The sequence below is a fragment of the Ipomoea nil genome, unplaced genomic scaffold (genome assembly GCF_001879475.1).
Source record: "Ipomoea nil cultivar Tokyo-kokei standard unplaced genomic scaffold, Asagao_1.1 scaffold3084, whole genome shotgun sequence".
In the NCBI taxonomy this organism is placed as follows: Eukaryota; Viridiplantae; Streptophyta; class Magnoliopsida; order Solanales; family Convolvulaceae; genus Ipomoea; species Ipomoea nil.
This window is the reverse complement of record NW_017619512.1, coordinates 328,742-400,830: the sequence shown is the minus strand read 5'-3', so window position 1 is coordinate 400,830 and position 72,089 is coordinate 328,742. Positions and strand designations below refer to the sequence as shown.

General features: G+C 37.4%; 2 protein-coding genes across 6 annotated transcripts; one reads left to right on the top strand and one right to left on the bottom strand.

The window, feature by feature from the left end:
* Positions 1–28,321: 28,321 nt before the first annotated feature.
* Positions 28,322–66,325, bottom strand: LOC109166045 (sodium/hydrogen exchanger 7). 4 transcript variants are annotated; one of them, XM_019314928.1, is made up of 24 exons: positions 65,901–66,320; positions 64,664–64,714; positions 64,386–64,477; positions 63,771–63,848; positions 63,539–63,696; positions 63,242–63,343; positions 63,052–63,169; positions 62,099–62,151; positions 61,956–62,021; positions 58,884–58,928; positions 56,418–56,473; positions 51,593–51,777; positions 49,933–49,980; positions 49,578–49,685; positions 48,806–49,037; positions 42,482–42,784; positions 34,299–34,396; positions 33,815–33,946; positions 33,525–33,743; positions 33,242–33,448; positions 31,260–31,521; positions 29,499–29,800; positions 28,606–28,964; positions 28,322–28,491 (listed from the first exon to the last, which is right to left on the bottom strand). In XM_019314928.1, exons 1-23 carry the CDS (start codon positions 66,097–66,099, stop codon positions 28,668–28,670), a joined length of 3,411 nt encoding a protein of 1,136 aa, XP_019170473.1. In that variant the 5' UTR covers positions 66,100–66,320; the 3' UTR covers positions 28,322–28,491; positions 28,606–28,667. The 4 variants fall into 4 exon arrangements, with proteins under 4 accessions (XP_019170473.1, XP_019170474.1, XP_019170475.1 ...); XM_019314929.1 differs by having other exon boundaries at positions 28,606–28,961; positions 65,901–66,318; XM_019314930.1 differs by lacking the exons at positions 28,322–28,491; positions 28,606–28,964; positions 29,499–29,800 and adding exons at positions 29,975–30,007; positions 31,009–31,063 and having other exon boundaries at positions 65,901–66,325.
* On the top strand, positions 44,355–55,875 carry LOC109166047 (uncharacterized mitochondrial protein AtMg00810-like). 2 transcript variants are annotated; one of them, XM_019314933.1, is made up of 2 exons: positions 44,355–44,373; positions 55,073–55,875. In XM_019314933.1, exons 1-2 carry the CDS (start codon positions 44,364–44,366, stop codon positions 55,867–55,869), a joined length of 807 nt encoding a protein of 268 aa, XP_019170478.1. In that variant the 5' UTR covers positions 44,355–44,363; the 3' UTR covers positions 55,870–55,875. The 2 variants fall into 2 exon arrangements, with proteins under 2 accessions (XP_019170478.1, XP_019170477.1); XM_019314932.1 differs by lacking the exon at positions 44,355–44,373 and having other exon boundaries at positions 54,779–55,875.
* Positions 66,326–72,089: the final 5,764 nt, after the last annotated feature.

The window sequence follows — 72,089 nt, the reverse complement described above, 5'->3', positions numbered from 1 at the left end:
CGAATGGGAAAGTAGAAATTAATATATTTTATTAGGAAGAGAGATTTTTTAGGAATTGGGCGGGAAGTTAAAATTCCAGGATTTTGTTTTTATATATAGTATAGATTAACGACACCACGTAGGCAATTAATGGATCAAAAGCAAGAATCACGTATAACTCATCCTATTACGACTTCTAAACGTAAACAACACCCGAACATGCAAATTCCCACCCAAATATATATCAAGAACGTTACAACACAAATTCCCAACCCAACCTAGGGCTCTAATCCCACCCAAATTACCAAGATCATATTTTATCTTTAACATCAAGAAATATCAAGATTCGTCAAGAATCATCACATCAATATCAAGAATCTCTTTTCAATATCAAGATTATCAATAACACACATAAACCATCTCATCAATCATCAAGATTATATCACAAATATCATAGAGGAATTCATCAAGACACAAGCATATAGAAGGAGGCCATGAAAGGAGATTATAGCGAAGAAAATAGGTTTTGTTGAGACATGGGCTACGTTATTCGCTTATTGATTCAAAACACCGTCAATGGAACCTGTGAATAGAATCGAACTTTCACTGAATATTCGAGCTAATAGAATAATTAAACCCTAAAGGATTCAAACCCTAGATTTTCTCCCAACACTAACTGTGTCCTACCCAACTAAGCTAATACTCCCTTTGGCGAATGCTAATTACCAATAACCCAAAAGATTATCAATTCGTAATATAGGCATGCCTAACGTGAGATTCAAACCCTAGCACTCCCTAAAGCCCATCACGAGTCTAACTAACTAAGCTAAGCGCCCTTTTGGTGATTCTACTGTCAATAACGCAATTTATCCCTAACTGGTCAAGAATGACTAGAATGACAACTCACCTTCATCTTCCTCTTCGTTCTGTCTTGCCGAGAAGCAGCGGGTGGCACCCGGAAATACCATCTCCTGTCGCCAACCCGCCGCCACCTGCCAGTTCGTTCGTTGGAGGGAGGGGTTGTCGTCGTCATTGTTGCGTGACTCCGTTGTCGTCGCCGGTGTTGCCGAACGCCTCCAGCGTATCGTCCGTTCTTGTTGCAATGGGAACGGAGGAGAGGAACGCCGCCGCGTTCATCGCCGTTCTTGCCGGGTAAAGTCCGGCTGTTTACCGTGTTGTCCTGCTTGTCGCCAGACGGGAGAACGAGAGGGAGCAAGGGGCGGAGAATCGGCGAGGCTTGGTTCATGGCATCCGATTTGTTGTCTACGTACGTATGCCGTATTCGTATGTATGTATGGCATCGCCTTTAGAAGTAGGGGAGGAGGGGAGGTGTTTGGTTTGCTCTCTTCGTACGTATATATATATATATATATATATATATATATATATATATATATATATATATATATATATATACACATATACTCATACATCTATACGTATCCTAGTCCATCTATGTATAATAATAATAATAATAATATATTATTATTATTATTATTATTATTATTGTTATTATTATTATTATTATTATTATTATTATTATTTTTATTTTTATTATTATTAGGATTAGGTTTCTTGGTTTAGGTGGGTCAAGGTTAAGTATGTTTGGGCTTGGGCTACACTATACTTATTGGACCTATAGGGTATATATATTTGGCTTTTGGATTTGGACAAGGGTTCATGATCCACCGTGGGCCATATCAATCAATTAATGGGGATTAAACCCCTTTTTAATTGTTCTTGGCGGAATTAATTTCATAATTAATTTCGGGTTGAGGGATCATAACACGGGGTGTTACAGGTTACCTCGACCAGATCCTGAGCACCCTTCTCGGCTATCTGCGCCAGCGTCCATTTGATCATATCTTCCCCGACTGGCGGCAGGTTATTCAACCGGGTGAGGAGAGATAGTTCCACGCCCGAGCCGACCCCGCTCGGGGGGCTTTGTCTGCGGCGGTGCTTAAGAGCGCCCATCTCCTCTGCGTCTTTCCCGGACGCATTTTCTTTGCCCTTCCGACCGGGGACCCGGGGGGCCAGCGAGTCGGTCGGCAGAGTAGTGGAGGCACCAAGTACTTGGGCGGTCGGGATGGCAGCTTCACAGACCTCCTGCCCGCCCGATGTCTCGGCGATAACTTACCGAGCGTCATCTTGGCTCGGGGGGCTCGGGCTGCGATGGTAGCCGGGAAACCACGCGTTAGACCCATCGCTGCAAACATAAAATGCAAAGGTTAAAAATAATAATCAATTGGCGTGAAATGGCAAGGAAAATACAGCTAGTGTTAGACCTTCATCGGTCGGCTCGGCTTGACGCGTCGCCACAGCAATCGATACGCTCGTCGGTCGGGGCTTGTACTTTAGCTCTTAGTCTTATCGCGGTGGCGGCAATCGGGCGTTGTCGTATGCCTTTCTTGAGCGGAATACCTTGTATTCATAGAACTCGTAGGAAATGCGAAAGGTCGCTTCGCGGAGGGCCCGGGTATCCGGAGATTGCACATGTTTCCTATAGTGCGTTGCCCATGTCCGGTCGACCGGAAGGATCCGTGGGTCATACTCGACCGAGAATATTATGTTCTTCCATCCTCGGTTATTTCCGGGCAGATCATCGATCGAGCAAAGGTGGTCCCGCGACTGGATCACCAAGAACCCGCCACCGTACTTAGCTGCGAGAGGCTTGATCGTATAGATGTAGTTGAAAAGCTCCATCGAGCACACAACGTTGTGCCGAGAGTAAATTTGGGGAAAGCACGCTAGTATTCGGTGAGCATTCGGATAGATCTGGCCGGGCAAAACTCGATAATAACCTAGGAAGGCGGTCAGTAAAGGGGAAAAGGGAAAGGTGATCGGGGCTAATAGGGAGTCATAGTGCATCCCGATCCATTTCCCTTGATGTCGTTCCTTGATCCCCCCAAGGCTCCTCCGGGTATTGAACTTTACTCGAGCGGTGAGTAGTGCCGAGATTTTCGTTGCTTCGCGGGTCGTTAGTAGGCACTCTTGCTGATCAACGCTCTCGCAGCTGAGGAAGACGAATTCCGGCTCAGCGGCTGGTGCTGTGGTCGGCTCTTCATCGATCGGATCGGGCGTAGCTTCCCGGTCGCGTGAAGGAGCAGGAGCTCCATGATCGGCCTCAATGGTTCTCGTAGGCGTCTCTCAAGCATGCTCGGTCGGAGATTCACGGCCACTCGTGGAGGTATTGCTGATGTCATCATCGTTGTCGTTGCTCGAGCCGCCTGAGCTGGTCGAGCTTTCCGAGCTCGAAGAGCTTCTCCGCTCGGGAGTTGGCCGTGGTCGTTGGACGACCTCGGTGACCTTGGGCGACGATTCCTCGACCGCCGTATCTTCGCTGGCTTCCTCGATCGTGTCATCGTAGTGTGCTCCCGAGACGTTCTGGCTGTCCGAGTCTGACATATCTGCGGAAGGGGTCGATTACTTTTTGTCGGGGTTAGTGGGTCAGCGGAATAGAGCGTTGCAAGAAAGAGTTAAAGAGGAAATAAAAAGATGAGAAAGAAGTGATTTACCGATTAGAGAAGTTTGTCGGGAGGAGAAGTTGGCTGCTCGATTGATCTGTTGTATTAATTGCTCGGGAAGCTCCGGTCAATTGTCACAGTGTGGTAAAAGTTCAAATGAGCATCAGAGGGGCGTATTTATAGGAAAAATTTTGGTGGGAAATTGCCCACTTGCGCGATTTGACTGTTATAGACTCCAAGGCGCCTGCAGACCGACACGTGGCATGGGGAATGACAGCTGGCCGGTCGGGATTGAAGCCCGAGTGACAAGGACTTTCCATCCCGTCCAGTTTTTTCCCGGGCGGTCCAAAACGCCCCGGGCTGGGGGGATTTTGGTAGGATATATCCTGACTGACATGAGTTTGGTTCTTCTCGTAGTTTGGGTAAGATCTTTAGGTTGGGAGTCGTTCACGCAAGGCGGTACCCGACCGATGGACTTCCCGACCGATGTTATTTCCCGGTTATCATGCCTTTACCTGTGAAGAGACAAAGATGTTGAAGAGAGGCACGTGGTGATGTTGTATGTCGACAGGAAATGCTCGCCGAGTGATGACACGTGGACGCTACGTGGGTTACATGCCGGTAGGCCGAAAGTTGGTCTCCGGCCAAAGGCTATAAGTACCCACAGCGGCTATAGTGAGGGGGACTTTGGACGATCAACAGGCTATTTACAGAGCAGCCCGACCGCAGTCAGTCGACCTTCGGGATAGCCATTTAGATTGTACGAGGCCTCTTTTTGATCAATAAAATCCCCTTTTACTATTACTACTTGTTCTCATTTAGTACTTTGACCGCACCACGTGGATATTAGTACTATCAATAGGAAATCATTGCAAGAAGAATTCTCAATGTCCAGGACTATCATGACTGACTAGAGTCTTTTTAGCACAAGGTTTAAAAGCCAACCTCATCAGTATGAGCTAGTTGATGATGATCTCTAATTAAAATTCTCCAAAGACAACTGTAGAGTTTACAATAAAAAAAAAAAAAAAAAAAAAAAAAATGTGTTATGATGAGAAAAAGATCCACCTACAAATATTATACCTAGACAAACCAACTCACCTGTCATCAATCAACACTCAATGATGCACCAACAAATGAGACACATCAATTATCACAATATGAAAAGAGGGTGAAAAGAAGAAGCCTATCGGGGAATACCAAAACTGAAAATAAATGAGAACATAAAATGTGAAGCATGTCTTGAAAACAAACTCACAAGGAACTCCCATAAGAAAATACTATGAATACGCACCTCTAGAACAATGGAATTACTTCACATGGACCTCTTTGGACCAGCCCAAATAGAGAGCATAGAAGGAAAAAAGAATGTCTATGTTATTGTAGATGACTACTCATGATATACTTGGGTAAACTTCTTCAGATTAAAATCAGAAACCTTCAAGACATTAAAAATATGTTATAAATAAAATTAAGACTGAAAAATATAAAAAAAAATTTGGAAAAATTATTCAACTAAAACGTGGCAATGTAAGGGAATTCAAAAACATTTAGGGGCCGTTTGGTTCACAGAATGTTAGATAACCTTAGGGAATGTTATATTGCTGAGAATGTTAAATTACTGGGAATGTTAGATTCATGTGTTTGGTTAACATTGAGGTATGTAATATAATCATGTTTGGTTTATATATATATATATATATATATATATATATATATATATATATATATATATATATATATATATATATATATATATATATATATATATATATATCCCTTAACATATTTTCATATATTTTAATAAATTTAAAATTTTAATTAAATAAATAAGATAACGGTATCATATATAATTACATGAATTTAAAATATTAACTAAAATCTTGAACTTGAGAAACAAAATTATTTTATATGCTAACATAACGTAATAAAAAATATATAATATAACTACAATAATATATATATATATATATATATATATATATATATATATATATATATATATATATATATATATATATATATATATATATCTTTGAATAATTAGAATTAAAATGACAAAATATATAAATATCCAAGGTTATCTTACATTACCTAACAAAATGAAGGGAATCACATTCCCTTCAAAATCCTATGTGGAGGGAATGTTGCATTCCCTGGGAATGTTATATTCCCTCAGAGAATATGAACCAAACATAGGAATGTAAGCTCGGGAATGTCACATTTCCTTGGTTACTTGATAAACTACTACAAAGAACATGAAATACATAATAAATTCTCAGCCCCCAAAACTCCCCAACAAAATGGAGTAGTGGAATGAAAAAACTGGACCATATAAGAAATAACAAGAGTATTATTGAACCACAAAAACATTCCCCATAAATTTTGGGCAGAGACCGTAAATACCACTTGCTATCTAATAAACTTTGTGTATCGACAAAAGGAAACAAACAAAACATCATATCAAATATGAAAAGGAAAAACACCCAACCTCAAGTACATCAATGCTTTTTGAAGCAACTACTACATCTTGAGGGATAGAGAACAACTATGAAAGTTTGACACAAAAGAAAACAAAGGAATATTTTTGGGATATTCAACAAATAACAGAGTTTTTCAAGTGTATAATCTAAGAAGTATAAGTGTCATGGAATCCATCAATGCAACAGTAAATGACACATAACTAACAAAGATCACATATGAAGAGGGAGAACTAGAAAAAGTTGAAACACATGTTCTTAAAAAAACAGAGGAAAAAAAGGGTGAAAAAAAAAAACGAAAAAAAATGGGAAGAAGTAGAAAATGATAAACAAAAACTATCCACAAGAGCCCAAAAAATTATCATCTAGAAAACATCATTTGGAACCCAAATGAAGGGATACAAACCAGAGGAAAGAAAAGAGATTAACTCAAAATGTATGAAGGAGACTTTTGCTACACCTCCAAAACGAACAAAAGAATACCAAGGAAGAACTATAATAGTTTAAGAGAGATAGGGTATGAGAACTAGTGCCAAGACTAGACAATACAAACATCATTGGAATTAACTAGGTCTACAAAAACAAGACATATGAAGAAGGCAACATAATAACAAACAAAGCAAGACTGGTAGCTCAAGGCTACACACAAGTAAATGAATATACTTTGATGAAAATCTTCACAAGGATAGAATCTATTCGTCTACTTCTAGCAGTAGCATGCATCCTAAAAATCAAACTCTACCAAATGGATATAAAGACAACCTTCCTAAATGGATACCTTAAAGAAAACTGGTATTTGTCCCGTGCGATGCACGGTATAAAATTTTAAGTATTTTTATTGTTGATAAAATTCAAACATCAATCATTAAAATTAATTATGAAATGTTACTTTTTTTTTTTTTTTTTGTAATACTAAATTGGTTGTTATATTGAAACATCACAACATACTATTAGCATATATTATAAAGTATTGTGTTATTAGATATCACATAATATTGTTAATAAGATATATTATTAGTTAAATGAAACTACAATACCATTTAACAATATTCTCAATGGCCATGTCTATTGGATTATCAAAAACATCTAATACCATAGGTGTTGCATCTAAAAGAAATCAATGCATAAGTATAATTACATTTGTGAAAACTCTAAATATAAATACACCTAATTTTATTAAATAAAATACAAAAATAATATAAAGCAACATAATCTATATGTATATATATATATATATATATATATATATATATATATATATATATATATATATATATATATATATATAAAAGGCCCATTTAGGTCCAGTTAAAGACAACCCGAACCAATGGCCCAACTACAATCATCCCATCTGACCGAGACATAAATATCAAACCCAAACCCTAATCTACTCATTCCTAACGTTTCATCTTCCTCAACCGTCGTCTCTCTCGATTAAAGCCGAGACTCTATCGTCTCTTGTCCACAGTCTTCTACGTCTCCGTCGTTTGGCTTCCACCCTTGGAATCTCTCCTCTCAATCGGTCACACCCAAATAACCTCTGGCCCTACCCTCGCATCTCAGTCCTCTCCATTTTTACTTCTCCGACCTCCGACGCCAACTCTCTTTTTCCTCTCCCTGTCTCTCACGCAACATAGTTTGATTTCCTGCCAGATTTATTTGTAAGCATGAAAGGTTGTGGCCCTGGTAAACATATTCTCCACTCACCTTTTATTTGTACATGTAATGTGGACAAATTCTTACTGCTAAGATAAAAATTAATAATATTTATATCGTATGAGACTATACCTTTGTTTGATGAGATCTGCTTCCTCTTTCCCACTAATTGTTTGAGCCAATGATTTTCCTCATATTACACATATGAGAGCTTATAATATTTCAATTACAAAACAAACAAAAATTAAAATTCTGTTAGTAACAAATACTTAAAGCACATCTAAAGTATCTAGAAATTGTCCACACTCCACAGAGAACACCATATAATATGTCTATATATTTTGTGCTCTGTATTTTGTATGGTAAATGTTTTTTTCTTTTCTAGCTGAATACATTTTAGATTTATTCTTGAAAACTAATTTAAAATATTATATAAATACATACTGTTCATTATTAAGAATATAAACTATATTATTATAAGATTGAAATGATGGTAGACTAAGCATCTCAATTAGTGATATGGCCTTTTTCTTGCTTCTTATGATTGTGGATTCTTTTAGTGCAACACAGCTCTCTGAAGTGCAATCTTTGAAAGTGAGAGTGTATTCATCCTCTTCTTGGACGCTTACCCAAAATGCCCAATACAACTTCTCCATGTTGCCCTGCAAAGCTTCTTTGAAAGCTCAACAAATGACATACAGGTACTGCTGCCCTGAACAGCTTAGTTCGCTACACCATTTCAACCTTTTTTTACTTAATCGTCAAGAAGTATTTATAGTGTTGTAGGTTTGTAGAATATAATCATATGTATATGCAAATTAACTTTAAAATTAATGTTTAGTCTTGAAGATTGCAATAATTGTCTTCCATTTTAATTTATTTCGCATTCTCAATGTTATTGAATGTCTTAAATGTGATATTAAAGAACAATTCTGATATGCAAACAACATTTCATATGTCAAGACATTTAAAATTTAATGTGATTAATAATTTGAATATCCCAAGACATTTAAAACTCATTGTGATTAATAATTCAGCCGTCCACAATTAATTTAGCAGGCGCCCCCTAGGCGCCGTTTTTTTATTTTTTTATATTTTTTTAATTAAAAAAAATTAAAAATTAAAAATTTAGTACTAAAACATAAGGTTTCCATAGTTATTTCTTAGAAACTATTTACAAAAGTGGTTGTAAAATTGTTCAAAAGATTGTTTAAACCATCTAAACACATAAAAAACTAAAATTAAGAGCTAAAGAAGCATTTTTTTGAGAAATTAGTGGACCATACGCGATTTGAAAAAAAAAATTGTCCAAATCGGACAACCGAGTCAAAAGTTATGTTTTTCGAAACTTTTCCGACAATTTCAAAAAAAAAAAAAATATCGCCGAACCGCTGAACCGGTCGATTAGGCGGTCTAGGTGGCCGCCTAGCCGGCCGTGGAGGAGGCCGCCGAGGCCATTCCTCGCGGCGGCCTCCTAGCGCTTAGGCGCGACGCGATTTTTGCAACATTGATGGAAGGAGAATTTGAAATAAGCATGGTTGGAGAACTCACTTATTTTCTTGGATTACAAGTAAAGGACTAGAAGATGGGATCTTTATCTCCCAAAATAATTACAAAAAAAACCTTGTCAAAAGATTTAGTCTAAGTGAAAGCAAAATTGTTAGAACACCAGTTCCAACAACAGAAAGGCTAAAGATTCATAAGGAAAAAAACGTGGAACAAACCATGTACCAAAGTATGATAGGAAGCCTGCTATACATAACAACAAACAGACTAGACTTAAACTATGGAATAGAAATATGTGCAAGATATCAAGCAAATCCAAAATAAACACATCTAAAGGCGGTAAAAAGAATCATAAAATACATAAAAGGGAGGACAGAACTAGGACTATGGTACTCTTTAGACACAAACAAACACATATAAGCCTATTGCGATGTAGATTGGGCTGGAGACATGGATGATAGAAAAAAAAAACATTTCTAGTGGATGCTTCCTTCTAGGGACAAATCTACTATCATGCCTAAGCAAAAAGCAAATCTCAATATCCCTATCAACAACTGAAGCCAAGTATACGACAGGCGTAAGTCGTTGTACCCAACTAGTGTGGATGAAACAAATGCTCGAGTACTATGGAATACATCAAACGACCATGACAATACACTGTGATAATAAAAGTGCAATTGACATTTCAAAACACCTAGTACAACATTCACGCTTTGGGCGGAAATAGCGTTGCACTATGCTTACTTCTCAGTGGGTTACCCATCATGTAACTATTGCAAGTCAAACATGCTTAACCACCGAGTTCTTTGGCTATCTGGTTGTCATATCCCACTTAAAACGAATTGGTGATAAGTAGGTGGACATTAACCGTTTAACCACATCCCTCAATGGTAAGCCACAACGCCACGTCTCGAATCAAGCAAGGGCTGAACTCGGTTGACCTGGTCGACGCCCTTTGATCACAAAGCCCAACAACATGCCTTACTCGGTCCTTAGCCTCCGTGCCCACTAATCTCCCTTCCGGGATTGGACTTAGCCTAACCTACGCCCACATCCCATATGGGGCTGGACTCCGGTTTTGCCTCGCCATCAATCTCAGCGCTGGACTATGCTTACTTCTCAGTGGGTCACCCATCCTGTAACTGCTGTAAGTCAAGCACGCTTAATGCTTACATCTCAGTAGTTGTCATATCCTACTTAAAACCAATTGGTGATAAGTAAGTGGATATAAACCATTTAACCACATCCCTTCATGGTAAGCCAGAATGCAACATTTCGAATCGAGCAGGGGCTGAACTTGGCCGACACGACTGATGCCCAACTGTTAGGAATAAAGTGTAATGGTTTTGATATGCCAAATATGTATTTGTAGATTCCCCAATTTTATTTTTCTAGTAGAGTCTAAGACCATGATCGGGAAATTATTTAACTTTGAAAAGAGAAAAACAGAGGAAGATGCATGAAAATAGAAGAAGAAGATATAAAGCCTAAAATCAAGAATTTGTCTAGAGAAAATGACAAATTGAAGAAGAAGATGAATGATACAATATTCACGTCAATGCTACTCAAAGAAATATCCCAGAAGAATTTTCGTGAAGAAAATTAAGATTGGAAGATTGCATGAATTTGACTTGGAGATCAAGCATCTATGGAAAGAAAAGAGTACATCAAATATGATTGGAGATTTAACCAATAAGCTGTACGGACGAAGTGGAATATGCTTGATATGTTATTCGAAATGGCTCAAGTTTGAATCTCACCATCAATAATTTTACAAGGTAAAATTTGAGAAGCCAAATCTAATTAAATCTGATGGAGATGGGCGCTAGTTTGGCTTTGCGCGCCAATTACAAGTGGAATTTGGGAAGCAATTTCACTTGGGGGTGGCAATTGAGAAGAAGCAATTTCACTTGGGTGGGAATTGAAATTGGGAGCTAGTTCGAAGCAATTGAAATTGGGAGCCAGTTTCACATAGGAATCAATTCAAGATGGGATTGGGAATCAATTCAAGATGGGATTGGGAATCAATTCAAGATGGGATTGGGAGCCAAACCAAAAGGGATTGGGAGCCAAGGAATCAATTCAAGATGGGATTGGGAATCAATTCAAGATGGGATTGGGAGCCAAACCAAAAGGGATTGGGAGCCAATTCAAAATGGGGACCAATTAAAAGAAGACATGGAGATCAGATTGAATTGAGATGAAATTCGATACAGGAGAAGTTTGGGAGCCAATTGCAAGTCAAAGTCAATTGGGAGCCAATTACAATGGAGAAATTCAAATTGGGTGCCAATTACAAGTCAATTGCAATTGGGTGTCAATTACAAAGGAATTGCAATTGGGTGTCAATTACAAAGGAGAAATTCAAATTGGGAGGAAGTTCAAAGCCAGTTTGAAGTCTGAGAACACCCAGACGTGAGAATGAAGAAGATGAAGATGAACTTACAGTAAAAATATTCTCACAAGGAAAAATACTAGTTTTACTAGTATGGGATTAAATTGAAGAATATTTTTAAATCCCAAAGATACAAAGACCACTTCAGAGCTAATCAGAGAAGCCGTTCTACACCCAGATATTTCCACTCAACGTAAAACCAGAGGAATATCATATGAAGTTTGAGAAACCATTCGCATGAAGTTCAAGCTCTCAAACGGCTAGCTTATCCTTTTTGACATCCTTGCAGAAGATAAGATAAGATCTCTGACAAAAAGATACAAGATTTCAAAAATGAGATCGTCTCTTTCCAACGGACAGATTCTCATTACCAGCTATAAAATGATGAAGATATGAAGACTTGAAGACAGAGTAGACAACGAACTAGAGAGCAGCAAATACGAACTCATCAAGGAACGAATAGAGCAATAAAGCTCAAAAGAGCATAGAGCAAAAATCCCAATTTGGTACAGAGCATACAAAAAATCTTCAAGTGAGAAGTGAGAAAAGAAAAAGAACTCAGAGAGCTTCAAGAGAAAAATATTCTGAGAGTTCTTAAAACAGAGCAAAGCAGAGCATAAAAATCAAGTGCTTTACTTGATACACTCAAAGAGAGAAAACACTCAGAGCATTCAAGAGAAATCATTCCAGAGTGTTTATCTTCATCAAAGAAACTTGCGCATCATTGAAGATCATCTACAGAGTCTCAGAAGTTGGAAGCAAGACAACACTTGTTTTGGAGCAAAACAAGAGAAGGGAGGAAAGTAGCGCGGAGCTGTGAAATCCTGGATTGTCACACGGAGCTGTGAGATCCGAAGCAGCAGTGTCGGAGGCACTGGGCGTGATTAGTGCGGGCTTTGTTATCAAAGCACTAGATCACGGGATACGTTTCTACCGGAGTGTGGAAGACGGGGGGAAAGTAACGCGGAGTCGTGAAATCCTGGGATAGTAGCGCAGCGACGTGAAACCCGAAGCAGCAGTGTGGTGTCACTAGGCGTGATTAGTGCGGGCTTTGTGATCAAAGCACTAGATCACGGAAATTCATTGTATCTTAGAACTAAGGAGTGGTAGATATAGTGAATTTCTCTTGGAGATAAGAGCAAGTGGAGTAGGAGGATTACACCACCTCGCGAACCACTATAATTGTCTTGTGTTCTTTACTGCTTTCTTTACTTACTGCTCTTTAGATATTCGCTCTACACGAGATATACTGCTCACACAATCTCACACACACTTTATGTTTATTTATTTCTGCTGTGCACCATAGTCTAACAATCTAGTTAAGAGTTTTGGTTTATCTTTGGCTTAGCAATTGTTGTGCTGTGCAAAAAAAGTTTGAAAGTCTATTCACCCCCCCCCCCCCCCCCCTCTCTAGACTTTCACCTTACCTCTTTTGGGACCAACAATTGGTATCAGAGCAGGTGCCTATTCGAGTCAGATTTTGTCTTTAACTGATACCAACAATTGGTATCAGAGCCTGTAGCCTATTTGAGTCAGTTTATACCAATCTTTGGTATTAAAACACGTTACCCAACTGGGTTAACTGTTTTTAACTCCTAGGCTGATCCATTATACAAAGTGTGTGAATTGGATTAATCTTTCATATCTCTCGTGATGATGATGAAGAAAGATTTAGCTCAAAATCTATTATTCTCACTTGATAAATTTGATGATTGAAAAGTTCGTATGCAGGTACACTTATCGGCTTTACACGATGAAATGTGGGAAGTTATTTCCACTGGCCCTATAGAAATATTAAAAATCAATACGGCATTTGTTATATCCCCGGATGCTCCACAGTACGTACAAAAGCCAAAACCGAAATGGACATTGGACGATAGAACGCGGAATAATCTTGACAATATTGCCAAGGATATTCTATTCAAAGTCGTTGATGATACAATATTTCCTAAGATCCGAAAGTGTGCCACTGCCAAAGAAATATGGGAAACTCTCATCAAGATTGGCGAAGGAGATGAACAAGAAAAAGACAATAAGCTCACAATCGCCATGAAGAAGTTCGAAGATTTCAAAATGCTCTCAAATGAAAGTGTTGCAGACATGGAAGCTCGAATGATCAAAGTTCTTGGAGAGATTAGGGATCTTGGCAAAAATATTAGCCAAAAAGAAATTAATCTCAAAATCCTACGAGGCTTACCATCTGCATGGGATATGAAGGTTACGGCTACGCGCGATCACCGAGATCTAAGAATGTTGTCAACAGACAAATTATTTAGTGATCTAAAAGCATATGAGTTCGAAATGAAGGCCAAAGATGATGATGTTCATGAAGCTCGAAATACTGCTCTAATGGCCGAACAACTGTCAACCTCCAGGTCAGTAGAAAATAATGTTGATTTTATGATTGACGAACAATTTGCTCTTTTTGTCAAAAAGTTTAGAAGGTTTATGCGAAAAGGAGACAACAAAAATTCTGCTTGTGGAAAATTCGTCTCTCGCACCCCACAAGAAGAAAAAGTCGAAGAAAACAACAATCTGTGCTACAATTGCCGCAAACCCGGACATTTTAAAATAAATTGTCGGTATCCGATCGTTAGCAAGTATCAAGGAAAAAATGTTGAATCTACGCCGAACAAATCCGAAAGCAAAAGGTTCAAGTGCGACAAAAGAAAAGCTCTCGTTAGCAACGAACCAAACGAAAATGATGATTCGGAGGATTCATCATCAAGCGATGAAAGTTCATGTTCGGATGATGATACGGCGCTAATATGCAAGTCAATTGAGTTGAGTACAAGTGTAGACTGTCTTATGGCTCTTGAAGCAGAGGAAGAAGAGGTAACATCTAATTCTTTCAATTCTGTTAATTCTTCTTTTTCTCGTGAATCTATTGACAATTTAATGCAAGAATGTCAACAGATTATGCTCACTCATCCTCAACTCAAGGAGCGCAATAATATTCTAATTCTTGAAAAAGAAGAAATGAATAAAAAATTGCAAGATGCTTTACTTGAAGTGAGTAAATTGAAGAATGAAAATATTCATCTTCAAGAAGAGTGTAAAGCAAGAGAGGTTAGAGAACATAATCTTAGAGCTACTATTGCTACATTCACTAATTCGTCTAAAATAAAAGATATAATGGTGAGCATGCAAAAGCCATCAGGAGATAGAACCGGAATCGGTTATGACTCCACATGTTCTCAAACTCCTCAAAATCTGACTAATTCTACTACTACTTTAAATAATAAAGTTCAAGTGGTAAAATTTGTTAAAAGTCAGAATAACACAATGAGACAAGGACTTGACTATCAAACAAAAGCAAAGTTGAATGTTGAAAGGCCGAAACAATTTGATTACACAGCAAAGCAACAAAAATTCATCAAGCAAAGATATGCCAAAGAGTCAAGTGCAAAAAGATTTTATAGAAAAGAGGGAAGTTTTTCTAGAGATAAAGTTGGGAGATTTTATCTCACTCAAAAAGATTGGTTGTGCAATAGATGTAATGATTTTTATAGACCAAAGCAACAATCCTCTTCCCAGGTGCCAAAATATAAAAATGTTTTTCAAAACCCGGCGCCAAAAATGTTTTCGAAAGTGAGTTATGATTATCGTGTCTCAAATGGTTACAAATCGCCTCATCTTAATTCAATAAGATCTAGGTGGGTTTGGTTACCTAAAATCACTAACAGTAAAGGACCCAAGAAAGTATGGGTACCTAAAGTTAATTAATCTTTTTTGCAGGATGTTTGGTACATCGATAGTGGTTGCTCACGCCACATGACTAGAAATAGATCATATCTAGTGAATTTCAAAGAAAACGATGGACCAAAAGTTATATTCAGGGGAAATAAAATTATGGAATTACAAAAGGAGTTGGCACGATCAAGAAAAATGGATTGAAGATTGAAGATGTTTCTTTCGTTGAAGGCTTAAAATTTAATTTGTTGAGCACTAGTCAATTTTGTGATAAAGGCTATCTTGTAGAATTTTCTAAAGATAATTGCCTAATAAAAAATGAGCTCACAAATGAGATTGTTCTCTTTGGAAAAAGACGAAAGAATATGTATGTTGTTGACTGGAGTACAAGCAAAGATTCAGTGTGCTTAATGGCCAGAAATTCGAATGAAGTTAATTGGGAATGGCATAGAAAGCTCAACCACTTAAACTTCAAGACTATCAATCAGCTTGCAAAGAAGAATCTAGTAGAAGGCTTACCAGATATTATTTTCACGAAGGACCAAGTGTGTGATGCATGCCAACGCGGAAAGCAAATCAAATCATCATTCAAGTCAAAGACACACGAGTCAACGTCAAGACCGCTAAGCTTACTACATATGGACTTATTTGGGCCGGTTGATCCAATAAGTGTAAGTGGTAAGAAATATACTCTCGTTGTTGTTGATGATTTTTCTAGGTACACTTGGACCGTGTTTCTCAAGAATAAAAATGAAGTTGCTCAAGTTCTACCGAAGCTGTTGAAGCAACTACAAAAAGAGAAAGAATTGCAAATATCAAAAATACGAACGGATCGCGGAACCGAGTTCGTGAATGGAGTAATACAAGCTTTTTGCAATTCACATGGAATTTCTCATCAATTATCTGCTGCAAGAACACTGCAACAAAACGGTGTTGCCGAAAGAAGAAACCGGACGCTCAAAGAAGCCGCACGAGTGATGATTATTGCTGCCGGTCTCCCGAAACGATATTGGGCGGAAGCTATCAACACTGCTTGCTACACGCAAAATCGAAGCATGATCCATAAGCAGTACAAGAAGACGCCATACGAGCTATATAAAGGGAGAAAACCAAATATTGGTTATTTTCATATTTTTGGATGCAAATGTTTTATTCATATTAATGATAAATTGCATTTAAAAGCTTTTGATGAGCGTGCAGATGAAGGAATTTTTCTAGGATATTCGACTACCAGCAAGGCGTTCAGAGTATTGAATAAAAGAACAATGGTGGTTGAAGAATCCATACACGTGGTATTTGATGAAAAATCACAAATCAAAAATGATGCTCTGGGCGAAGAATTCGAACACAATGGTAACAAGTGTCATATTGATTTTTGTGATACTAATGATACGTGTGAAGATGATGTTTTGCAGGGAATGGATGAGTTGGAAATTAATTCTCTAGAAAATCCCATCTCTCATCCAGAAGAAGTAGGAAATTCTTTTAATAATAATTTTGGTGGTGATGCCTCACGTGAGAATGAGGATGCAGTACGGGTTGGAGATCCAATTAGTGATCAAGTTGCATGTGAAGTTGGTAATCAATTTCAAGAAGAATTAAATAATGAAATTCGAACCAACACTGGCAGTTCACAACAAATGGATCCACCCAGTACCATGCACCCATTTGAACCAGATTTAATATGGCTCAAAAATCACCCTCCAAAATTAATTATTGGGAATATTCATGAAGGCGTGAAAACAAGATCATCTACCATGGAAGCATTGTTCACGTGTTATCTATCTCAAATTGAACCAAAAGAAGTTGACGAAGCTCTAAATGATCCGGATTGGATAAATTCTATGCAAGAGGAGCTCGATCAATTCAAAAGAAATGATGTTTGGGAACTTGTTCCAAGACCGGCGAACCACAATGTTGTAGGAACCAAATGGGTCTTCCGGAACAAAGCAAATGAAGAAGGCGTGATTGTTAGGAATAAAGCAAGGCTCGTTGCAAAAGGATACTCTCAAGAAGAAGGAATAGATTTTGATGAAACTTTTGCACTGGTGGCTCGACTCGAAGCAATCAGAATTTTCCTAGCCTACGCTGCACACAAAGATTTCACCGTTTATCAAATGGACGTGAAAAGCGCATTCTTGAATGGTCTACTCGAAGAAGAAGTTTATGTCGAACAACCCCAGGTTTTGAGGTAAAAGGCGAAGGTGATAAAGTCTACAAACTTAAAAAGGCATTGTATGGGTTGAAACAAGCACCTAGAGCTTGGTATGATACTTTGTCAATGTTCTTGATAAGTTGTGGATTCACCAAAGGCCTTGTTGACAAAACTCTATTTAGAATTCAAGATGGTGATCATATTTTATTAGTGCAAATATATGTTGATGATATTATTTTTGGAAGCACTAACAATTCTTTGTGTGAAAAATTTTCGAAGCTTATGCAGAATAAATTCGAAATGAGCATGATGGGTGAATTAAATTACTTCTTGGGCTTACAAGTCAAACAACTGAAAGAATGAGTATTCATCAATCAAGCAAAGTACACCCGCGACTTGATAAAGAAGTTTGGCCTTGATGGAAAATCATCGATCAAAATTCCAATGAGCACTTCAATAAGGCTAGACAAAGATGAAGATGGAAAGGATGTTGATCAAACAAAATATAGAGGAATGATTGGTTCTCTTCTATATCTTACTGCAAGCAGGCTGGACATTTCTTATGCTGTGGGAGTGTGTGCAAGATTCCAAGCAAATCCAAAAGAAAGCCATCTCGCCGCAACAAAGAAGATCATACGATATCTGAAAGGCACAATCAATGTTGGATTGTGGTATCCAAAAGGTACAGATTTTACTCTAACAGGTTTTTCAGATGCGGATTTTGCAGGTTTCAAAATAGACAGAAAAAGCACTTCCGGGACATGCCAGTTCTTGGGGGGAAGGCTTGTTTCTTGGTTCAGCAAAAAGCAAAATTCCATCGCAACTAGTACAGCCGAGGCCGAATATATTGCTGCAGGAAGTTGTTGTGCACAAATCTTGTGGATGAAGCAACAATTGAAGGATTATGGAGTTAATTGTGATGATGTTAGTATTTATTGTGATAATACTAGTGCAATCGCTATCACTCACAATCCGGTGCTTCACTCAAGAACCAAACATATCGACATTCGACATCACTTCATAAGGGATCACGTTGAAAAGAAAAATCTGAAGATCGAATATATCCCTACGGAAAACCAAGTTGCTGATATTCTCACGAAGCCTTTATGTGAAACGAGATTTTCTACCTTAAGGCATGAGTTGGGAATGATCGAAATGAGCTAAGTATCACTGGACTTAATCTCTCAATTTAAATTGATACTTGTGCTCAAAATAAATTATTTTACGTGAATAAATTGTTTTGTGTGTTTATATGCATGTTTTTATTCGAAGTTTTTATTCGAAATTTTTATGTGATTAAATTGCAATATGTGTTATGAACTTATTTGTGTATTTGCATGTGTTATTTAACGTGAAATCATATGGCATGCAAATTAATTTGATAAAATGTGAAATTCGTGCTTTATTTGATAATTTGTTTAAAAGTGCATGTTTTAATGTGTTAATCAGTGTATGAGTATGTGTTCATGTTTTTAAAATTAATTAATTTATTTGCATGAACAATTTGTCTAAAAATGTGATTTACCGTGTTTACTTAATTATATATGTGCATAATGTGATTTAATGTGCTTATTATATGTGTTTCGTGCATATGTGTATATGTGTTATAATTTGCAATAAAATGTTTTAGAAAACTGAAAACTAATTTGTTAAAATGCTTTTTGTTAGTTTCTAAAATTTTTAGAATCTGATTTAGCATGCTATTTTATATAAAGTTGTTTCTAAATATAATTTTGGAATATATGTGTTAATTGTGTTAATTTCCAAAATTTGTGTGTTTTAATTGGGAATTACCGTGTGGATGTTTTAATATAATTGGTATGTGTGATTAATTATTTGTGGAGTAATTTTTGCTACTAACGAGATGTTTGAGTGTGATTATATTTCTGATACACGATTTTGAGAAGGAAATCAAGAGACAAATCCTTAAGTATTGCCAACAATGCTTCCCTTTCAGCTACCAATGCTTCTTCTCCAATTCTCTGCCCAGATCCTAAGGCTAACATGGGGTTTTGATAGCGATAAAGGGCTTGGAATGGGGTTCACTGTAGGAAGAATGGAAGTTGGTGTTGTACCAATACTCAGCCATGTGCAGCCACTTGACCCAAGCTTTTGGTTTATTGAATAACATGCACCTTAGATAGGTTTCTAAGCACCTGTTAACCCTCTCAGTCTGTCCATCTGATTGGGGGTGATAGGCAATGGACATGCTAAGGTAAACCTGTAGCTGTTTAAAGATTGACTGCCAAAATTTGCTGAGAAACACCTTGTCTCTGTTAGTGACAATATCTTTAGGCAACCCATGTAACTTGTATACGTTTTCCATGAATGCCAAGGCCACACTTTCAGTAGAATAGGGGTGAGATAATGCAATGAAATGGCTGTACTTGGTTAGCCTATCCACTACAACCAAGATCACTTCATTTCCTTGGGACTTTGGCAGCCCTTCTATAAAGTCCATGGAAATGCCCTTCCAAGCTTGGTCAGGTATAGCTAGTGGTTGGAGGAGACCTGGTGGAGCTATGTTTTCAGCTTTACATCTCTGACATGTATCACACTTTTTAACCAAATCCTCTATTTCTTGTTTCACGCCTTTCCAGTAAAACAGTGATCTCAGTCTTTGATATGTTCCTTGCTGCCCAGAATGACCCCCCAGAGGTGAATCATGCATCTGTTTCAGTAGTTTACTTCTCAATTCTCCTTTACTTACAATGTAGATCTTCTGTTTGTGCCTTATCAATCCTTCAACCACTATTATATTAGGTTCACTGCCTGGGCTGTTGAGAGTAGCTGTAAGCTTATCTTGAGCCAACTCATCCCCTTCATAACTGCCAATTACTTCTTCAATCCACTAAGGTTTGATACTAACAATGGAACTGAGCTCAGGTTCCTTGTCTATACCTCTCCTTGACAAGGCATCAGCAACACAATTTTCAATGTCTTTCTTATTCTAAATTGTATAATGCAACAGTTTGGATAACCCCCTTTGTTGTGTAGCAATAGTTATCTTTTGTTAAAAGAGGAACTTAAGACTGTGATGATCAGTCCTAATGATGAAGTGCCTCCCTAACAAGTAAGATCTCTATCTTTCCACAGCATTAATAATGGACATGTACTCTTTCTCATATATTGATAGTCCTAGGTTCTTATCCCCAAATGCCTTGCTATAATAAGCAATTGACTTTCCTTCTTGGATCAGTACTGCCCCCATTCCCTTATAGCAAGCATCAACCTCTACTATAAAGGATTTCTTGAAGTCTGGCAAGGCTAAAAATGGTGCTGAGCATAAGGTCTGCTTCAGTTTTTCAAAGGCAGACTCAGCATCCTCACTCCAAGAGAAGGAATTCTTCTTCAGCATGCTTGTTAAGGGCATATTGATCACTCCATATGCCTTGATAAACCTTCTGTAATAGCCTGTCAGGCCAAGGAATCCTCTCAACCCTTTGATGGACACAGGTTTAGGCCACTCAGCCACAACTTGCAACTTAGAAGGGTCAGTATGCAATCCATCCTCAGAAATGATATGGCCTAGGTACTCTACTTCCCTTCTTGAAAAGAAGCACTTACTCAGTTTAGCCAACAGTTTATGTTCTTTCATGAGACTCAAGACTTCTCTAAGGTGTTCCCAATGCATTCCCAAGTCAGGGCTGTAAACTAAGGGTGTGTTTGGTTGGTGGGTTTTGCCCATAGGAATGGGTATGAAAGTGATTGTTGTTGTTTGGTTGATAGGTTTTTAGAATACTACTATGGGTTTCGAATACCCCATCAATTGAAAAACCCATACCCAAATACAATATGGGTTTCACTCTCTTATTCATTCTTAAGCACTACTATTAGTAACCATTCCCATTCCACCCTACTACCAAACATGTTCAATATTTTCACCAAAACCCATTACCATTACCAAGTATTTGATACCCATTCCGATTCCGATTCCTATGTGCGAACCAAACACACCCTAATATATCATCAAAGAAAACCAGAACAAACTTCCCCAACAAAGGCTTAAACTCATGATTTATCAAAGCCTAGAAGGTTGGTGCATTGGTGAGGCCAAATAGCATAACTCTAAACTCATAAAGGCCTTGGTGAGTTCTAAATGCAGTTTTATATTCCTCCCCTTCTTTCATTCTTACCTGGTGGTAGCCTGCTCTCAAGTCCAATTTAGTGAAGTACTTAAAGCCTACTAGTTAAGAGAATAGGTCTTCCACCAATGGGATAGGGAACTTATTTTTCATAGTAATGTTATTCAAAGCTCTGTGGTCAATACAAAATCTCAAAGTGTTGTCCTTTTTGGGCACTAGCAAGACAGGAGAGGCAAAGGGAGAGACTATGTGATCACACCTGTTTTCATCATTTTTTCTACCATCTTGGCGAGCTGTCGTAGGCTCCCAAATTAGAACCTTACAAACGTAGTAGCGAGAGTAAGGGTCGATCCCACGAGGAGTAACTAGTTTAACTTTTGTGGTTAAGGAAATGATGGGGATTTGGAATAACAATAATAGAAGATTAAATAAAAGAGTAATTTAAATAAACAAGGAATCGATGAAGAACAAGATATTGAAAACACTCAGAATAGAAAACATTGGTTAGTAAAGATCCACCACCGGAATTTTGCAATGATCATTGATTCAAAAGGTAATCAATATGCAATTGAATATTTAGTTGTGAAATTGTTTCATTTCTGTTTTCCCTTAGTTGTAGATAACTAAAGCACACGCGGCTAATTCCCCTAACTACTAAATAATCTAAGACAAGCACTATAGATTTAATTTAATAACAGCAATAGGAACTAGGAAAACCGCCAAACTAAATAACACAAGTTGTATATAAAATAAGAGTATAAAATATGTCTATCACATCTCTTCAATAGTATTCTTTTGGTCAAAAGAATACCTATAGGGCTTTATGTTTACTGGCTGAGCTCCTGGTATTAAAGGAATTGAGTGGTCATATATTCTCCTTGGAGGTAGGGTTTTAGGCTCCTAAAATAGCTCCTGGAACTCTTGAATTAATTCAAACAGTTCTTTAAATTCTGTCTAGACAGAAACTGTGAAACACATATGTTCCCTACTTTTACTGGTCAGCCCATCACATTGCAGTAAGAATCCTTGAATGCCACACTTCTGCCACTTCCTTAGATCCCACTTAGTCACTGCTTGTAACTTGCATATCCTCCTAGTCAGCCCTTTCAATAGAACCTTCCTTCCTTCTTTATGGAATGAGATACCTAGGGGTCTGGTGTGGAGTTGGATATGAGAAAACTGATCTATCCAATCCATACCAAGAACCATATCACAGCCCCCTAGTCTTAATAGCCTAAAGTCTTTTTCAAACACTTCCCCTTGGATTTGCCATCTTAAACCTCTGCAGACAGAATCACACCTTATCTGTTCTCCATTGGCCATAGTCACACTGAGGGGTTAGGCTTTTTCTGATTCAATCCTCAATTGGGTTAGCAACTTGGGGTCAAGGAAGCTGTGGGTGTAACACCCCACCTTTTCTATCTCTTAATCGCAACCCTAATCCAAACATTAACATAAACTAAGCAGCGGAAATAATAACTAAAAATATAACTAGAGGAATGTCACCACCACTCCGTGGTGTTTGCACAGGCTAAGGGGTAATACTAGAAATAACATAAATATCTGGCATCCATAACAAATACTAAAAACATAAGGGGGAAAAGTCACCCCAAAAGTCTACATCATCATCAAAACCATAATAACAACCATGAGTCTAAAATCCAAAAACAAAGTCATCAACATATCTAGAGTTTAGACCTCTCAACTACGAGACTAATCTAACTCGATCTCTTCTCACTGCTGGGCCCACCTGAAAGGGGTTTTGCAAGCAACACACGGACAAATAGGAAAACACCCGTTAGCACGAAGCTAAGTATAACCACACTCAACCCTGTAAAGTATTATAGATATACTTTGAAAACATTTGATTTCTCTTGGAAACAACAAACTTATCTCTAATCATCTTTAGATCTATCACATACTTTATAAATGCTTACAACCTATAACATCAACTGGCATGCTTATATACCTTTAAGACTGAACACTTAGATACTTTAACATATAAACACTTCAATTACATTAACAAGCAACTCATGCTTACAGGTAGGATCATACTAATAAACCATATAACAGGTATTCTTATGATCTCACATTCTCATCACATAAACTTGATATACAAGGCTTCAAATATAACAAAATAATCATGCTCGATGAACAATCTTAAATCAACATTCTCATTATGTAATCTCATGCGATATTATACTCAAATGCAATCTTGTGCAACACTATTCATCATACAAATATGCAATCTTGTGCAATGATATACATCATACTCATATGCAATCTCGTGCAATACTATAATCATACTCATATGCAATCTCGTGCAATACTATAATCATACTCATATGCAATCTCGTGCGATACTATAATCATACTCATATGCAATCTCGTGCGATACTATAATCATACTCATATGCAATCTCGTACGATACTATAATCATACTCATATGCAATCTCGTGCGATACTATAATCATACTCATATGCAATCTCGTGCAATACTATAATCATACTCATATGCAATCTCGTGCAATACTATAATCATACTCATATGCAATCTCGTGCAATACTATAATCATACTCATATGCAATCTTGTGCAATACTTTAATCATACTCATATGCAATCTCGTGCAATACTATAATCATGTGCAGTTCTATATTCATATGCAATCTCGTGCAATACCATATATATATATATATATATATATATATATATATATATATATATATATATATATATATATATATATATATATATATATATATATATATATATATACTCATACACTCTTTATAAAAAAAATAGAGTACTTTCTGTGGAGGTCTCTTTCTTTCTTTCTTTCTTACTTTTGAGTCTCTCTTGACTCGTTTTCTTTCTCTTGAGTCTCTCTTGACTTACTTTCTTTCTTTCGAGTCTCCCTTGACTCACTTTCTTTCTTTTGAGTCTCTATTGACTCGCTTTCTTTTCTTCTCGCTCGTAGACGGCTCAGGGTTCCACCGAAGCGTGAATTGCCCCATCGGGAACAGCGTAAGTCCGACCCAATATTTCCTACCGTCTACGGAACCAATCTCGTGGTTCTCGCGCTGTAGAATCAGGTATCAAACTTTAACGGCCCGTTTGGTTCACGGAATAGGCTGGGAATGGCATAGCATTCCCAGTAATAGGCCTATTCTTTTGTTTGGTAACCATGTCTATTACCAAGCTTAGTATTCCTAGTAATAGCCTATTACCTCAAATAAGGTAATAGCTATTACCAGGGCCCCCCCCCCCCCCCCCCTGGTATTAACTTATTCCTGAGCCCTCAGGAATAGAATTTTTTTTTCAATTTTAACCTTTATCGTTCTCTGCGTTCTCTCCCCCATCTACGATTCCTTCCCCGATTCTTTTCATTATCAGCATCACTCAAACAATTTCATCCGCCATTCTGCATCAATCAAACAATTTCATCCGTCATTCTGCATCAATCTGCAATTCTTTCTATCATCTACATCAACATCAAATTAATGCTTCAAACAAAGGTAAGTTTCTGAATTTTAATTTTTACAAATTAATTATTATTAATATTTAATTATATAAATATATACATATATATACTGCATATATATATATATATATATATATATATATATATATATATATATATATATATATAATCGCACTCAGGTGCGAATGCTTCGCCCAGGCGCGAAATAGGAATGAATTCTGTTCGTCCACGTGTCCAGATCTAATGGATGAGAAACACTGATTTTTTAAAAAAACACGGTGGCATTTTCGTAAATAATTGAACATCGAAGTGCAAGTAAAATGTATTACAAGTGCATGTAAAATGTATTATAGGTGCAAGTAAAAATTTACACTGAGCATCAATACTTAGTTGCACCTATAGTTCTAAGTAGTTGCACATATCGTTCTAAGTAGGTGCACACATAGTTATAAGTAGTTGCACCTAGGTGTATGAATGCTTGCGAGTGGTTTTCAGGGGTATTACTACCTGCTGAACTCAGATCAATGAATGTTAACAAGGAAAAATTACATGCACTTATAGGTGAAAGTAGGTGCACCTATAGTTATAAGTAGTTGCACCTATAGTTATAAATAGTTGCACATATAGTTATAAGCACACCCAGGTGCATGAATGTTTGCGGAAAGTGATGTTAACAAAGCAAAATTACATGCACTTATAGGTGAAAGTAGGTGCACTTGTGAGTGATTTTACTTGCACTTCGATGTTCAATTATTTACGAAAACGCCACCGCGTTTTTTTAAGTTATTAGATCTGAACACGTGTCGCGCGCTGATTCATTTGCATTTCCCTCCTGAGCACTTATTCGCACTTGAGTGCATCCCTATATATATATATATATATATATATATATATATATATATATATATATATATATATATATATATATATATATATATATATATATATATATATATATATATATATATATATATATATATATATATATATACTGCTGCGGCGCGGAGGGTTCCGCAGCCGCAGCAGTATTGTTTTTTTTTTTTAATTTATTGTTTATTATTTTTATATTTTATTTTATTTTTCTGCAAAAGTGTTATTGTTTATATTGTTTTTTTTTATCACAATAGTGTTATTATTATTATTATTTTTTATAGTAGTGTTATTGTAATCTGTATAAGTTAAGTTCTAAATTAAATTTGCAGTTATGGCTCAATTGCGTTTAATAACTCATACTGAAAGAAGGAAAAGATGTGTAGCTATGTTGCGTGGGGTTGAAAATGAATTTTCTCAAAAAGCTATTTAGATGAACCCTTGTTTAAAGTCTTTTTGAATTCTCCCGGTCTCACTCAGATAAATTTATCGATTTAAAACTTGGTACGCGAAGTACCAGAAAATTAGGAATTTCGAATTAAATAGGTTTTGGTGTCGAATTAATTTAAAATGTGACAAAAATAATTTATTCAAACACCAATTGATCACAAAAATTTTTAATGGAGTGAAAATAGCTATTTTCAGAATTTCTTAAAATTGGATTTATAAAATAAAATTTTGGGTTGTTATAGTGGGTGCTCCCACTATCCACTAGGATCATCACTTGTTGTTTATGGACAGATCCTAAGAGTTTGATGATATTCAATCCTTCCCTACCCATCATGGCATATAATGAAACCTCAGCTTGCTCATTTCCATCCACCTCTTCCTGTTCATGTTCCTCAGTACTCATCTCCTCATATGCATCATGGAACTCACCTTCTTCAATAACATTGAAGGTCCCTTGCACTTATCCCCGGGTTGCCAAGGCTCAAGACATTTAAAGCACTTATTCTATTCCCTCAGGGCCTTTAGTGGTGCTGCTCAGATTATTGGAAGTTGTGGATCCTTGGGAGTTGGTAGGCTTAGGATTGTATGTCTGATTGTATGGTTTAGTGGTTTGGGAGGTGGTTATAGGTTGGGAAGGTTTGGCTATATAGTGGAAGGTTGGTTTAGGCTACTCATTGGTTTTTAATCTTCTCTCAAATTGTTTGGCAAACCATATGGCATCTGCCAAGGTTGTAGGTTGTGTGGTTCTCACAAAACATCTTAGGTTAGGCTTGAGTTTGGCTATGAAGGCCTCCAGGAAGTAGGAATCGGTGAGGGTGGGGTGTTTTTGTTAAACCCCAAACCTTCTACATACAGCTTCTGCAAAATGTACCCAATGAAAAGGCCTTTCCAACCCAGTCAGATAACTCTCAAACCACAGGCCACCCTTCCAGTAATATTTATATACAATACATGCATCACCTCAATCTTAGGGATGTGAGACATCAAGAAGAATCTCTCACACCGATTAATCCACAGTCTAGGTTGATTGTAATCGAAAGGGGGGAAATCATACCTATACCTCATCATAGGAGAATTCACATTCTACCTTAGCGGTGTTGCTGCAAATCGTCCCTTCTCGGTATCCATTCGGTGTTGATTCCCTTCGGTTCCACCTCACTGCCGGATTCTTTGCCATCAATTGCACCTTCTCCCGCTCTAGCTGTTTGGATGAACACTCCTACGGTAGGAGCCTTTCCTAGCCTCCTCCCTGACTGGAAGTTAACCAGAGGCTCTTGCCTTGCACTGTTCACAGAGAAAGCTCCAAGAACTAAATCCAGTACCAGTGGCGGTGGTTGATTGAGCTGGATTGTTTCTACAATTTCATCTTTCCAACTGTTCATTCTACTATCCATATGAGCAATTAGCTTTTCCATGAATTCTTGTGTTGATTTTTTCTACGCCTCCATCCGATTACTTAAATCAGCCACCACAATCTCCAATTGACTCATTCGCGCCTCCATTTGGGCTCTAATACTAGATGTAACAGACCTAAGGTTACAGAGAAAGAGAGAGAAGAAGGAAGAAGATAGACGAGAGAGAAGAGAGAATTTAGAGAGAAAAGTGATTTCATTTAAATTCCAGAACAAAGAAGTTACATTCTGATTATTCTCTATTTACAATCTAGAAGAGTCTTAGGCAACTAACTTTCGGATTGTAATGACTTCGAACACAAACGACGCCGTTGGACTAGCTCGTAACCGCTGAGCAACCGACTCCTTAAACTATGACATCTAAAGCCTCTTTATGCAGCGACTTTAACATCTCTTCCTACGACACCATTTTACTGCTACCCGATTCCATTAGCAATTTCTTAGCTCATTACATATAATTACGAAAATAATGTCTTAAAAACAGATGAGTTAATTATTGCAAAATATCAATTTTAGTGAATCAGCTATTGTGTTTTTCAATTAGACTCATCTCCAACCATATCGAAATTGGCATTTATAGCAAAATTTAAGACTGATATAGTAATATGGTAAATCCTATGATTAAATTTAACACAGTTTTACTAATCAAGATCTAAAAACTTTAGTTGATTTCTAGCTCAGATGAAAATTAATTGAAAGGCCAAAATGAGAATTAACCACATTCCACTAATACCCACCCAATTGAACAAGTGTTGTTTTCCAACTGAGCGTTTTATTCTGAGGTAATTATTGTAGTGTTCACCCACGACTCTCACTCTCCTAACATGACATAATTTATGAATTTTACAGCATTATTCTATATATATATATATATATATATATATATATATATATATATATATATATATATATATATATATATATATATATATATATATATATATATATATATATATATATATATATATATATATATTTTCTATGCAAGTGAATAGACAAATACAACCAATTTCAAAGGACTACAAAGCTTCAAGTAGCCTAGCGAAAAGACAGTGTGCTTGGTGAGTCAATTCTCACAATGTGCTCATCCTCACAACCCGATTCGTCACTTGATTCACCTCTACCCTCATGCACTGGACGTTCGGTTACACTGTGTTCTTTCTTGTATCCTGGAGCTTCAGCATGCTTGGACATGGTGCAAGATCCCTCTGATCTTGCAGAAACAAGATGTCGAGCATAATTTGATGGAATACTTGGATATGACCGACTTAGAGAAGGTTTGATTTTGTTATTTCTTGTAAAACTTGGAACACGCCCTTTGGTGTTGTTCACCTGCAAATCAAATTAACAAGATACAGCAATGTTAACACATAACTAGCTCACAATGGGGTGGAGGATAGGAATAATGCAATCTTAACACATTAGTTGTTGAACCTTTTTTTTTCTCCATTCCCAATACTACCTTTCTTCGGAAGTATAAGCTCTTTTGTAAGTAAACTTTTTATTCATCAAAGCTGAAGGATATTTAAAAGTTAGTTTTTGCTTAGTACTACATCCCAACTTATTTGAAAGTCATACAAGGAACCAAATATATGATAAGTAATATCCCAACTCTTGAGCAATAGGGGTGTTCAATGAACAGATAGGAGCAGATTTGGGGTGAATTTGCATCCAATCTACCGAAGGCAGATTTAGAATCTCGCATCTGCTTGGAGTGCGAATCCAATCTAATCCGACTCGCAATGGAAGATTGGATGCGGAACATAGGGCGGATCCTAAGTTTAAAAAAATAAATTATAATAGCTAGAATAGTTCAATTCATTGAAACTCCTTTATAGTCAAAACAAAAACATAGTGATTATAACTGACCTTGCTACCAAAAATGCTTAGTTGCATTGCCCGTGTGGACAAGCTGTTTTCCTGTTGATTAGTGCCTTCTAGATTGTGATGTCCTCTGAACATAGAAGAATGTTCAGGCCAACTCATTAGGCTCCCATGCTCTCTACTAAGCGATCTTGAGTGGTGCTCGGTTGGATATAACATAAATGAAGATGACCTTCTACGGAGGTTTCTGTCTGCTTCAAATGCTCCAATATCAAACATGATCACCCTAGCTCTTGTCTCAACTTGATACCACCGTGCTTGATGAGAAAAACTGCCGGCTCTGGAACCTATTTTAATTTGTAGCAGAATAAGGAAGAATAGTTGGGTTGAGATTGCTTCAAAGCCATAACTTTTGAGTATGAATTAGTAAAAAAAATGCTAACTTAAATCAAACTTTCCTCAACCAAATCAAAGACTCTGAGAGTAAAAGTGTAGAAAGAGAGCCTAAAAGAAATCTTTTATTGATCTTGAAATGATAGTTCATAATATATTTGGTATTTCTTTGTAAGTTTTACAGAAATTGTGAAAACTGTAAATTTTTCTTTGATGATTACTTTTAAGCTATTTAAAATGAACTTCAATTTGTCTTTTATCTCAAGTTGCTTATTTTAATAAAATAGTTTGTAAAATTCATCACCATCTAGCAATCTAGGATCTTAAAATAATCCATCACAAACATTGAAGAGGATTTCAAGCTGCCATTGTAGATCCAGAGGGGAGAGTGCTGAGGGTTAATGGGGAGAGAATATTGCTAATTTTGACTGCAACTTTAATAGGACAGATATGATCTGGTAGTTGGCAGCTCTTTTATTATTTACAAGGGAACCTTCTCCAATTTGACTTGCAATGCAGGTATATAGGCACATAGAACCTAGAATCCAAAGCATGGATTTCTTTGCAACTGTTATGAACCAAGGAGCTGGAATAATATTGCAGGTTGGGATCAGTGTGCAATTTCCTAAAAGTTCGAAGTTGATGGATTTCAGAGTTTTGGCATTGCAGATATTTACTGTTATTCCTTTTGGTTGCTTCTTTTGTCTGATTACAGCTGTTATATTCCATCCTTATTTGTAGGAGTTTGTTAGGGCCAGTCTATAAAATTGAGTTGTATGGATAGGAAGGGCATTATGGAATGAATGAAATTATATTGGCCCTGTTTGGTAACATAGTTATCTTATCAGCCAATTTTGACTTATTTGACCACTATTAGCTATTTGACTTAGTTAAACAATCAATATGAGTATTTGATTAATTAGCTTTTTGTAACAGTTTATTGCTCCAAAATGCTAAAATTCAAAAAGCTGTTCAAAACAGCTTTTTTGATCAGCTTTTTGAGAAAGTCATTTTGCATGTAATCAGCTAACAACTAATTTACCAAAACACTTTTCTACAATCAGCTAATGTTATCAACTAGTCAAACTCTAACCCAATCGGCTAACAGTTATTAGCTAATATCTATTTACCAAACACCCTCAATTATCTTCTTCACTCTTCTCTGCAATTCTGTTCTTCCCTTTCTTTCTTTCAGCAAATCTCAGTCCAATTCTCACCTATAATTAATAATTCTGTTTGAGCCCCTAGTTCATCACAGCAACCCATCTACTCATGTAGCTTACAGAAAAGGGCACCAAAAAGAGGATATGGCAACAAGAAGGTGGAAATAGTTAACAAGTATAAATGGGGAAAAAAACCATGACAGCAGGAAAGTCTGGCATGGAGATTTTTATGAAGGAAAATAATCCGTACCTGACATTTCCGAATTCCTGGAACTTTGATCCATGCGTGAAGGCAATAATGCTGCAGGAGAGGTAACAAACTCCCCTGCATCCTGACCTTTCACAAACCCTTCTAATAGGAAACCAATAGAATGATGAGGCAATTCAAAACTTTCCCCTCTTATGTATGTACTCATGGTGGATCTTTCTGCAACGAGAGCTCTTAAGTCCGGCATTCCCATGTTCTCAAAGACTTGAGGAAGCAAGACTTTGGCAAGAACAATCACACTTTCCTGCAAAAAGGAGACTACTTTAGTGATCCATTAATTCAGAATGAGATTATTATATACTATGACACTAATTTTGAGTTTAATAGCCCTTGAATTGAGTTTCCATCTGATATAGATCAAACCAAAATGACTATCTGGCCAAAGTGAAATAGATGGACTAAACGAAGAAGAGAAACAAAACCAAGCCAGGAGGTTTAAGCCAGCCCAAAAGCCTAGGGCCATGATACAATTACACTAAAGTTTCTATATTCAACACTCCAGCTGGAACAAATATATATTATAGGCTTGTAACTGCAAACAACACTCCACCCTCACTTGAAAGTTGAGAAATAGTTACAGCATAGTCAGAATCAAATGGCCTCTGAAAGTAAACATGGCAGTGTCAAAATTGGGAAATAGTCACAACATAGTTGGAGTAGGGAAGCCCAATTGGGAAATAGTCAGAACATGGTCGGAATCAAACAGCCTCCGAAAATAAACATGGCACTGTCAAAACTGAGCATTCTTGTGAAGTAAGCATGGCATGCTGGACTCAAATAATCTCAAGATATAAAGTATAAACACAAGAATGCCAAAGCAAAGCTTCTGTTTAAGGACAGTGGCATGTGAGGTACATGCAGAAGTTATTGTAGTTGCAAAACCTTCAAATAACTGAAAAAGACTGAAAATGAGATCTGAAGATTTTCACCAGAGGTCATCAGGTGGTTCACGCACCTGCACGAGGGAGACTCATTGGAGCATGTCAGCATGGTGGTGTGTGGGGCACACACTGGCCAAATTTTTAGGCATAGGTCTTTGGAAGAGAGGAATCTAACAGTGCTAACTGTGACACTATTGAATTATTGAAAAATGAGATTTGAGTGAAAACCCAAAGGGACACCTTGGCCAAGCAGCACTTGGGGGTGCTTCCTTGGCATGAGGCCAGTTTTTGCAAGCTAGCCAGAAGTGAAAGAAGGCCAAATCACCGAAACAGTAACACCGATTAAAAAAGAGAAATTTAGAGATTTTTTATTATTATATTAGGGTTTAATACGGTCTAATAGATGGTGAATAGTAAGGCAAGAGCTAATATACAAAATTCGAAAACCAGTGAAATTAGTGTATATTGATTATATTAGAAATATTGTAATGTATACATTTGATACGGATACACATGCTTATGTAGGAACACCATGGCCTGAACTTAGGGCTATGATAGGGTTACACTAAGTTTTCTATATTACAATGCTCTACCTCATGGCCTCATGTTTGAACATATAGATGTTCCCACCTTGTAGAGTTAACACAACCTACAGAGGCTAAATAGGGGATAGTGTGCAAATTGGCTACACGATAATAAGTCCTACAGAAACTGTGCAATACTGAGGTTCCTACATACATTCTTTTCATGCCTCTATTATGTTAATCGTTTTGTTGTTACTGTCCCGAATCCCCTTTTCTACGTGAATCTTCCAGGACCTATTTAATGAGATTTATCACCATCCATGATAAAACAATAGGAAACCCAAAGCAGTTAAAATAAGTTTATGCATATTTGGTAGTTAGTTGTGAACATATGTTCCAAGTATAATTGTCTAATTCCTTTTACTAGTTTCCTAATTAATCAGTTAATCTCTTGTACAAACCTAAGAAAACAGGAAATTATGTATGTCCTTCACCATATAAATTGAAGCTAACACACTATTGTTGCTGAAATAGCTAAAAACAACAATCAATACTGTACCTGCCAAAAGAAATCTTCTATTGCAGGATCTGATCTAAGCACAGAAAGTAACTTTTCAGTTTCAACAGAAAAACAGAGAACCACTGAATCAGTGATAATATCGCAGATGTATGGCTTTCCAACAAGAACTTCATACAATCCCAATGTACTTCCATGTGTAAATGTGGGATGCAGCAGTTGCTTATTGCTTGTAAGCTGACTTGTCCACTATCAAAAACAGATATTGTAAGTTATTAGATGTGTTGACTGTCAAAACTGTTCATCTTACAAAACATCTCATTACCTTCACTACTCCATTTGAAATAAGCCAAACACAAGTTGGCTTGTCTCCTTCTCTATAAAGTGTAGTACCACGTAACTTCATAATTTCTTTAGTAGAGCCAACTAGTGTCTCCCGCACTGTGGAAGGAAGAGCTCCTAGGAAAGGATTTGTACTTATCAAATCACGAACTTTTGGAATTTTTACTACAGGGGGATTCCTTAAGAGCTTCTTCAGGTCAGTCTGCATGAATTTCAAAGATAGCAATTAGGGAAAAAAACATACAGAATGAAATATCATAAAAGAGAAATTACCTGTACAGCATCATGAAGATGAATCATCTCCTTTTCTTCTAATAGACCAATCTCTTCAAGATTATGCACATAATGACTCAATTGATTCAAAACAGCATAAGTTGCTTGTCTGGTTTTGACAACACGGAGAACCTGAGCACATTTAAAATGCTTTAAGACTAAGAAAAAAAATCACAAAGCACATGTACAGAGAATCTGAACAGGCAAACCTTCTAAAAAGCTTGAAAAGCTAAAAAAAAATGATAAATAAAAATAAATAAATACAAATGTTACGTTGACAACATAAAATTGTGCTACATAGCATTTAAAACTAATACCGATTGCTAAGTTTAGAAAATGACTCGGTAGTCCAAGAATTCAGACAGTCAAATGGAATTAAATTTATAGCAAGATTCAAGGCTCATTAGATATTTTAAAATTTTCTTTGTCATGAGAATAAGTACCCATAATCCAACAAAAAACATATGCTGCAAGTTTCACTAACCTGAGGAAACGTGACACGCACTTCTTCAAGAAATTTCCTTGCTTCCTCTCCTTCTTCCTCACTTTCATTTATCACCACAGATGCAATTTCACTTTCTCCTGAAGTTAAAAGCCAATAAAATGAGCATGCACTTTTAAGGCAATATACTCTAAGAGACCACTCAAATGCTTCCCTTTGCACAGTTAAGCATCATCAGACTATATACCCTTGCATAAACTACTCTAAGAGACCACTTCTGTATTTTGAGAATCATCAGATTTAGTCTGCATTATGGTCTAAAATGGGCAAAGTTATTGGTCATGCACAGTGAGCCTGATAAAGACCGTAATAAGTGGATAGCGTACACACGAAAGAAGAAGGAAAGTCAGAACAAGGATGGTAACAATTAATCAATCAACCCCAATTCATGCAGCAGTTACAATCAAGGCATATTTCTAGGAAAATCTGCAATTATTGTTTAACATGATTATTGCTTAATTTCTACAATTAGACCTTGTAATAGAGTATAAATTCAGACCTCCTCCTAGGCAGTAAGGCATCGAATAAGCTCTGAAATAATAGTTCTAGCAGCTGGGCAAGATATATTCTTGCAGGAGGGAACCTTATGGTCCCTTGTTTTTCTGTTTTCTCCCTTATTTGAATTCTGAAATTCCAGATTCACTTTTTCTCTCCTTACCTTTCTGTTCTCGGCCCTTTACTCTAACAAGTTGGTCCAACCTGCCATGACACGAATGGATTCGAGAGTAGACACGTTGGAGAAGGGTCAAGACGATTTACGGGCAAACATGGCTGAACAATTCACTGAGGTTTGAAGCTCCATCACCAATCTGGAAAACTCCATTGCCACGTTAACTGAGTTGGTTACTCTCTCTCTCCAAAATAAAGGCCATACTGAATCCAATTCTATTTCCAAGGCTAGCAGACAAAGCGACACACCGATGCAACAATCAGGTACCACCACACAACCTCTCAACCCGATTACTACTGATGCAGACCAATTTCCTCCCAAAAGGATCGACATACCTAACTTTGAGGGTGCTGATCCTATTGGCTGGCTGGCTCATGCGGAGCAGTACTTTGCAATACAACGTAAAGGTTGCTACAGCCTTTGTGAGTATGGAAGGGGCAGCACTCCATTGGTTGAGATGGTTACAACAGCAAACACCGACATTATCTTGGGCCCAATTTAAGGTAGAACTCATGGACCAATTTGGCGGTGACCTAGCGGCTCCTCCTATTGAGCAACTGGCTGCCTTACATCAAGTTGGAATGGTGGACGAATTCGTGACTGAATTCATGGCTCGGGCAGCCCAAATCCCAAATCTTGCACCACATATACAGCTAGGTTTGTTCCTTAATGGTTTAAAGGAAGAGATCCGGGTGCGTCTCCGACCGAATGATGTTCTAGACTTGCGGACTGCCATGAAGGTTGCTCGTTCAGTCAAACGAGAGTTGGGGTACATTTATCGTGAAGAACGATCAACGACAGGGAACTCCGTTATTCAACGACGAAGTACTGGTATGGGTTGGGCTATATTCCTGGTCCAACACGTCATCCTCTTATGTCCACATCTCCAAATTACTTTGCAGTAGGTTCACAACCCAACAACACACAATTTATAAACAAAAGCACGCATTATTCTGCTTCTTCGCAGAGACCAGGAACGTTGGCCCCGACAAATCGCAACTCCGCAGCTTTATCAACCAGAGGTGCTCGGCAATACTCCCATCAGGAGTACTTAGACATGCGCGCTAAGGGGCTCTGTTTTCGCTGTAAACAGCCTTATAGCCCACTGCATGTCTGTCCTAACAAATCACTTCGAGCTTTGATTGTGGCAGAGGATGAGGATGAAGGTGGAACGGGCGCCGAAGATGCAATTGCTAATATTAGTGACGAACCTGATGCTGCCCAGTTTGAAATGCTTGACCTACCATTATCAGCTTTAGGAGGTATCAACAGGCCTAGGACGATGAAATTCAGCGGTCGGGTTGCAGACGTCGATGTGGTCGTCATGATTGATAGTGGTGCCAGCCACAATTTTATTTCTAGCCATTTGACTGGCATGTTCAAACATCCATTGGAATCTACACCAAAGTTTGGCGTTCGTTTGGGTGATGGTCGCCGAGCAGAATCGGAAGGAAAGTTTTCTCAATTACCTATCAATTTGGGGCCGATAACAATGCCAGTGGACTGCTTTGTTTTTCCCTTGGGTGGTGTGGATGTCATTCTGGGAGTTGCATGGCTAGAAAAGCTGGGAGACATCAAAGCAAACTGGGCTAGGATGACTATGGATTTTAAGGTAGACAACCAGGGTGTGCACCTGGTGGGAAACCCATCTTTGACTCGGTTGCAAATTCTTTTTAGCTCTTTGGGAAAACTGAACGAGGTGGAATTGAGTTGCCTACTATGGGAACTTACTGTTTCGCCTTCAACGGACAACCAAGTTCTGGATCTTACTGTTAGCCAAAATTCTCAATTACGCAAGTTTCTGGATCACCACTACCAAATCTTTGAGGAACCGCAGGGACTCCCTCCCTCGCGACCAAATGACCACAGAATTATTTTGACAGCAGGGTCTTCTCCTGTAAGCGTCAAGCCTTACCGTTATAGTCATCATCTAAAAGATGAGATTGAACGGCTGGTAGGAGAAATGTTGGTTGCTGGTATCATACAGCCTAGCTCCAGCCCATTTTCCAGTCCGGTGTTGTTGGTTAAGAATAAAGACAGAAGCTGGAGATTCTGTGTTGACTACCGGGAGCTTAATAAAGTCACTGTGGCTGATAAGTATCCCATCCCTGTCATTCATTAGATGTTAGATGAACTCCATGGTGCTCGGTACTTCTCAAAAATTGACCTCCATTCAGGCTATCACCAAATCCAAGTTGCACCGCAAGATGTTGCTAAAACAACTTTTCGCACGCACTCAGGCCACTATGAATTTTTGGTCATGCCTTTTGGCTTGACGAACGCACCAGCTACCTTTCAAGCCATCATGAACGACATATTCCGGCCTTATCTACGCCAGTTTGTTTTGGTCTTCTTCGACGATATACTGGTTTATAGCTTAACTTGGGATGACCACTTAAAACACTTGGCAATAGTGATGAGACTATTACATGATCACCAGCTCAAAGCAAATGTCAAGAAATGCCAATTTGGTCGAACTACAGTAGAATACTTGGGCCATATCGTCTCGCAATTCGGGGTAGCTATGGACCCCTCAAAGGTATCAAGCGTGCTTCGTTGGCCCCAACCACAATCTACCAAAGCAGTTCGTGGTTTCTTGGGTCTCACAGGCTATTATCGTAGATTTATTAAAGACTATGGTAAGATAGCCCAGCCTCTCACTGCTCTTTTAAAGAAGGATTCTGTCACCAAGTTTCAATGGACGGATGCAGCACAACTTGCATTTGATGCACTGAAATCAGCAGTGACAACAGCCCCAGTTTTGGTGCCACCGAATTTCTCACAGCCTTTTATCATCGAGTGTGATGCTTCCGGGACAGGGGTGGGAGCGGTTCTAATGCAAGAATCCCGTCCTATCGCGTATTTTAGCAAGGCTTTAGCTGAGAGAAGTATGGCTAAATCTGCATATGAGAAAGAGCTAATGGCACTGGTTTTAGCAATACAACATTGGAGGCCGTACCTAATGGGCAGAAAATTCATTGTTCGCACTGACCATCGAAGTCTTCGACACCTACTACAGCAACGTATAACCACCCCTTCACAACAGAATTGGATGGCCAAGTTAATGGGATACAATTTTGAAATCGCTTATAAGCCTGGAAGGACCAATAATGTCGTTGATGCTTTGTCAAGGAAAGGTGAAGCCGTGAAACTATCAGCTATTACCCTACCATTTTGGATGGATTGGGCTGAGTTAGAGACTGCAGTATCCCGTGACATCAGCTTGCAAGTTATTTGTGACCGCCTTCGAAGAGACCCGGTTAGTTACCCCGACTATCAGCTAGTCAATGGGCGTCTTTTTTACAAAGGGCGCATCGTTATTCCTGCCACGTCTCCGTGGATCCCAAAACTTTTAGAAGAATTCCATTCCACACCCATGGGAGGTCACTCTGGTGCGTATCGCACTTACCGCCGCATAGCAGATAGTGTGTATTGGAAAGGGATGATGAAACGGGTCCAACAATTTGTATCCGAGTGCCTTATCTGTCAAAAAAATAAGTATGACACTCTGGCCCCAGCAGGATTTCTCCATCCATTGCCAATTCTAGCAGCTGTTTGGGAAGATACTGCCATGGATTTCATCACGGGGCTCCCTCGTTCCAGCGGATTCGATTGCATATGGGTGGTCATAGACCGCTTCACTAAATATGCCCATTTTGTGGGACTCCGACACCCATACACCGCAAAATCTCTTGCTGCAATATTCGCAAAGGAGATCGTTCGTCTACATGGAGTTCCGAGGTCAATTGTGTCTGACCGTGACCCGATATTTTTGAGCAATTTTTGGAAAGAATTATTTGCAAAGTGGGATACCAAGCTTCGAATGAGTAACTCGTACCATCCTCAGACGGACGGGCAGATCGAAGTACTCAACAAATGTCTTGAGCAGTATTTGCGATGTTTTACATCAGAACAACCCACACAATGGGGCCGATATCTACACTGGGCTGAATATTGGTATAACACCTCCTTTCATGGAGCTGCAGGTGTCACCCTTTTTCAATGTGTATGGTCGACCTCCTCCCACCTTGGCGCAATATTTGCCTGGGGAATTCAAAGTGGCAGCAGTGGCCGAGGAACATTGTAATCGAAATGAAATACTCCGCCAACTCCGCTACAATTTGGACCGAGCACAACAACAGATGGCCAAGGTAGCCAATGCCAAACGATGGAATTTTCAGTTTGTTGAAGGTGATAAGGTCTTACTTAAGCTTCGTCCACATCGCCAATCAACAGTCCAGCGGCGTGTCAATCAAAAGTTAGCCCCGCGATATTTTGGTCCCTTCACTATTGTGCGAAAGTTAAGTGCAGTATCATACAAGCTTGCACTGCCTGCTTCAGCTAAGGTACACCCTATTTTTCATGTGTCCCAACTTCGTCGTGTCACAGGCAAACATCCAGCTATTGCCAAGCTTCCCGAGGATATGTCAGTGGGTGAACAAGGTTACACTCCCCAAGATATTCTGGCTACCCGCGAGCACAGTGGGAACACCCAGGTTCTGGTGCAATGGGAGGGCCAGCCAAAGGATGATGCTACTTGGATTGATGTTGCTGATTTTCGTGGCCAATTTCCAGACTCCAACCTTGTGGACAAGGTTGTTCCGTTAGCGGGCAGCATTGATAAAGACCGTAATAAGTGGATAGTGTACACACGAAAGAAGAAGGAAAGTCAGAACAAGGATGGTAACAATAATCAATCAACCCCAATTCATGCAGCAGTTACAATCGAGGCATATTTCTAGGAAAATCTGCAATTATTGTTTAACATGATTATTGCTTAATTTCTACAATTAGACCTTGTAATAGAGTATAAATTCAGACCTCCTCCTAGGCAGTAAGGCATTGAATAAGCTCTGAAATAATAGCTCTAGCAGCTGGGCAAGATATCATCTTGCAGGAGGGAACCTTATGGTCCCTTGTTTTTCTGTTTTCTCCCTTATTTGAATTCTGAAATTCCAGATTCACTTTTTCTCTCCTTACCTTGCTGTTCTCGGCCCTTTAGTCTAACAGAGCCTCCAAGAAGGAAAATGATGTTTCCTCTACTCAAATTAGGAGTTTCCTTAACAAGAGGAGTCTTGCACAAAATTATATTTTATATTTAGAGTTCTCTTATTATATTTTCAAATTTATGAATATTAGAATTTTAATAATTAGCTAGTTCTAGATTTCCTAACTCATGTATGTCCTTAACCTATAAATACCCTTAACCATTGTATTTAATGGGAACCTTTTGATGATTAATAATATTTAAGACTCTTGTATTTCTCTCTTTGAGAGTTATCATGAGTTTCTAGACCACCTCTACTACTAATACTCTCACCACCATTATTTTCTTGTGACTAGAGGGCTTTTTCCTCAACACTATTCCCCTGCGACAGAAAAACATGTCTCTCTGACATATCATCACCATTTGTGTTCCTTGATGCATTTTGGCCTTTGGACCATGGAAAAGACTTGATCTAACATTTCCCAAGTAACTGAGATCTAAGAATATCATATTCTTTATCTAAACCTGAATCCAACTAAACACAAGCAATTGGTCACACTGTTTTTTCACCATTTCCACATGATTCGCAATCGGCATAGCAACACACGACACTTCTCTCACATTTTTTAAGTCATAATAATAGTTGTTGATGTCTTGTCCTTTTTTAGAGGGACAATAAACATCTTGAGAAAATTGATACAACTTTCTCATATTGTTTGCCACTCTAAACCACTTATCCACTAACTCTCATACATCTTTAACAGTCTTACAATGTTGTATAGATAATATCATCTTCCTATCAACAACATGTCCAACAGAACCTAATGAGGCTCAAGAGTGGAAAAATGATGATAAAGTTTCATGCCGAAGTTCTAACATTTTGTGGGGGGTTAGATCTCGTAACTGGGGGTATGTGGTTGACCAATATTGCACACCATCATTTAGCTATTGCAATTCTTTTCCTATATAGGACCAACTGGAGCATTGGTCATTGACTAAAAGAAATTTTAGAGACTCATAAGGGTCCATTCAATACAAAAGTCGTTTAACAAAAGAGATTCTCATAGCCCTACAATTCACATTTCATTAGTTGAGGTCTATAAAATTTCCTTTCATAGTTGTAGAAGCAATTTTGTTGTTGGAATCCACCTTTTTATCTTAAATGAAAGAAAGATCATGGGCACCTATTTATACAAGCTAGTAGTAGGATTAACCAAGCTCTCAAACAGTCATTTCAAATTCAAAATGAGTAGCTGAGAGGAGTGAGAGCTATTCTCTCAACCTCCCTCAATATCCTCTAACACATAAATTAGAACCCCATGGAAACTAATACGCTTGCTAGATTCTTGTTCGTGTGTTTTCTAGGTGGATTATTGGAAACCTACTACTGGTGTCATTGGGACAAGTTCTCACACCTTTGTTAGTTTCTTCTAGTTCCACCCTAGAGGTATGCATCATGCTAGGAGCATGTTAAGGATAAATATAAATGTAAATAAATAACCCGGGGTGGTAGCTCAAGTGGCAAATAAGCTCTCTTTGTAGGGGAGAATTCTGGGATAACCCGGGTTGGATTCCCACAAGTGACGATTCCTCCATAGCCTCCCAAAGCAAACGGGAATTAGTTGGGTAGACCTGGACTGTTAAACGGACAGAGAAAGACCCGGACCACCTCATGGTTTACACCAAAAAATTAAAAGTAAATAAATATGTATCATAGCTAACAATTTAAACTTTTATTTGAGATGAACTTATGAAATGCATACTTCAATATAGACTAAGTATAACTAGTTAAAATAGTAATGTTACAAAAAGAATGGTTTCTAAATGTTCTACTCCTAATAGAAAAGAGAAAAGCTCCTGTCTTACTTGCATTTGTGGAGAACCTTTCATCTTCTTTACTTAACTAGGTTGCTTGAGCCATAGCTCCATAAAATGGAAAGGTTATCAGAATAAGCAAACTGCTTAGAACAATCTTTTTGTTAGTGATGAACAGACAGATGCAGGGAAACATCATCAGCTTTCTAGCATCTATTGCCATGTATCGAAAGAATGACCAAAACAAATTATATATAACCAGCAGATTAATTAAAACTAATTTCGCTTGAATTTCAAAATTTCTGCACCAAAAGTATGTTTCCAGATATGGTTGTCCATTTTTTTTTATCAATCTATATGTAGTGTGTATGTTTATATCTGAACATGTGATGTGCAATCAATGCACACACAAGCCTTCAAACAGTGTAGATAATTTCCACATTCTTAATAGAGTTAAAGAAGGATAAATTAAATAAAGCCCAATCTAAAGAAAGGCCATATTAGTTTCGTCATCCAACTTTCATCAACATTATCAAGAACCATGTCATTTTCAACCAGGGGAACTAGCTTCCACCCTAGCAAAAATAAAATAAAATAGTTGGGTCTATTGTTGACTTCAATGAAACAATCAGTATTTTGCAGGGAAAGTAAAGATAATAAATATTTTTGTGTACTCAATATAAAAAAACTCACCAATAAAGTCATTTAGCTGTTGGCGTGCAATCCTATGGGCCCGGAGAAAGGCGGCACAAATGTAGCACGCAGATTCTAATCTCTCAACAGTGAAGTACATGATAAGCTTTTGAGGGACAATGCTTGTTTGAAGAAACTTGTAATAATTTGGAATATTCACATAAGCTCTTAGGCCTTTCCAATCACACAAAGCCACATGAGGTACCAAGTCAATTGCTTCCTCAACAGATTGCATTAGAATGTTTGCAGTGTTTTGTGTTATCCTTCCCTCATTGAGCATTCCCCAGTAAGCAGCTTGAACACCTAGCAAAGAAAGTCTCTCCCAGTTATAGTAACTGAAATGTAGATAATATAACTATATTATTCGGCATAGCTTTTGTTGGAATACAAAGTATAAACTATAAAGTATTACTCTAAATAAAAAGGAATTCAAAAGATAACTCACAATAATTTTATTCTTGCATGCACAAAGATTTCAAATTAAATGAGGTATTTATAATAGAAAATAATGAGTAATCTTCTACCCCATGAACTATACATATTAAGACTTCAAATTGTAAAACAAACTCACCCGACACCCGCTAACACAAAAATTATTGCCCACTAATAGAAAACAAATGATGGTGGGCCAACGAATTCCTTCAGGGTTCATTTAGGCGAGCACTCCAATTGGAGTGGTAAGAGTAGTGGTTGTGAGATTGAAATGGAAGTTGTCGGATCATAGGGGCAGTGGGAGTGCTTCTATGAATTATTACTTTGATTCTGCAATAGTACTGTGCAATGAAGGAAAAGGAACCCAATCTTGACTTAGGTTTATTTGAATATGTTGGAAAACAACATGTCTCTTCTATAAAGAGTCATGTCTTCTCAAATAGGTTCCTTAGATTGTATATATATATATATATATATATATATATATATATATATATATATATATATATATATATATATATATATATATATATATATATATATATATATATATATATATATATATATATATATATTCTTCTGTACATTATTGTTATCATCAATCAAAAATACATTTCTCAAGTATATTTGTTTACATGGTATCAGACTAGGTTCCTTTGTTTTTATACCCTAAAATAAAACTCCACTTTTTGCCGGTCTATACGCGACTGCCCATCTCGGTTCGACGCACTTCTGGCTGTTGTTTGAAAAAACTACCACAACAGCCTTACTCGGAACAACGTCGCGACCCGTCACCGAAATTTCCACCACCACCACCTGCCACCTCACGCGCCTCCATGCACCACCGCATTGCCCTTCGTAAAGGTATACGTTATTGTCGACACCCAATTTCCTCTTTTGTGTCTTATAATCATTTGTCAGTGTCATCTCGCACCTTTATATCTCGTTTCGATTCTGTGTCAGTTCCAAACACTTTGAGTCAGGCTATAGCCTCATGATGGGGGGAGACATGCAATGAGGGAGGAGATGACTGCTCTTGAGGACAATCAGACTTGGGATTTGGTACCCCTCCTGCAATTGGTTGCAAGTGGGTTTATGTTGTGAAAATGAACCCTGATGGGTCGGTGGCTAGACTTAAAGCTTGTCTAGTAGCAAAAGGGATATGCACAAGCGTATAGTGTCGATTATACAGAAACTTTCTCCCCTGTAGCTAAGTTAGCTTCAGTTCGTATCTTTATTTCCTTAGCTATTTCTAATCATTGGCCTTTAGATGTCAAAAATGCGTTTTTGCATGGTGATTGGTTGAGGAGGTTTACATGGAGCAACCCCCTGGGTTTGTTGCTCAGGGGGAGTCTGAAAAGGTGTGTGACTGGAGAAGCCGTTATATGGCTTAAAACAATCTCCAAGGGCTTGGTTTGGGAGGTTTAGTAGTGTGATTATTGAGTTTGGTATGCAAATGAGTGTGTGTGATCATACTGTCTTTTTATGTTGATGATAGTGATCACAGGTAGTGATGCAGGAGGGATTGAAGTGCTCAAATCTTTTCTCAAGGAAAAGTTTCACACGAAAGATTTGGGAGTGTTGAAGTATTTTCTGGGGATCGAAGCTGCTCGTTCACGGAAAGGAATATTTCTTTCCCAGATGAAGTATGTGCAAGATTTGCTTGATGATACTGGGTTGTTGGGATCAAAACCATGTGAAACACCTATGGATCAAGGTGTTAGACTTGTTACTGGTGAGGGGGAGGCCCTTGATTCTCTCGAGAGATATAGGAGGTTAGTGCGGAAATTGAACTATCTCACCATTACACGTCCGGATATTGCTTTTACGGTAAGTGTGGTGAGTCAATTCATGCAAGCACCTACGCTATCCCACTGGGAGGCTGTTAATAATAAAACTCTCTATATATTTCTTACTTCTCTATTTTAACTACACAACCACACTGCCATATATATACATGCTAGGCTACTGTTATCATGCCTCTTCATATCCCTATGACTCTTCATATCCCCATGACTCTTCATATACCTATGACTCTTCATATCTAACACTCCCCCTCAAGTTGGAGCGTAGAATCATGCCCAACTTGTTACATACATATTACATGAGCCATAGGACTTCACATCTAAAGTCATAACCTTCGAGACCAACACTCATGTCTGGAACCACTTGAACAATCTTCAAACCACGCTGTGCCAAATTAGTCCACAACTCAACTTGTTACACCAACAAAGCTTCCACGAAGCCAAAATCAGGCCAAACACCACAGCGCACCTGCCACTCACACCCCACACCGTTATCAACACTGCCTAACAGCACAGTGCTCCTGCCTCTCGCACCACAAACCAATATTAGCGCTGCCCAACATCAGTGTTTTCCTGTTTTCTGGTGCACACAAATTGGTTCATCCCGAACCAATTCTTCTTCAACCATCGGCCTCCCATAACTGCCGTGGCATATGCCAGGTCCGCATCCCTCCTGACATCCGTGCTGCCCATCACTGCAACACCCCGGACTGATACACATTGAACAAGCTACAATGACTCAACTCATACCAAAGTATGAGACTAATCCTATGACCCATAGCCCAAAGAACATATAAACTAAACTTAATAATAAGCCCACAAAATAAAGCAAACGAGGCAAATAACCTAAAAGCATACTGGCCAATTATTCTCTTATCAGCTTCATCCTTCATCCTCAACATTTCAACATCAACAACACCGTCACTTCACCATCCACAACCCCAGCCGCCGCCGGCCATCACCAACCACTGCCGGGAAGCCTCGCTGGCCACCTTTGCTCGTCGCCGCTATCTTTGCTGTTGGTCACCGCTGGTTGCCGCTGCTGGTGGTACTGCAGCATCGCCAACCACAGCTTCTGCTGCTGGAGCTGTTCTGCTGCGTCTAAAGTGAAAGAGAGAGAGACGAAGTCGTGAAAGTTGATGAAGACAAGCACCAATGACACCATGATGGAACGGGCTCATCAAGACGAGACGAGGGAGACAAATTTCTGCCAGAAAGGTTACCGGGAAAGGCCTCACGCGCCTCCACGCGCCGGCGCGTGGTCACCGGAGCTCCGGTCAGCGGCGGCGCGTGGAGGCTCTGTTGACTGCTCTGCTTCCTCCGGTGGCGTCGCCTCCTTGCGCCGACCAATGCCCACCGGGCTCTGATACCATGTTAATAATAAAACTCTCTATATATTTCTTACTTCTCTATTTTAACTACACAACCACATTGCCATATATATACATGCTAGGCTACTGTTATCATGCCTCTTCATATCCCTATGACTCTTCATATCCCCATGACTCTTCATATACCTATGACTCTTCATATACCTATGACTCTTCATATCTAACAGAGGCGACAGTTCGAATTGTTAAGTATCTCAAGAATGAGCCCGGGAAAGGTATTTTATATGCTGATCCTGGACATATTAGTGTTGAGGCATTTTCTGATGTTGACTGGGCAGGCTCGTTGAGTGACAGGAGGTCTACGACGAGGTATTGTGTGTTCGTAGGAGGTAATTTGGTTTCTTGGAGAAGCAAGAAACAAACTGTTGTGGCTTAGTCCAGTGTAGAATCCGAGTATAGGGTGATGGCTCATGTGGCATGTGAGATAACTTGGGTGCACAATATTTTGAAGGAGGTTGGTGTGGAGGTGGTGAAGCCCATACGTCTATGGTGTGATAATCAAGCGGCTATACACATTTCGAATAATCCGGTGTTTCATGAGCGGACTAAGCATATTGAGGCAGATTGTCATTTTATGCGTGAAAAGGTTCAACAAGGATTACTTTCTATGGCTCATGTTCGCAGTGGCAATCAACAAGGCCGGATTTTGGGCTATGCAAGCTGGGCTACAGCACAGGGTCCCAAATTTTAGAAGGCCCCATATTTTAGAGGCCCAATATTTAATTTTTACCTAGTTAGTTTAGAAATAAAAACTAAAATTTTCAATTAAACCTAAAAGGCTTTATGAAGGAATGGTAAGAATGTGTGTTTATTATATTTCAACTTGGAGGTCAGAGGTTTGAAACTTGGAGGTTAGAGTTTGTGCACACTATTATTATTATTATATTATTGTTGTTGTTGTTATAATTGTACTTTATTTCATAATGTCTTTTGGCTTTTTCTTTGCGCACAATAACATTTTACCACATTATCATTATTATTATTATTATTATTATTATTATTATTATTATTAGAAAAATAACGATATTGGTTTTAAAGATTGTTATTTTGGTAGGGACCCATTTATTTACTTGAACAGGGCCACAAAAATCTAAAAACCGACCCTGGCGATCAACTAGCTGATTTGTTTACTAAAGGGCTTAGCAGGGACAGAGTTGAATATATTTGTAACACGCTGGGCATGATCAATATCTATGCTCCAGCTTGAGGGATAGTGTTAGAATAATTTGGAGTTAGTTAGACTATTGGGGTTTGTTAGAGGTTCTAGTGCATTAGTTTGTGGCTATCTAGCCTTCCTTGTACCTATATATTGTACAGTCTCAGACTTCAGTAAATCATCAGAAATCAGTAAGTTAAACAGTAAGCTTCTCCCTCAAATATTAACATAAAGTATTTATTGGAGGGGTATATTTCTCTCACAAAAAACAGAATGTGCTAGATTTGGTTAAGGATATTGGATTGCTTGACTCAAAACATTATGAAACTCCTATACATCGGTGAAACAGAGCCATTTGAGGATCCAAAATGATACAAAAAACTGATCAGGAAGCTCAACTACCTCACTATCACTTGGCTGACATTGCTTTTCATGTGAGGTAAGTCAATTTATGGAGGCTCTTATGGTGGTTGCATGGGAAGCAGCAATTTGGATTGTCAAATTTGTAAAGAATACATCAGGAAAAGGGACCATGTATGCTAATCATGGACATAAAGGTGTTTAAGTGTTATTTATATAAATTGAGCCAGTTCACTAAGTGATAAAAGATCTATTATAGGATATTGTGTGTATGTGGACACTTAGCTCCAAAGTGCTGGGGTGAATTGTCATTTCATACGAGAAACGATTCAGTTGGAATTGATTTCTACATTATAAATACCAACTGGAGACTAACAGAAATAGGACTGACTATATTTGTAACAAGTTAGCATGACCAATATATATACGACATGAGAAGTGTTGAATGTATCCTAACTCCAGTAGAATTCAGTTATTGGCCAGTACCACCAATACCTTTATGAGTTTGTGTGTGTGTGCACGCGTAAGGTATTATAGATATATTTTGATACATCAATAAAGTTTTTTTGGTACCACAATTTATGTGGTGTACTTTCCTTTTTGGATATTTGAACTGTTTAATCCAACTTATATAACAGTACATCAATACAATTAAAAATAACAAGAAACAAAAGAAACAATTTAGATCCATTTAGTTCAATTTTCTATCTTTCTGATTACTTTTCCCACGGTTTTCTAAGTTTTCAGTTTCCATTAAAAAACAAAAAACTTATTCATCAGTTCATCAACATTTTTTTTTTTGGGTTCCTGGTTCCACCTTGCTGCACCTAGATCCTGGTTCCCCAGTTACAGACCCCACTTGGTTCCTACCTGGTTCCAAGTTCACTTAGTCCTTCCTGGACCTTTTTTCAACAAATTATTCCGACCCATGCATGGGATGAGAATCGATCCTGAGACCTTTCATTTGAAAATCCAACCCGGGTGCCATCAAACCACAAGGGAGATAGCAATTCATCAACATTTATTTTCCAAGAAAATACAAAGCTATTTGAAATCCAATTGTTTTTCATTTTAACATACAAATGTTAATGATAAATGACAATAATAGGTCAGGTTGGTGAAATCTAAATTTTATTTCGAATATTCAAAATTTTAAATGAAAATGAAGACAAGTTCTTACCATTCAAGAAGCGAATCCGAATGTCTTTCAAATTCATATGATGCAGGGTATCATCATTTCCAGATGAAGAATGAGGATGCACTCTTTCACCCTCTAAATCATTTAGGCATGTAATATATCTTTTAACAGTAGGCCAGTCAGCAGGTCCTAGTTCCTCATCATCTCCAAGATCACCAAATGCCTCCAAAGCTTTATTCAGCATCTCATACTTTGTGTAATTTAATATGCGCCTCTTTACCAATAAAACATAAAAAAGTACACGATAAATATATGACAACCATGATGCACTGCAGACAACTAAACTAATTAATGCATCCAAATGTTGTCTTTCTACAACATAAAATAGATATTATGGCATATCAAGTTCCATACGTAATCCAAAATGAATCGAAGTAAATTAAAAGTCAATAAACAACTTAAAATATTTTCCTAATACTTTTAATAAGAGGCAAAAATATAGCAATAAAGACCATTTAGCAATTTAGTTGTCACACATGTGAAATCAAAATGGAATGAAAATGTTTGTTGACACCAATAGCACCTAGGCATATTGTTGATATCTCTGACATTGTGTTGTCCGAGACTTGCTCTTGAGCACCATTAATCACATATATATTATATAGGTAAGTATTCCTTGGCCAATGCCCTTGCTAACCAAAGCATCTCTTGCCAAGGTACTCAGATGTTTTTCCATTCCCAAAAACCTTATAACACAGATGAATAGATGATCATCCACAAACTCAAGTAATAATAAAAATAACTGCAAACCTACCTTTGCTGTAGATAGCCTATCCATGCTTAAAATGCGTAAAATGAACTGTGTTGTTGATCCATTGATAATCAATGTCAAGAATACAATTCCACCAGTGAAGAAAACAAACTGCATGTTGAGTCTGTTTTAGTATAAGTAGCAAACTAGCAACCAGTAAACAGAATTAAGTGCAAGTAACATTTTCTCTATATAACTAATTTGGGGTTCAGGACATAGCTTGGTTTTAAGTTAAGTCCATCATGGATTACAACTTGGGTTTAATTCCATTGTGTGCATCCCCACTTGACGTACTGAAAAGAAAAAATCTAACTGATTTCATTTTCTATTAATTCATGATGAGTTTTGCTTTACATACCAGAATTCCTGTCTCTGGATTAATATAAGATGAGTCATCACTAGAACGCTGAAATAACACAAAGGACATAATATAAGAAAATAAGTAAACATAGAGAATCAGGTTATAATGTCAGATGAAAATATATAGCAAATAAATTATTTCTTATATGTAAATTGCCATATCAAAATTCCTAGACCTCTAGAGAAAGTAGAATCAAAAAAAAAAGAAAGACTGGTGGTAGATGCATATGGGACACCCATCATGGTGATACATAAGGCATAGTCATCTACTCATCTGTACAGCTGTACTCCCTTGTGGTCATGTTACTATTATTATAAATAGGGAAAAGTGTTAAATTGGCCCCTAAATCAAGTGGATAGTGCAATTGGGTCCCTTAAGTAAAAAAAGCTCCATTCAAGTCCCCTAAACCGGTAAAATTATTCAATTAAACCCAAATTGACTTGTTTATCACGTTAAATCTATGCGGTGTTGACACGTGTCCTTTTTATTTTATTTTTTAAAATAAATGTTTTTTATTTATTAAAAATTAAAAATATTATTTATTATAAAAAAACACCGGCTGTTTTTATTTATTTATTTATTTATTTATTTATAATAAATAATATTTTAATTTTTAATCAATAAAAAACAATTGTTTTAAAAAATAAAATAAAAATGACACGTGTCAATACCGCATAGATTTAACCTGATAAACAAGTTAATTTAGACTTAATTGAACAATTTTACCGGTTTAGGGGACTTGAATTGAGCTTTTTTTACTTAGGAGACCTAATTGCACTATCCACTTGACTTGGCCAATTTGACACTTTTCCCTTATAAATAGATGGTAGTTTATCATTCTTCTCCACCTAGGTATCACTTTGCCAGTTTTTCCAGCAGACAAGCTCCCAAAAGGAAATGTAAGACCTACTCTTCCACCTAGAGTTTTACTCTGTATAGCTGTCTCCTTCCAACAGAAAACTTCCACTTCCACCACTTCTTTTGTGTCTTTACTCAATTAATTTTCAACCTATCCAACCGACCAGCCTAAAAAAAAAAAAAAAGGCCTCCTCTTCTATTAAGTGATTTCTCCAGCTGTCAAGCAATATAATTTTTAAAAAGAAAAGGCATCAGAAGTTGCAGCTTGGTACTACAAATTATAGTATGACTTGCACTTTGTTAAATATGAAAGTATGGGCTCATAAATTGAACATGGGTTCTGTATAGGGTGCTATATGAAAAGTACTCTTCTTTCAGTATGCCGATGTAAAACTGTATTCCAATCTGTAGGAACCTTCATTATGTACAAACGTTCAGAGAGACAAGCACATCATTTTTCTACTGAATAGAATGCGATACTAAGTACTAGGGATGGATGAGTAATGTGTTCACCAAATTAGGCTAATTAACATTGAATCACATAATGCTTGTGCCCATACCACTGTTTCTTTGTTAGTGGCTATCATGCAACTCTCAAACTAAGACAACAAAGTCACACAGGTATCTCTGGCTTGGGAAAAATTACAACAGAAAGTGGCAATAACCAGATCAGCTAAAAAGAAAACTCTTTAGAGAAGCCATGTTATAAAAGTTAAATAAAAAGCAAAGTATGGATAAGATCAAACAAAGAGCATAGTTTGTAAGAAAGTTCAAAATAGAGACAAAACGCCTAACTTGCCTTGACAGAGAGTGAAAGAGATAACGCTACAGCCCCTCGTAGACCAGACCATACAAGAATAGTAGCTTCCTTCCAATCTAGACCATAGCCAAAGCACCGTAAAAGTGGAAATAATGCTCCAACAACAACAATACGGGATACTTGAACAAGAACATAGAGGAGAATGAGGTAACCCCATGAATATTCTGAAAAACATCTCAATCGAATCAGAAGAACATGAGAAAAGAATCATTATATGGATACGAAGATATTTTGGATAACACTAACTGCAAATAAATATACATTAGCATACGACATTAAGTGAAGAATAATCAAATACAATGCCATGCATCAAAAAGACATTAAACTGTAAACAGTATCCATTGATTTTTAGTGTTGTTTACTGAGAAAGAATGTGTATGTACTCAATGAAAAAGGTATACGCATGTCACTTGCATATATACATACAAGAGGGGTAATACTAGGATAAGTCATAAATGAACAACAGAAGAAGCTAATGGTTTCCGAAAAAGAATCTAATCAATTAAGCCACATTATAATATCATACTTAGGAATTTAATTTTAGCTGTAAAAAGCTATCCAAGATGAAATAATGACATAAGGGGGGGCTACATTATAGATTACCAAGATCATTGGAGATCTCTTAGTTCTACACCTGAAAACTACTGCTACTCTTGCACTAAAAGGGGTGTTAGAAATGAATAGTCATGGGAGATGGATAGGCATAGACATAAATAGACATAGGAGGTGAAGAGGCTGTAAAACTGCCCCCACTTGTGTATATATAGATCTATGTTGCAGCAGTGAAGCACACACAGAAAATAAGAGAAACACATTCTTTGAAATCCTTTCTTTCTAGCAACATGGTATCAAAGCCGGTGAGAGTGAGGTAGTGGGCTGTGCTCGGAACAGGGAGGCGACGCCGGAGCTCGAGCCGCGCCGCCATCGGAGACTCCACGCGCCACCACCGTGCAGCTGCTCCAACGCCACGCACCGGCGTGTGAGTGGTTTTCCGGCCACCTTCTTCGACGGCGACTACTCCAGGGGGGCTCGCCGTGAGGAGTAGGTTCTGCCCAGGTATGTTTTGTGGAGTTTTGGGTTGTTGATGTTCTGCACTTAGGGTTTGCAATTATCTCCTGGGTTGAACGTAAGAATGGCAGCCATGGCAGAAGAAAGTAACGGGAATATTACTGTTGTATCACAAGGAAATTATACTAACGAAGGGTATAATAGTCGAGGTGGAGGTGGTCATCATCGAGGATGTGGTGGAAGAGGTCGTGCAACCTTTGTCCAAATAGGTAATCATGTTGCATGTGTGTCTTCTTCGTCTACACAGTGGGTCATTGACTCCGGAGCTAGTGACCATATGACAGGTAATTCTAAGGTTTTCTCCACATATTCCCCATCTAACCCGAGGGCTATGGTTACTCTAGCAGATGGGTCATCTGTTCCAGTTTTGGGTAGAGGTAGTGCTGTTGCAACCTCATCATTACCCGTCATCTATATTATATCTTCCAAAGTTTCCCTTTAATTTGCTTTCTGTTAGCCAAATCACACGGTCTTTGAATTATTCTGTCACCTTTTTCCCGGGTTATTGTTTATTTCAGGATCTTTTGACGAAGAAGATTATTGGTAAGGGGAAGGAAGTCGGAGGACTATATGTATTGGAACAGTCCATATCTCTGTCTAAGGCCATGTTGAGTGATATCTCTCCTTTCCAACTACATTGTCGGTATGGTCACCCATCATTGTCAGTCCTAAAGAAACTCTTTCCTAGTTTAGAATCGCTATCTACTTTGCAGTGTGAGTCATGTGAGTTTGCTAAACATTGTCAGGTTTCCTATCCTCCTCGTGTCAATGAAAGAGTACGATCTATATTTGAACTTGTTCATTCCGATGTCTGGGGTCCTTGTCATGTCACAGGGAAGAATGGGTTTAGATATTTCGTAACATTTGTGGACGATTTCTCTAGATGTACATGGTTATATCTTATGAAATCTAGAGATGAGTTGTTTACAATTTTTTGTAATTTTTGTGCTGAGATCAAAACCCAGTTTAATACAACTATTAAGTGTGTGCGGAGTGACAATGCACAAGAGTATTTCTCTAAACCTTTGTCAATTATATGGGCCAACATGGGATAGTTCATCAGTCCTTGTGTGCCTATACCCCTCAGCAGAATGGAGTGGCAGAAAGAAAAAACCGTCATTTGTTAGAAGTAGCTCGGGCAATTTTGTTTCAAATGAAAGTGTCTAAGGTCTTTTGGTCTGATTCTGTTCATACTGCGTGTTTCCTAATCAATCGGATGCCTTCGTCAGTCCTTAAAGGTCAAATTCCTTATTCTTTGGTGTATCCGACTGAACCCCTTTTTCATCTCCCACCAAAAATATTTGGATGTACTTGTTTTGTCCAGGATATTCGTCCTCAACGCAGAAAACTTGATCCAAAATCACTTAAATGTATATTCCTGGGGTACTCGCATACTCAGAAGGGTTATAGATGTTATTCACCTGACTTGGGGCGGTATTTAGTGTCAGCTGATGTTACCTTCTTTGAAAACATGGTGTTCTCGAGGGATGTTGGGTCGTCTGGGTATGGGTCTACTCTAGATAATGAATTTCTTACATATACCATTACCATACCTGTCGAGTCTGTTTCTAGACCTTCCATTACACAGGTTTATACTCGGCGGTCGAGAAATGAAGTGGCACCGCTCGAACCACAAGTGAATACTTCTTCCTTACCAGAATCTTCGTCAAATGATCTGGATCTTCCCATTGCCCTTCGTAAAGGTAAACGCCGTTGTCAAAACCCTATTTCCTCTTTTGTGCCTTATGATCATTTGCCATTGTCATCTTGCACCTTCGTATCACGTTTAGATTCTGTGTCAGTTCCAAACACTTTGAGTCAAGCCATAGCTCATGATGGGTGGAGACAAGCAATGGAGGAAGAGATGGCTGCTCTTGAGGACAATCATACTCCCGGCCGGTAAGACTGCAGTTGATTGCAAGTGGGTTTATGTTGTGAAAATGAACCCTGATGGGTCTGTGGCTAGACTTAAAGCTCGTCTAGTGGCAAAGAGGTATACACAGACTTATGGTGCTGATTATATAGAAACTTTCTCCCCTGTAGCTAAGATAGCTTCAATTCGTATCTTTATTTCCTTAGTTGCGTCTAATCATTGGCCTCTATATTAGCTAGATGTCAAAAATGCCTTTATGCATGGTGATTTGGTTGAGGAAGTCTACATGGAGCAACCTCCTGGGTTTGTTGCTCAGGGAGAGTCTGGGAGAGTGTGTAAATTGAAGAAGTCTCTATATGGCCTGAAGCAATCTCCACGAGCTTGGTTTGGGAGGTTTAGTAGTGTGATTATTGGGTTTGGTATGCAGAGGAGTATGTGTGATCATACTGTCTTTTTCAAGCATACTAATGATGGGTGCATTCTCTTGGTTGTTTATGTTGATGATATAATAATCACAGGTAGTGATGCAGCAGGGATTGAAGCTCTTAAATCTTTCCTCAAAGAAAAGTTTCACACGAAAGATTTGGAAGTGTTGAAGTATTTTCTAGGGATTGAAGTTGCTCACTCTCGGAAAGGAATATTTCTTTCTCAAAGGAAATATGTGCTAGATTTGCTTGATGATACTGGGATGTTGGGATCAAAACCATGCGAGACCCCTATGGAACAGGGTGTTAGACTTGTGGCTGGTGAAGGGGAGGCCTTTGACTCTCCAGAGAGATATAGGAAGTTGGTGGGAAAGTTGAACTATCTCACCATTACGCGTCCGGATATTGCTTTTCCAGTTAGTGTGGTAAGTCAGTTCATGCAAGCACCTATGCGAACTCATTGGGAGGGAGCAGTTGGAATTGTAAAGTATCTCAAGAATGCGCCCGGTAAAGGCATTCTATATGCTGATCATGGACATATGAGAGTTGAGGCATTTTCAGATGCTGATTGGGCAGGTTCATTGAGCGACAGGAGGTCTACAACAGGGTATTGTGTGTTCATAGGAGGTAATTTGGTTTCTTGGAAAAGTAAGAAACAAACTGTTGTGGCTCGGTCCAGTGCAGAATCTGAGTATAGGGCGATGGCTCATGTGACGTGTGAGATAACTTGGGTACACAATGTATTGAAGGAGGTTGGTGTGGAAGTGATGAAACCCATACGTTTATGGTGTGATAATCAAGCAGCTATACACATTTCAAATAATCCAGTGTTCCATGAACGTACCAAGCATATTGAGGTAGATTGTCATTTTGTGCGTGAAAAAGTTTAACAAGCCTTAATTTCTATGGCTCATGTTCGTAGTGGCGATCAACTAGCTGATTTGTTCACCAAAGGGCTCAGCAGGGGCAGGGTTGAATATATTTGTAACAAGTTGGGCATGATTAATATCTATGCTCCAACTTGAGGGGGAGTGTTAGAAATGAATAGTCATGGGAGATGGATAGGCATAGACATAAATAGACATAGGAGGTGAAGAGACTGTAAAACTGCCCCCACTTGTGTATATATAGATCTATGTTGCAGCAGTGAAGAACACACAGAAAATAGGAGAAACACATTCTTTGAAATCCTTTCTTTCTAGCAACAAGGGGCACTAAGAAAAAGAAGCATAATAAAAGCAAAGGAGATCTGGCATTCATTTCATGCAAAAGAGATTAATTGTGGGAGCAAAACTAAAGCAATAGCATGTAAAGAAATAAATGCACACCCAAAGTAGGAAAGCCAAGAAAACTAACAAACTACAATTCACTGCAGTGATGCTAAAGAGCTAGTGATCACTAATGCTATCCAGGAAAACAAAACATTCTAGTAGCATACCATGAGTTTTGAAAAAGTTTTCACTTCTGAGAATGCCATCGGCTATGACTACCCCACTGTGAAAACAAATAAATGATCAAAATATGTGGTATAGTTAAGGCAATAAAATATCATTTAAACCCAAATAGTTGAAAAGACAACTTACAAAATGTAAAATAAACCTGCTGTGAAATGAGATAATTGAAACACTTTGGCAGGGGTGTATATATTAACAAGGATCCACCAAAGTAGTATTACTTTTAAGTATTCTCAGAGTGAACAGACGTACTTCTTTACTGATTCTTATTCCCTCTCTTCGGATATTTTACTTCTTTCATTGTAAGAGAGCCTCCATGTTCACTTAAGTTGCATACATGCTTGGGACCATGATTTTTAGGAAGTCTTATTTTATTATATCACATAGTTTAGATATTAATAAATTACTAAATAGTTATTTAGAAACTAATAAATAGTTATTTAGAAATTACTAAATAGTTATTTAACTTATTATTCTTAGTCTTCGAATTAATTTAGATAGTTTAATTATTTAAAAGTAAATTAAAAGATTTCAGCAGATTACTTAGCTTATTTAGCCATTCTATGAGTTGTATTTTACCCTATAAAAAGGGAGTAGTATTCAGAATAATGAAAAGGAGCAATTTATTCCCAAAAAGGGTCAAAGGGAGTTTTGGGTCTCAAGTAGTCAAGCAAACCCAGTGTTTTCTTCTTTTCCTTTTCAACTGTTACAGCTCGTTTGGTTCGCTGGAAAATATTTGAAGGGAAATGGAATTGAAATTCCATGGAAAATAAATTCCAAGAAAACAGATTCCATTGCTTGGTTGGTGGAAAAGAAATTACTGAGAATATGAATTCCATTGTTTGGTTGAGTTTGGAAGGGTAAGGAATAATGAGTATAATGACAAATATAACCCTACACAATAATAATAATAATAAGAGTAATTAATAAAGAATGGTGAGCGTAAAATTGTCATATTAGTTTTCCATGGAAAACAAAATACCTAGCATAAGCTAGGAATTTGTTTTCCTTGTTCTTAAGGAAAACTTTTTCCATTGGAAAAAGTTTTCCTTCCAACCAAACAACATAAAACATCATTTTCCTTCACTTTTAGGAAAACATTTTCCATGAAAAATGTTTTCCATCCAACCAAATACCCCCTTATTCTTTGTTCAATTTTCCTTATGTTTTCATGCCCGTGACAGGAGAACATAACAGATGTACACTAATTTCTAAAAGCATAAATATGACATAGTTGGGTCTATCTTAAAAGCCAACAATTCCCTAGCATACAAAAACTTTTCATTATCTGTGTCTCACAAAAATGTACAAGATATATCATACGAATGGAATCTGAAAATTGGTCAAAGCTGCAGTTGTTATGTGTTATTACAAACTTAGTTATAGGTTTCTTTGCCAAGACATCATCAAAGAAACAAATCCTGAAAATGAAATGAAATAGAAGTTTCAGGCAGACAAAGGGGCACACAAACCCACAAAGTACCACATCTTCTTAAATAATTGGCAAATTAAGGTTTTGCAAATTTTGTTATTTATCACATGCTAAAAACTCAATGGTCATGGGTTTTATTGGAGAGTGTTAGTTTCATAATTAGCACATGTTGAATATCAAGAGATTTCCTTACCTAACTCTCAAGCCATATAAAAACACTGGGCTAATATAATCTTTCCATAATGTCTTTACCAACCTAGTAATCAGGTAATCAATCTATCAATTCTCTTTCAACTCATCTCTTGCTTAATGAACAAATCTTCTGCCTTCCCAACGGTGGTTGTGATTTTCCACTCAAAGGGGGCTTCCAATTTGTTACTTAAAACAATATATAACTACAAAGAGGCAGGAAAGATAGGACAATTACTGAATCAAACAACATAGCAATAAATTAATGCATTAAATTTAACAAATAAACACGATTTTTTACTTTATTCAACAAAACATCAAATATACACAACATGCCTTAATGAATTCCATACAAGGAGAAAAAGGTTGGATATAGTTACACTTAAAGCCCGTTAAATTGCTAAAAATCCAGTAAAGTTCATAACTTTAGAGGAATATTACCAGTCATTGCAAGGGTATAGAAGAATGAAAGAAAGGAGGTGTCAGCCACACCTCAAGAGAAAGGGATTATGTAACGAAGACTATTTTAGGGTTACATAACATTCATGAGAAGATTACGAAACAGAAAATCCCACTAAAAATGAAGTTGACCCCTTAAGATGACCATTGATATATTAGCAACAGAGCCATATGGAACTCCTTATAACACTATACATCAAATCCCACATCCACTTTGATGTACCAAAGAATCTATAAATAAATAAATAATAAATAATAGTAATAATAATACAAAATTCAACATAACAGTGATGAAGCTAAGTAGTAAGTAGTATGTATGATGATAATAATCACAATAGAAATAAGAAAGAATGCCAATAAGTATTCTTACCTTAAGATAAAAATTAATGTGTTAGCAATATACGCAACCATTTCCCTGAAAGAAAAGCAAAATATTAATAAAAAATCGCTCTAAAGTTGATCAAGCAAATACTGTTCGAAAACTGATGGCTTATGGGCATAGCTTTATCATTATGCACTATAATATATTATTAGTATAACTGGCTATTTTATAGTCCAATAAAATCAACACCATGAAGTGAGGGGGCATGGCACCCCACACTTATTTTGTTGATTACAAAAACATAAGTGCAAGAAGCGGGGTACATAACAGCCTTGTCTCCTTAACTAAGATAGGTGAAAAGGCTCACCATGTGCAGCGCAAAAGAAAAGATAAATTAGGATGACTCCTACTTTACGTTATGACCCAAAAATTTTATAAAAGCAAAGATTAAAGTGACTAAGGTTGAGTTTCAGAATATGATATTAGGGGAAATTGATCCCATTGAGGCCCCATCCAATTACTTCAATTTTCTAAAGTGCTCTCAATGATTGAGAACACTAGCACTTTAGGACTTCAACAAACTAAAGGAAGACTTTGTTTGATCACTTGCTGCATTCCTGGAGGCATGGTCTATAGTTTTGCATTTTTTGGTTCTAGATTCCCCATTAATTGCTTGATCCAAGTCTGCAACTTGGCAAAGACTTAATGGATCAGGTTGGGCATAAACTCTAGTTAATATGTGCCTGTAAAAGGATTCGTTGAATAATAGGAAACTCTAGTGAGTCTAGACCTTCCTAGTAAAAGTAGGCTTGGTTTGTAATACACACCCCAAGAAATGGGTGGTTTACTCATGCAGAAGGGGGATTCAACACAAGAATGGAAATCAAGAAATTTGGACAGCAAATCAAGCTAATCAGACAGTAAATGCACAGATCAGTGAAGAAGCTTAAATCATGGGATTTGACATTGTGAAAGAATGAAAGGTTTCATCTATTTCTCATTACTAGTGATGTACGGATTACAATAATTTATACAGAGAAAGCTATAACCTAATGGGCCCACTCCTAACAGGCCTAGGGTTTCAACACTCCCCCTCAAGCTGGAGAGTATAGATCATATGCTCCAAGCTTGTTACAAATATACCCAACTCAAGGAGCTCTAAGGGATTTTGTCAAGATATCAGCTAACTGATCTGCAGAATTGACAAAGCTGGTTTTGATGCACCCTGACACAATCTTCTCTTTGATGAAGTGGCAGTCAACCTCGATGTATTTAGTCCTCTCATGATAAACAGGATTTGATGCGATGCGTAGAGCTACTTGGTTGTCACATATCAATGTCATTTGAGCAACATTGCCACATTGCAACTCTTGTAGTAGTTTTAAGCCACATAAACTCACACGTGGCAAGGATATTCCGCTTCAGCACTAGACCTAGCAACAACATCCTGCTTCTTACTTTTCCAAGATATGAGATTACCACCAATGAGAACACAATAACCTGAAGTAGAGCGTATGTCAAAAGGGCAACCAGCCCAATCTGCATCACAATACCCAACAACTTGTGAATGTTCTCTATCTTCATATAATAAACCTTGTCTTGGTGCTCTCTTGATATACCTTAGAACACAAACAGTAGCATCCCAATGAGAATCACAAGGATTCCCAAGAAACTGACTCAACACACTAACTGCAAAAGAGATATCCAGTCGTGTGATCGTGAGATAATTCAACTTTCCAATTAATCTCCTATATCGTTCTCGGTCAGGCAATGGCTCCCCCTGTCCTGGTAGGAGTTTAACATTCGGATCCATTGGATTATCCACCGGTCTACAATCCAACATTCCAGTTTCTTCTAAAATATCCAAGGCATACTTCCTTTGAGAAATAACAACACCACTACTAGATTGAGCCACTTCAATTCCGAGAAAGTATTTCAGCTTGCCCAAATCCTTGGTCTGGAACCGACTGAAGAGATACTCTTTCAACTGAGATATGCCCTCTTGATCACTCCTTGTAATAACAATGTCATCCACATATACTACAAGGTATATGCATTTCCCATTAGAATGACGATAGAAAACAGAATGATCAACTGCACTTCTGGTCATATCAAACTCACACACCACAGAACTAAATCTTCCAAACCAAGCCCGTGGAGATTGCTTCAAACCGTATAAAGAACGACGAAGTTTACATACCAGACTAGGCTCCCCCTGAGCAATGTGGATAGATTGGGCTGAATTAGATACATAAATTTCCAATGACTCCAAATTAAGCCCTATCATGCAATAGCTTCGCAACGACCCGACCAGCCACCCTCCTTTTCAACTTCTTCAAGGGCGTTTATTTTATAAGGGACGCATTTCAAGCCCATATAACTCATGAACCCCAAAAGCAAATTCATTATCACAAAACCTTATTGTTTTCTTGGTATATCATCTTAGCTTGAGAAAAACTTGAAATACCCATATATTCTACTACTTTTGATCGTCACAAATCTATAGAGTATTTTTGAAGTGTATGCAAATTGTTTACTTCTATTGTAAACCATGTGGATTGTGCATGAAGATTGAGAAATCCCAATACCCAAGAGTACCCATATGTTTGACCATTACAACAAAGGGTTTTTGTTTATCATGCTACTCTGATATAGTAGTGACCCTAACAAGAAAGACTTGGCGTTCACTCTGCTGTTTTGGAACAACTATTTCCTTATAAGAAAGTTCCCATTTCATTGTGCCATCATGATAGAGTAGTTTCCCTTAGAATTAAAGATTTATGTTCATTATAGATAGTTTGGCTCTTCACCATCATTTGAAGAAGGTCACAGATAGTGAAATATTGAAATCCCAAGGGGAGCAAGATTAAGCCTTTGGAGTTTTGATCTACTATAAACACAGATACACTTTCCTTTTCTTTCAAGTTCGGTATTGCAATCTTTATATTTTATATTATGCAATGCTTAGAATTGCATAAAATTGAAAATAGGAAGTAGCCACTTGGTTGAATTGGCAAAAGTCTTCCACTTAGAGAGACTTTCATGTGCTCATTTTCTGCTACTTTTGTAGTAAATATTGTGCATAAATTTCACACCATAGACTGAAGGTAGGAAATTTACCAAAAATGATGCAAACTTTGTTGGCCTTCACCCTTAAAAGCAGTTTTAGCAACAGCAGAGTAGAACCTGTTTTTCCATTCCATGTCATTGAGTGTTTTTTGATGTTTTAGGACTTGTATGATATATAAATCAACAATACTTACATTCCTAGTGTCATGACAGTCAACACACCAGAAATATCAGCCACTTCTTGTGCCTGTTACATAGGAGCTGCAATTAGCTTTATACAAGGCATTGTAACTTGGCTAGAAAGACGTAAAGAACTACAGAAATGATAAACTCTATGCTGATGTTCCCAGTAACCGAATAATATTTTGATTTCCTTTTAAGGCCAGCACAAAAATATTGTCTATTTTTCTCAAATGGTTGGTTCTTTCTTTCTCTCAATCTCTTGTATAACAAAAATTTAAAATAAAAAAAATACAGTTTCAGAAAATGTGTTCTGATTTTGCAGTAAAGAAGCCCCAGCATACATGTACTTCCTTAGTAAAGAGAACACCATATTATTATCAAGAGTTTATTCTATTTCTAATCCATCAACTATAGTGGCATTTTCACTTTTAGTCTTCAACTTTTATTTGTTCCGCTTTTAATCCTCAACTTTAAAAAACATTCCAATTTTAGTCCAATATTCCCTTAAATACAATAGGGTGAGGTTTTCACTATGTGAGGGAATATTGGGTATTTTGAACTAAAAGTGGAACATTTTAAAATCGAAAACTAAAAGTCAAACAAATCAAAGTCAAGGACCAATAGTGGAAATACTACAATAATTGAGAGACCAAAAGTGGAATAAACTCTTATTATCAGTAAGTTGTACTTCAATCATTTTGCTTCACATACACAATGGATACTAAATTGTTATGATTATTTTCTATCACGGATGAAGGAATGTCCCAAGACATCTATTCAAATGATAACAAATGCAAACTTGTTCAGACTAAAACCAAAATGAAGCATATGATATACAATATAATTCACAGAAATCAAATAAGGCAAATACATATGTAATATGAGATTATTTGATTTATTTCCCATCCAAAGATAAGCACACAAAGAAGTTTCTCAGAGTTCCCAAGATTGAAGAGTGGCATACAGTGAAATAAGCGACATAGCTCACAGCAAGTGTCAGTGTGATCTCTATCACTGTGTCATTGAAAATAAATCCCAGCCATAAAACAGATGCCACTCCAAAGGCAAGACCAATGGCCACTCTGAAATGAAGAATAGATATTATCAGACAAGAGTACTTATGAAAATACATAATTAGAGCCAGAAATACATACGCCCCAAGGGAGACTTGTAGCAAAAATCTGATTATAGATCCCCAGTTAAAGCTCCATCCAAGAACCATACGGAGAAACAGCTGATATACAACAATTGCCGTCCTGAAGGGGCAAAACTAATTAAACTCAAAGAAAAAGTCAGGGAAAAAAAAAAAGAATAAAAGATGAGAAAGGGAACAAATGATTCCTGAATGTTACAATGGCCAACCATTGGCTGAAAATAAAGAAAAATCTGGGTGCTGTCTTTGATAAGTTACTTCAGTTAAAATGCATAATGAAACAACAGGAATGAATTACCCATCGTTCATCAGGGATTCTCCTTCAATTATGGTACTTAATTTCTTGCTAGCTCCAAGTTCTTTCAGTAAGGCTACAACAGCAACAGGATCAGTAGCGCTGAGGAGTCCCCCAAGCAACAAATTTGTTTTCCAGCTCCAGTTATATGGGAAAGTAAGCTGCAATTTGTCTTTATTTCAAATACTTACCCAAAGATTTATTTATACGATCAGAAAAATAAGACTAAATAAACCTTTAGAGCACATCCGAGAAAAAAGGTTGAAATGACCACTCCAGGCCCAGCAAGTAGAATCATTTGTACTATACACCTCTGCACTAACATTAAAAAGAAACAAATAAATAAAGTTAACAAAGTAGTCAAATAGCATATGAAGCACCAATCAGTAAATTACATCTTTATTGACCCACAGAAAGGTAATAATCAGATTGCATAGCAATAGGTCAAAAAATTGTACTTTTCTATGTCATCCGAAGTTCAAGCATTTTATACATCCAATCTGGGCACCTCAACAATGCAAGAAAGAATGATTCTATAGCATAACAGACTTGATACAAGGTACAAGAGATTACTAGCTTATGGAGTAACAAATAACAGCAACAACAACAGGGAAAAAAAAAAAAAAAAAGAGTAACATTTAGATGGACCAAATGTACAATGTGCCGGAAACCAAATAACAATAACAACAACAATAAAGGTAAACAGGAGTAACATTTGGATGGACCAAATGCACAATGAGCTCAAAAAAAAAAAATATGATTATCCACAGGTCTTGGCATTTCTCGTCGAAGATAGTGTGGAAGGAAAAAATAGAAACAAATCAAACAATTCAATGAATAGGTTTCTAACCTTTATCTGGTGCATTTCCATTGAGAATGAACTCTCAAAAAGAAGTGCAGGAAGGAAAACAGCCAACAACAGGTCAGGATCAATATTTGCCCCTGTAGACAAGAAGCTATTGATAATTATGGGAAAAGAAGTGATACAGTGAAGCCAAAATAGTTCAACATTATGCCAGTAGATGACAAAAAGCAGAAAACTGACTTCAATTTGGGAAGAGAATAAATTGCACATTTGCACAAGCAGAAAATTGAATTCAACTGGTGCAGAGAATAAATTGCACTTACAGATTCGAATGCCATTTCCAAGCTTTCCCAACTGACTATGCTTTCCATAATCTGCACAATTGGTAATACTAAAGAGTTCAGCATTTAAGTAGAATATAATAGTTAATAGCAATTCAACCCGATCTTGAAAATATATACATACACACGCACGCACGCAGGACACACACACAGACACATGTATGTATGTATGTATATGTGTGTGCATCAAAATTATGTCCACAGATCAAGTAAAATGACTCAACTAATAATAGAAAAACTTGTTTCTACTCAAGGTTGGAAATACCCAGACAGAAAAAGAAATTCAGAAAATAAATATATAAACCCAAAAAAAAATAGTGACAGCAATCTATATTCCCAATTTCCTCTAACTGACAATCAACTACGTAACATCCAGTTGTGAACCCTGAAGCAGTGAAGCCCATATTTGAGGAACACTAGGAATTTAGGTGCCATTTAGGTCTAGGCATAAGCTATTTCCACAAAATAGTAGTTAAGCAGCCAAGATATACTATGATACTAATGACAAGAAAAAGAGATCTACTAATTTTCAATAGCCAATGTAGTCAAATGTATTGCTCTCAATCTGCCTAGCATTCTCTGCATAAAGCAATTTCCCCTCTCTAAATAAAATTTATGGATGACTTCTTGGCAACCTCAAACTCATTATTAGTTCATAATAAGAAGAAAAAGTAAACAGCAAAATTGTGTAGACCTACTCCAAATTGCTTTTATTTTTATTTTTATTTTTATTTTTTTCATTTTTCAAGATCAAATGTGCCTTTCTACAACTTCCAATGTTTACTCCACATGCAAACCATTGCATTATGAATTCATAACAAGTATAAAGTAAATAGCAAAAAAATCTCCATGTAAGTCCAAATACTTTGCTTTTTTTCTCTCGTTTCCGAAATCAATCTACAAGGTGATGCCTTTTGACAATTTCAAATTTTACTCCACGTATGACCAAATAATTATTAGTTCAAAACAAGTATGAAACCTATACAACTGAACAGCAAAAAAAAAAAAAAAAAATGACGATCCAACTCCAAATGCTTTGCTTTTCTTATTTTTTGAGACTCAATTTGTAAGGCTACGCCTTTTGACAACTTAAAGTTTCACTCCAATTACAAACAATTGATTACTAGCTCAAAAAAAAAACCACAAATCAAATGAGCAGAAGACGTCATCTAGTTCTTTTATTTATTAAAAAAAAAAAAAAAAAAAAAAAACAACCTACCCAAGGCTCCGAGGCCAATGCCCAGGATGAGCAAAGCGACGGTGTAGGGCACTCTGGTACCCCTCAGCACATGCCTGCAAGCGATTCCTAACACCAAGCTGATACCCACAAAGATCACCGCGTCCGTTGGATTGTATTCGGTAGCCGAGCTCCCCTCTTCCAGCACTCTGAACGGCGTCGTCACCAGCATGGAAGTCATGCTAGATTCCTCTTCCACTTCAGCAGCAGCTCAAGCTCAATATTCTACAGTTCAAGTCGTTGACTTGGGGATTCTATCAGTGAGAGTGTGAGACGCACGCAATCACGAATGGCTGTGGAACATGAAAAACTGGCTTCCATGAAACTTCACTATCAAACTATCAATATATCGCTGCTATGTTTGGACTGATTTGATGTTCAAATCGTGGGATGGTGACATTTTTTCTATTTTTATTCGTATTAGTGGAGCTGAAGGGGATGATCGAAATAAAAAATTGAGAGTCAACACTCAACAGTGTTGTTCGAATGGCATCCTATTCCGAATTGATAGTAAACGGTGTTGTTCGAATGGCATCCTATTCCAAAGTAATTAAGGGTCCGTTTATAAATTTTATAAAATGACATTTGGAAGTCGTTTTTTCAGAGCTTTCAATGTTTGTCTATTAACCAAAAAAAGTACTTATTTAGGTCAGTAGAAAAATGACGTATTTTAGTGAAAATTATTTTTTAGGACTTTTACTCATTATGCATTTTTTAAATTCTTACCTCACATTCATTTTTCTGTCTCGCTTTGAGTAATGTCGGATAAGTAGGTTGATTTGTCAATTATCTAGTTATTAATTAAATTATATTGGCTAGTTTAGTTAAAATATGAGTCTGATCGTACTAGACAAAACAAGGGAAAATAGCACTTTTTCCCCCTGAGTTATATACTTATAGTCATTTTTCCCCCTCAATTATTTAGGTAAGCACATTAGCCCCCTCAATTATTCTAAAAGTGGTAGTTTTTCCTCCTGATATATTAAATTGACATTTCTACCCTTAAAGTAAACATTTTATTTATTTTACTTCTCCAACAAATTATCGCGTATACGTAGGGATGACCATGGTTCAGATCAAACTGAACCGGACACTATAGCAATTGAATTAAAAGTTTCCGGTTATGATTCAGATCTAGAACCTAATATTTGAATTTCAATTTATTAAAATTATGAATAAAAAAATTGGATCTTGAACCGTGAATCGGCGATTCTGGATCCGGTTCGCGATTTTGAACCGTCTTTATTTTAAAATTTTATTTTTTATTTTAAATAGTCTAAATTCAACAATAAATGTATTTTATTTTTTCAGTTCGGAACATGAATCGTCTGTTCCAGTTCACGATTTTAATAAACTCTAAATATCGAGTTTCGATTATTCTAAATTATAATTGGAATATTTCGGTTTGGTTGTTATAGTGTTTGTTTGGTTTGAACCAAATTATTGTCATAATTTGTTGGAGAAGGAAAATAAATGAAATATTTATTTTAAATATTTATTTTAAGGGTAAATATGTCCATTTAACATTTTAGGGGGAAAAACAGCCACTTGAATAATTCAGGGGGAGAAAGTGCTATAAGTATATAACTTAGGGGGAAGAAGAGACAATAAATATCTAGTTATTAATTAAATTATATTGGCTAGTTTAGTTAAAATATGAGTCTGATCGTACTAGACAAAACAATAAAGATTTTGGCTCAAACCGGCCCATAGCCCAAAACGTTAAAAAACACATTTAAATTTGTTCATCAATTTTTTAAGTTTAAACTTACTAGTATTTTCTCTCGTGCGATGCACAGAATAGATTTTTTATAATATTTTAAGAATATTTTGATCAATATACAATTATATAAATTATAACATCGAATATCATATAATGCAATTGAAGAATTGAGTTAGATCGATTGTATTTTCTTATGTTATCATTGCTTGAATTCGAGAAAATAATTGTCCAATTAATAGCCAATGTGTAGATGTAGCATCCGGTGCTTAAACTTTAAATATCTTATATATCAGTGTTTAGGATTTGTATTAATTGGGCAAATTTGCTCGTTGTCTAGCAACGTAGTTATAGAAATCATTTGCTATCCTAATTTATTTGTATGAAATATATATTTTCTGTGTAGATATATTAAATGTGACACCCCGTAAATCCGAATTCTATTTAGGGATTAATTAAGTAATTAATCATAATCTAATTGACAATTTATTCTTTAATTCCTGAAAATTTAATAGTCGAGGACTAGTAATTGACTAGTCAACCCAAGTCAATGAATTGTACTCTAAGCTTTGTGAATAGTTCCCTTGTTCCCTTACACTTTTTCATCTTAGTAAGGGTAATGAAGACATTTCACCTAATGATTGTATTCCAAGCTAACCTAGAAGACATCTTTCATTCTTTCTCTTACACTCTCAAAACAAAAGCTCCTCATTCTCTCTAGAATTTTAGCTAGCTTCTCCTTCAAGCTAAGTTTGGGCATTCCAAGATCTTCCAAGTTTGTCTCCAAGATTCCACCTTTCCTACTCTTGAGCATCTAGGAGGGTAAAATCAATGGTCCTTTTGTGTTTTTAGTGCTTTCTAAGGTATCTTTTTCTAAAGATGAAATCTTTATGGTCTTTTGGTGTGTTCTTGAAGTTGTGGTTGGAGGTGAACCTTGTTAGGAGCTTGAAAAGGTGTATTAAGTGAAGGTTTAGACTACAAGAGGTAACTCATGCTTTACAAAATCTATTTTCATTACCTATATGATAATTTCTTGGATTCTACTTGTGATTTTGCTATGAAATGTGAGTGTTGATGCATTGTCTTGTGAAAATGCATATCTAGAGCTTGTTATTAGGGTTCTTGTATGTCATTGCTTGGTTATTCCTTTGATTCAAGTCATATTGTTGTATTGTGTGAGATTTTGGGTGTTTTGGACTTGAATTTGAGCTTGGTGTTGAAAATCCCCGAAGGGATTATTGTGGTACAGGGCATGTACCCGCGGGCGGAACGGCGGGCAGAGCTCCACCCGCCGCCCCACCCGCGGGGTACAGGTGGTTCTTGGCCTCGTACCCGCGGGGTACAATGGTGGTGATTGTCGGGGATTTGTTCCCCGTGACTCTTTTGACTCGGTATTCGATGTTTTGACTTCCCGATGTTCTTTTGTTGGGCTTTTGAGTGTCTTCTTGATGTTTCGTATGTCTAGAACTATATGGTAGGATTCCATGTAGGTTTTGGTGTCTTGAATCGTGCTAAGTGTTCAACCTTGTGATTCGTTGAACCATGATGAGTCTTGTATGTTCTTCGGAACTATGTTTTGTTTAACCGTTTGATAAGCATGCTAGTTCGGTGTTGAAATGCTAGCGTGTGTAGTTTGTTCTTTCCTATTGTGGATGATGACTTGCGTTGATCATCGTTGTTGTCGGATTGTGATCCTTTCCTTGATTGAGTATGGTTTCATATCTTCGTTGTGATCCGTTGATTGATTCCTATGATGGTGTTGTGTGTGTGGCTGTACTTGGATTACACGATTAATGGAATGGGACATTAGTCACCAAGGTACGGCAGTGGTCCTCGTGGTGGCTATGACGTGATTATGGAGTTATGAACTGGGCTATAGGCTCATATTTGCGAAGTGGGCTTCAGGCCGTGTGAATTGAACGGTACCCTCGTGTACTATGAAATCGGTGGTTGTTGATTTGGTGGGTATAGGTGGGGAACGACGATTCCCAGAGGCATAAGGTTGGACTTGTATGTACAGGGGTCCTGGAGGTAATGGTTGGAACTAGCTATAAGGTTGGGGGTAGCCATAAGGTTGGAACCGGGCATAAGGATGGAACATGGATTGTGGAAATTGTGACATGTGTTGTCACGGTGGCATGTGTTGCCAATGTGTGGATGTTATCCTTATCCGTTGAGTATGTCGAGTGGTATTCTACTTTGTGATCAGTAGAATACACCTCGAGTTGTACTTGTTGTTGTTGTTGCCTTTGCCTTGATGATTTCTGCTTTGTGATCAGTAGATTTCATCTCATGCGTGTTGAGTGTTCTGTTATTGTCATTCCTTGATGTGTCTTGGGATGTGTTCCCTTATCCTTGTTGTGAATGGTATAGAGTCTTTGTGGTTGACTTCTATCTTGGGTTTTAAACTGAAATATATACAGTATTCCGTTTCGAAATGATTTTGTTAATAATTATCTATTTATATATGCTATTGACGCGTATTGATGGGTTACCAGCATTATTCGCTGACCGGGCGTCGTCCCATTTATTTATGTGATTTTTAGGTCCCGAGTAGTGGCGAGCGCGATATAGAGATGACTAGTGTAGTTCCCCCAGACTCTGTTAGTTTTGTTATGGGCATGTGTGCCTCTTATGATGAACAATAGATTGTTGTTGGTTTGACCTTGTCTTATGATAGACTCTTAGACTGTTGTTGATGATGTTGTTGCATGTGCGTTCACTTGGTGTGGACGTGGCATAACACTCTCCGTTTTCCAGTTTTATTTATATAGACTTCCGCTGTGTTCTGCTTATGTTTGTGGTTAGATTATCTTGCATATTTAAGTTTAAAATGGCTTGAAAATCGGGGGTGTTACATTAACAAATTCATTCTGTGTAGATTTATTAACAAATCCATTATGTGTGAGTATATTCAGTATGAGTATGAATGTAAATTATAGTATGAGTCTAAACTATAATATTAATCTAATATTAATAAATAAATAATATAAATTATATATTCTGTGAGTAACAATTTTTTTTTTTTTGTGATTATATTCTGTGTAGAACAAATTTATTTTGTGATAAATTTTTAGAGTTTTTTGTACTTTTGGTCCCACGACTATAGTGACACTAGCAGAATTGATCCACGACTTTTGAACCTTGCAATTTTAGTCCACGACTATTGATTTTTTTGCAAAAATGGTCCTTCCGGCCACTTTTCCGTCAAAATTTCACCGGAAAATTTTTTTTATCCATTTTTAACAGGGCTAAAATTGACATTTTACTTATCTCAAAAAATAAAAGAAAAAATTGACATTTGACTACATACAATATTACTGGGCTACATACTACTGCCCCAGGCGGCGGAGTTCCTGGAGCAGGTAGGGCTGTCAGTAAGCGGCGGAGCGGCCGTGGCGTTCCCCGGGCTAGTTGGGTTATCCGGCAGCAGCATTGGAGGCGGAGCCAGCACGCCTGCAGGATCATCCGAAGACATCAGAAAAGCTTCGTTGTATAGATTTCCGGCGAGAGAAGCGGCGGAGATTCTCAAATGCAATCGCTTTTACCTTTCCGTTTTATGTATTTCCTTTATATTTTGAGATAAGTAAAATGTCAATTTTAGCCCTGTTAAAAATGAATAAAAAAATTTTCCGGTAGAATTTTGACGGAAAAGTGGCCGGAAGGACCATTTTTGCAAAAAAATCAATAGTCGTGGACTAAAATTGCAAGGTTCAAAAGTCGTGAATCAATTCTGCTAGTGCCACTATAGTCGTGGGACCAAAAGTGCAAAAAACTCTAAATTTTTATGATGTATATTGAAGTATGACTATCCAACATACTACATACAACATAAATATTAATATTAATTGATATTAATATAATATCACTAAATACAGTGCTATTTAAAAAAAATGCAAAAATGCAATATGTACCCTGGAGTCATGAAATAAGCATTCCAGACCTCTAGTGTTTGGTGGTTGACAGTTGTGCGTTGATATTCCCTAGACAAATAACAACGCATCAACCGGAACCTTATAGAACTTTTCATTGTCCTATGAGATAGATTAAAGGCAGTGACAAAATTTGACTCCATTACTAAACAATATAGAGAAAGTTGAGAAATATCAAACAAGAATTAAAAGTATATAATGGTAGAAAATCAATGAGTTCGTGATCGTTTTATATGCAGTAAATTATATCCAGAAATCATATTAATTTTGAGTCAATTATTAATTTTCATTTCCTTTTTCAATTGGTCTAATTTCCATGCCATTTGGTACAATTGTAGTACGAATAGTAATTGTATTACCATATTTTTACAATATTAAGCAAACCTTAATAGTGGCAAATTATGTTGTGCATCTGTATGCATACGGATGCAAAAACGACGTCGTTTTATTAAAAACGCGCGTCTCTCCTTTAAAAAAAAATCAGGTTCGATTCCCAGCAACAACATATGAACTAAAATT

What these genes read in the sequence shown, in the direction of transcription:
- LOC109166045 (XM_019314928.1), bottom strand. Translation starts at nt 66,099, where the DNA reads ATGACTTCCATGCTGGTGACGACGCCGTTCAGAGTGCTGGAAGAGGGG. An exon ending in ATAGGCTATCTACAGCAAAG is followed by an intron (nt 49,038 to 49,577) that starts GTAGGTTTGCAG and finishes TTATTGGTAAAG; the next exon opens with AGGCGCATATTAAATTACAC. An exon ending in ACAGCTAAATGACTTTATTG is followed by an intron (nt 34,397 to 42,481) that starts GTGAGTTTTTTT and finishes TTTTAACTTCAG; the next exon opens with GAGAAAGTGAAATTGCATCT.
- LOC109166047 (XM_019314932.1), top strand. Translation starts at nt 54,811, where the DNA reads ATGCATGGTGATTTGGTTGAGGAAGTCTACATGGAGCAACCTCCTGGG.